The sequence below is a fragment of the Megascapheus bottae genome, chromosome 7 (assembly GCF_031878675.1).
Source record: "Megascapheus bottae isolate mThoBot1 chromosome 7, mThoBot2.hap1, whole genome shotgun sequence".
Classification (NCBI taxonomy): Eukaryota; Metazoa; Chordata; class Mammalia; order Rodentia; family Geomyidae; genus Megascapheus; species Megascapheus bottae.
Genome location: NC_143515.1, coordinates 51,374,542 through 51,446,630, shown reverse-complemented (window position 1 = coordinate 51,446,630; position 72,089 = coordinate 51,374,542). Strand labels below are relative to the sequence as shown.

At 38.5% G+C, this 72,089-nt stretch overlaps 1 protein-coding gene across 3 annotated transcripts; it reads left to right on the top strand.

Moving 5' to 3' along the window:
* Positions 1 to 34,789: 34,789 nt before the first annotated feature.
* Positions 34,790 to 70,284, top strand: Foxn2 (forkhead box N2). 3 transcript variants are annotated; one of them, XM_090336980.1, is made up of 6 exons: positions 34,790 to 34,809; positions 54,856 to 55,007; positions 60,480 to 60,571; positions 63,245 to 63,309; positions 65,345 to 65,413; positions 65,903 to 70,284. In XM_090336980.1, the coding sequence occupies exons 2-6, from the start codon at positions 54,870 to 54,872 to the stop codon at positions 66,439 to 66,441; spliced, it is 903 nt and encodes a 300-aa protein (XP_090193106.1). In that variant the 5' UTR covers positions 34,790 to 34,809; positions 54,856 to 54,869; the 3' UTR covers positions 66,442 to 70,284. The 3 variants fall into 3 exon arrangements, with proteins under 3 accessions (XP_090193106.1, XP_090193105.1, XP_090193104.1); XM_090336979.1 differs by having other exon boundaries at positions 54,856 to 55,406; positions 65,918 to 70,284; XM_090336978.1 differs by having other exon boundaries at positions 54,856 to 55,406.
* Positions 70,285 to 72,089: the final 1,805 nt, after the last annotated feature.

Sequence of the window (72,089 nt, the reverse complement as noted above, 5' to 3'; positions counted from 1 at the left end):
CTACCACTTGGAGTATTCAAGGAATCAAAGACAGTTGCCTGTGATAGGAATGGAAGGTAAACCCGTTGCCCTCAGATTACCCTTGAACTCTTCCATGCTTGTGAATAATTCTATTCAGCCCCTGAGTTTTATAGTTCTTTCCTTCTTTCAGTAGGTGTGTAGCTTCTCTGAGCATTGCCAACTCCTGAAAATTCTAGAGACTCAGTTCTAGTCATATGCCTGCTTGCTCCTCTCTTTTCATGTTGGAGTTTCTCAGAATCCTTCAGTGGAAGTTTTAATCACTTCTCCAAACAATTTAGTGACATCAGACACCTCTTCTTGATGAACAATATATTCAGGATACCAGCTGTTAGTGACAGTCTTAACAAGTGACTTTGACTGATGTCTCTCTTCTACTATAAAACAACAACAACAATAAACAACTGGTACTGTTCATTCCCATTTACTTAGCAAACCAAGGTGGTTAAGATTTGGCTTTTGGTATGATCTAGTTGTGGTGATCACCAGTTTGTCCCATAAACCACTTTGACTATGTCAGAAGCTTTTTGTCCCATAAAGCTTCCTGACAATGTCAGGTAGGATTCCTGTGTTTCACAGGCTTTTGCATCTGCCAAGTCCAGACTCATTTTTATCGGGAATACTTCCCTGGAACTCTTAGATTCTTCACTTGGAAATGATGCCCTGGGGAACCTGGATAAACCACTAAAGACCTCAGGAAGGCAACAAAATCAGTTTGGTTCCTGTCCATAGCCTCCATCTTTGTCTCTCCCTGTGTTCCTTCTCCTCAGCTGCAGTTAAGTTTTCAGCTGCAGTTATGTTTTTAGCGCTAGTGAAAAACTTATTGGGAGCATGGAGAAAACAGTCTTAGAATTATTCTGACAGAAAAATGATTCAGCCTGAGAACACAGGATATCTATGCATCCATGCCCAAACTGCTCTTACACATCTTGAAAGAGAAGCCCATTGGCCAGGAGGGAGAGGCCTGTGTGGAGGAGATAATGAAGGAACAGGTTCAGGAAGGAGTAGCCCTGGGGAGAGTCCCACCCTCGGGAGCAGAAAAGAAACAGTCCATATCTCTGGGTACCAGATAAGGATAAAGTTGAACAGCATGTGAGCTTCTTGGAGACTTTGTAACTTCCTAGAGTTGTTATTTTGGTTGTCCCCTGCTGTTCTGTCTCTAAACAAAGCCCTTAAAATTTGAGAGATGCTGTATACTTATTTTGATCTGCAAGAGGGGGATATACTACTTCACATCCACTCTTAGAAGAAAAGGAGTTTAGGCGTTTCTAAGTAGGAAAGTTTATAAATGGAGTCGTCAATAATATTTAGGCATAAGAAATCATGGAGGGATGGGGGGAGAAGAAAATGAGAGCCAAGCATTCAAGAGTGTAAGAGAATTTTAAACTTCTCTCCAAAACATTAAAGCAGTATAGCCTTCCTTGCCCCCAAGTTCTCCATATCTTAGTTACCTTTCTTTTTTTTCATATATTTTTATTGTAATTAATAGCAGGGTTACATTATATTCACCAGATAGAAGGTGCATTACTTCACATACATTGATACCCTTTCTCATGTCTTGGTCCCCATTTCCCTCCCCCTCCCCCCGCCCCTCATCTTGTTTTCCTCCCTTCCCTCTGACTTCAACTAACCAAATACGCATATATTTAAAGTTACCTTTCTTTTCAAAAATCATAGTTGTGAATTAGCTTTAAGAAGTTGCACAAAGGAGTTCCCATTTGACAAATCAGATTATAGGTACAATGCATTTTGATTAATGTCACCCATTTCATGATTTTCCCCCAAGATCTCCAACCTGACTTCTCCCAATTTTCTTAATTTCACAGGATATACACTGCATATTATGATTGCATCTTCCCCCCATCCTTTCTCCCCTCATTCCCCTATAGCCCTCCTTGATCTCCCTTTTCAAGTGCCAGTTTCCTGGTATTCATTTTGTGGAATGTGAGTTCATTTTTTTCTAAGCAATTATACTGTTTGAACTCACTTCCTTTTTCTGTTCCCCTAATCCAAACTCCCATTTAGGCAAAACAGTAAGAAGGAGCATCCAAGCCACTATGACAGAATCATGGAAGGTACACTTATAAGCTTTTTTATTGGGCATTATAGGAATGCCCATACTGCCCCATGGAGCCTGCATCGGCCTGTGTGAGCTCTCCAGGGAAAGCATCATTTTTCAAACTATAGGGTTTTTTTGAGAAGGTAGGGAAGATTCAATTCTAAGAGATAGATCCAGAAAAAGGGTTAGAGTCAGCTAGGTCAACTTCAGAATTCATGGTTTCCCTGCATTTATTCCTGAATGTAATTATTTGAGCCAGATTCAAATTGCCATCACTTCCCTTTAGAAACTAATTTGTATTCTTGAGCTCTGTAGAATTGTGATTATGAATGTGGCTTATGTGATCTGAGTGCCTACATTGGAATTCTTGTATGTTCTATTTAATAGTAGAGTTACCTGAAGCAATTATCTCAATTCCTATAGTCTATAAAATGAGGATGATAAGTCCTTACCATGACCAGGCTAAGAGCAGTACAAACAGAGCCTCTGTTAAAATAACCACTGGTGCAAGGATTCCTGATTGAGCACTTCACTTACACAGCAAAAGTAACTGTCAGCTCTAACCCGGATTGTGCAAACACCACTTCCAACCACGTCAGCACTTGTATAACATCTAATGAACAACACCAGATATGACCAGATGGTAAGAGGCACTTTAAGACAGTTTCCTAAGATATAGAACAAATAAATACTTTAAAAAAAAGTGGAAGCCATTGTCAAAGTGGACACTTACTAAGCCACATTGTCAGATGTTTCTTCCTTATGTAAGAGTTGCTCTATGCAATGGGTAGGAGATGGGGAAAATGATGAAATTTTATCACTTTGGAGATTATTACAAACACATGTGGATTCTCCCTGCTCTCTCTTGGACTATTCTCTCTGGAGACTGCCAGCTGCCATGATTTGGAAAAAGACCTGTAGCGAAGGAAACCAAGGTCTTCTGTTAACATCTAACAAGGAACTGAAGCTGTTGAATCAGAGCCATGAGAGCTAGCCTTCTTTCTTCCAGTCCTGTCATACCTTCTAAATACTGCAGCCCAGGCTAACACTTCAACCATAATTTCAAGCCCGAAACAGCTAGAGAAGCTGCTCCTGGATTCCTAGGCCTTCAGAAACCATGAAACAAGTGTGTTTGCAGTAACAGCAATACACAACTCTTTCCCTTTATTGATCCTCAGCGCTCAGAGCCAAACTCCAAATCCATTCACTCATGACCAGTAGTAAAAGAAAGTTACACTCAGAGAAAAAAAAACAACAAAAACCAAAAACTGGTACAAAACAAAACAAAAACAAAAACTGATACATGCCTCAGCAGGTTTAGGAGGACTCAGTAAAACACTGGTTGAGCCTAGTACATAGTAAGCACTCAGGCAATGTTATTACCCCTACTATGTAGAATCCAGGCCTACAGACAATTGTTTACCTTAGACCTTGGTGTGTGGAAGGCCTAGAGTGAGGAGACAAGGAAGGAAACCTCAAAGCACCTTCCCCCACTCCAAGAGGCTTATAGAGAACAAGCTGCTGTTCACTAAATCAGGACTTCCTTCCACAAAAACCAGAGGAGCAAGTCCGAGAAGGAAGTTTCTTTTCCCAGCCCCTAAATTGGTTCCTAAGTGAAGGGAGAAACAGGATATTAAAGTAGTGGGAAGTCATCTTTATCTGCTTCTTTGAAAAGTACTGAGATTACCCTAGTTATTTGCAGTTTCCACTGGCCCAAACAGAAGCTGTGTACAAAAACTAATTCCTATTGTGTACAATTATCCACTCTGTATCTCAGAACAATGCGCAAGTCTACTAATCTATCTGGCTGTGAACCAGGCCACCTGTGATACATGCTGTTCAGGAATGTGGTTCAAATCATGAGGATTATTCTTGGTCATTCATTCTCCAGGGAATCACAGCAGAAGGGAAAGAGGTTTGGCAACACAAAGTTCATAGTGTAGAATCTAATCTGAAAGTTTCTCAATCAATATGCTAAAGCACCTGGACAGAAGAGAAACCAAAGAGCAATCAAAAGTCTGTAGTGATTAGGGACGAAATAAAATGGGTCATTTGGAACAATTTTGGGACTAATGTGGTGAATGTAGTTCATGCATGTACGTTTTAGTGTGTGTGTGTGTGTGCCATTCCTGGGACTTGAACTCAGAGCCTGGGTGCTGTCCCTGAGCTGCTTTTGTGTTACCACTTGAGCCACAGCTCTACTTCAGGCTTTTTTTTTTTTTTTTTTTTGGTAGTTTATTGGAAATAAAAGTCTCATTGATTTTCCTGCCTCGGCTAGCTAGCTTGGAAACCACAATTCTCAGATCACAGCCTCCTGAGTAGCTAAGATTACAGGTGTGAGCCACCAGTGCCCAATTTGATTCCCATATAATTTAGTAAAGTACATTGCTCTTTCTACTATGAGAGATATGTCTCCAGTTCTTGTCTCACAACTATGAGCTCCATTCACTTGTTTGACAAATAAGTTTTCTAGCTTTGAGGAGCATGGAAATATTAGATCCACTCTTAGAAACTAACTCCCTTAATGATCTAACTTTCATTAAAATAGATCCAAGTTTAAAATGACCAGCTGTTTAATTCAGCCCAAGATTGCCTGCCTATCTGTTGTTCCACTTGTATGAATAATGCAGACACCTAAGCCAATTCATTATTTACTCTGCCATTCCTGGTAGAGGAAAGAAACTGGAATTCTACCTGATTGGCTAAAATCCTTTTGAATCTACTTTTAGGACTCTAAATCTTTTCAAAAGTCTCTTACTCAATAAAGAAATGTCTCCATATGAGAAGACAGCACAGCATAAGGTTCAGTTCAGAGTCTATGTGGCAGAGACTTGGCAGGCAGTTCCCTCTCTGTTGCTGTCCCCAGCCAAGTAGGTTTAAGCTTCTTCAGAGCTTGACTTGGGAACAGTGCTGTCATCTGGAGCCACTCTGTGCAGAATGACAGCCATCTGCTGCCCACAAGCCCTCTCTGAACAAATAAAACTATCACCCCATAGGACACTCCTTTAATTCACCATCCTCTCAAGGTACTCTAGCCCCATGCCAGAGCAGTAACCCTGTAACAGCAATTTATTGAGTATCCAAAATAGATTACCATAAGCATCCCTTATAAGAACTAAGAATGTTTGGGCTTGAGCACTGTCCTTGGGCTTTCTCAAGGCTAGAGCTCTACCACTTGAGCCTCAGCCTCAGCACCACTTCCAGTTTTTTTTTCTATGTATGTGGTACTGAGGAATCGAACCCAGGTCTTCATGCATGCTATGCAAGCACTCTACCAGTAGGCCAAACTCCTGGCTGTTTGTTCATTTCAAACACAATGACATACCCCTGATTTTCTTTTTTAGAAACTCATCCTTCCTTCTGTCTATAATTGGATTATACACAGATAGTGCACAAAACATGGGTGAACCTTTACATAACCCTTGTTTAAAGCATGAAATATTGACCAATGCTCTTCTATTAACTGTGATCCTATTACTTATACTCAATATGTTTTTCCTGACTTTACAGATAATCTTTTATCTAAGTATTAGGGACTTGAGAATGGTGAATAAAAGCTCACTAAATCCATTCATTCAACAAGCATTACTACGCCTACTTAGTTGCTGTGTATCAACAGTAGAATACAGAATCAATGTTATACTTATTTAGAATAACCTTATTTTTTCTTCCCCTTTGCTTTTTTATTGTAATTAATAGAAGGGTTACAGTTATATTCGCCAGATAGAGAGTGCATTACTTCACACACATTGATGCCCCTTCTCATGTTTTTGTCCCCGTTTCCCTCCCCTACCCCCTCCCAACCCTATTATCTTTTTTTACTGTCTTCCTTATTCAGAAGGTACTGAATCTATGGACCTATCAGTTAATTCCTTTCTAACATACATTTATAACTGTACTAGTTTGCTATATAATAATTAACTTTTTAAGATATGAGTTTTATGTTTCCTGTACTATGTACATTGTAAAGTTTGAGCTAGTCTAGGACAAATACATTTCTCTCTCTCTCTCTCTCTTTAGAGACAGGATGTCACTCTATTGCTAGGGTTAGCCTTCAACACCTGAGCTCAAGTGATCCACTTGCCTCAGTTTCCCAAGTAACGGGGACTATAGACACACACCATTTAGTATCCCCCCCAGGGAAAAGATTGTTATCTAGAAATGAGTAACATCAGGAAATGTATACTTTGAGAATATATGTTACGATTTTCACAGTATTATGAAATTTTTCATTTCAACCATATGTGTGTACGTATTTCTTTTTTTTTTTTTTCTGATAGTAGGGCTTGAACTCAGGGCCTCAAGCTTTCACTTGGCTTATGGCTGGCTACCTACCGCTTGGCCATGCCTCCACTACTTCTGATTTTTTGTTGCTAATTCTGAGGAGCTTCTTTTGCTCAAAGCTAGTGTTCTACCATTTGAGTCAGCTCCATTTCTAGCTTTTTTGATGGTTTATTGGATATAAGAAAAATCCCACAGACTTTCATGCCAGGACTGGTTTTGAGCCACAGTCCTCAGATCTCAGCCTCCTAAGTAGCTAGGATTACAAGCATGAGCCACCTGCGCTGCTCTTACTTCTGGCTTTTTGGTAGTTATTTGGAGATAAGAGTCTGGAAGATTTGTCTACCCAGGCTGGTTTCACACCATGATCCTCAGATCTCAGCCTCCTTATAGAGATTATAGGAGTGAGCCACTGATACTGAGCACTTCAGTACTATTGATAAAAGTGATAGCAGCCCTCTATACATCCTGACAGTAAAATACAACTTGAAAAAAAAAAAAGAAGAAAGTGATAGCACTGCTTAAGAGCCAGAGCCCTAGGTTTGTTATTGCTTAGATCAAAAGAGCAGGTGGTGAGGAAGTGCCAACATCAAAAAAGAGAATTACAAGGACAAGTATTTACAACTTGGCTCTGCCCTGCCTTTGAAAATTCTCCCTGGAGGACAAAGGGCACTAGGATAGCTGTAGCTTTAAGTAACAGTCTCTCTGGAACTGCTACCAATGCAGGAAAAATAAACAGGCCACAATAAGTGCACATGTAAATGCCTATTCATTACATACATGCAAATACATCGGCACATACATATGTTGATATTAGATGAAATAGAATGTATTGGAATGAAAGAAGGAGGGAAGAGGGACTAAAGACAAACAGTGTGTGTGTGTGTGTGTGTGTGTGTGTGTGTGTGTGTAAAACTCCTTCCACTCAGGACTTTGAATCATTCTCTATAGCTCTTTGAAATAAAAACCTCACAGAAGGGGAAAGTCACACCAGGAAAAAATTTACATCTATGCGCCTCCTCTTCTCTCCTCTTCCTCTTCTTTCTTCTCCTGCTCCCTCTCTTCTTTCCTCTTCCACCATCCTCCCTCTCCTCCTCTCTTCCTCTCCCCTTCTTTTCCCCTCTCTCCTCCCCACCCTGTCCCTCTCAATCCTTCTCCCTCTTCCTCTTTTTATTGTAGTTCAATAAGCAGCAGAACAAGCTGAGGACTGTTTTCTAATAAAGGAAAGTTTCACTCTGGCTATTGCTAGAAAGTCAGTGATTTTAGAATCATAATGTGAAGTTTTTCCTTTTTCTAGTCACTAAAGCAAAGGTTTCATGAGGGCAGAGATTTGTTCACAGCTATAACTTGGATAAACTGAAGAACCAACCAATTATGCCAATAACAATTGAGGGTTTTCTGTATATAACGAGGACTATGGAAAAGTATATGACATGACTGCTGCCTCCAGGAAATTTTGTAAGCAGATAAGAAAAAAAACATTAGCAATCATAGAAGAATTGGGAAACCATATGCAATCATAGCAGTGGCAATAATGAACTGGGAACAGTTCCTTGTAATGCTCTTAGGTCCTCGGAGACAGAAACAATGCTGAGCTGGGCCTTAAAGAATTAATAATGTCTAAATAACCTTCTTACCAATCTTGCCCTCTAAGTGGTATCTTGGGGATTATGAAGCACATCATCAGATTTTCGGGTGCTGGTTCCTATAATGTAAGCATTTAAGAATGACAGAACTACCTGTAAAAGCAATTGTGTCATTTGAACTAGAAGAGAAACAAGGAATTATAATACAGGTACAGTGACCACATCTTTGGAACTCCAACTCCAATCTTCATTAGGCCATCATATTTGAAATTAAGACTCCAGAAAAGCTGGGCACTAAGGCTCACACCTGTAATCCTAGTTACTTGGGAGGCTGAGATCTGAGGATCGAGGTTCAAAGCCAGACTGGGCACCAAAGATCGTGAGCCTCTTATCTCCAAATAACCACTAGAAAGCCAGAAGTGGGACAACAGCGGGCTCAAGGGGTAGTAGCTCAAGCAGTAGCCTTGAGCTCAGGGACAGTGGCCAGTCCCAGAGTTCAAGCCCCACGACCAAAAAAAAAAAAAAAAAAGACTCCAGAAAAATCTGTGATCATAAAATACGTGTGTATTTTCTGATTAATACAGTTCCCATAACCCCTCTTTTTATCACAGGTAAGTTATTGTGGTATACAATGAACTTCAATCCTTTGCTTTAATGAGTACTTCAAAAAAGTTGGCTTTATTCAACTTCAAGAGGGAACTTCTGAATGATTAAAATTGATCAAGTTTACAAGGCCATTTCAGTGTTGTTTTGTCTTTTATTTTTATTTAGTTTTGTTGTAAATGTGATGTGCAGAGGAGTTACAGTTACATAAATCATGTAATGACTATATTTCTTTTGTTTTAATGTAATAGATCTCAGTAATGGCAATAAGAAACAAAAGGGCAACTCTTTTATGTAGGCAATTTTAAAATACAGCATTATTTGTTCTAGGATAGGAGCTTCTGAGGTAAAATACATTCCCATCACCACAATTGCTTTAGCAAACCTGGAATGACTATATTCCTTTTTGAACAGTGTCACCTCTTCCCAGGTTTTCTCCCAGTTTTTTCACTATTAACCCTCCTCCCCAACAAGTTATATCGTTCATTTTCAACATAAAGTCTTGTATCACTGCTGCATTTTTTCAGCTTTCATCTCATCATTTCTGTGTTCTTCTTAACCCTCCCAAAACAAATAAAACCCCCAAACAAAATTATGTACAAGACAGAAAGTTCAGAAACCTAAAACAGTGATGGGGGCGGGGGTTGGATTAAAGCAATCAAAAAAACATATTTCCATTTCTTGGAGTTCATTTCAATAAACATCACTTTATATAATCATACGTATATAGCTATTGAGCCTTTATGATCCTTTCATAAGAATATCTTCCTTTGATCTCACTATGTGAATGTTTAGATTCCTGTTTAGTTTATTGTGTCCAAGTGTAAATTTTTTGTCTTTTACCATCCATGATGTTTACTGGTAGATTTATAGACATATTTTAATGACTCAGGGCCACATGCTCTTACTTGGTTTTTTTCACTCAAGGCTGGCACTCTACCACTTCAGTCACACTTTTACTACCACCTATTTGCTTGTTGATTAGAGGTAAAAATGACTCAGATTTGTCTTCCCAGGCTGCTTTTGAACTAAGATCCTCAGATCTCAGCCTCCAGAGTACGTAGGATTACAGGAATAAGCCACCAGCAGCCAGCACATATATTTGTCTTTAGGTACCGGGAGTCTAACCCAAGGCCACATGAACAGTAGGCAAGTACTCTGACACTGAGCTAGATCCCAAACCTTGGCATGAACAGTTAGCCGGTATGTACAATGCAGTCCCTTTTAGCCCTTATTAAGTCTTAGTCCTACAAGCAATTATTTGCTAAACTTCTCATGAGCTATCTTTTCATGAATATTTCTAGGCATTTTGGGTATCTGAAACTCATTCTCTACTAGATTTCTCAGGGCCAGAAAGTGAGAGCAGTATCCTTCTGACTGTGTGCATGATGAGAAACATTTGTGCTTTTTATATTGATCAGTTTTGCTGAACATAAAAATTCTTGCCTTAAGGGCTGGGAGTTTGGCCTAGTGGTTAAAGTGCTTGCCTAGCATGCATGAAGACCCGGGTTCGATTCCTCGGTACCACATACATAGAAAAAAGCTGGAAGTGGTGCTGAGGCTCAAGTGGTAGAGTGCTAGCCTTGAGAAAGTCCAAGGACAGTGCTCAAGCCCTGAGCCCAAGCCCAGGACTGGCAAAAAAAAAAAAAAAAATTCTTGCCTTGCTTATAATCTCAATATTCAGGAGACAGGAGACTCACAAATTTAAGGCTAGTCACTCTAGGCTACAGAGTAAGTCATAGGCTTGTCTCAAAAAAAAAAAAAGAGGAAGAGTGAGAAAGGAGAGAAACTAAGGGAGAAAAGAAAGTGAAGAGGGAAGGTAGAAGGAAGGGAAGGAGGAAGGAAGAAGGGAGGAAGGAAAAGAAGGAAGGAAAACCATTAGCTCATATTTGTTTTGACCTTTGAGTGCCTTAAATATATTTCTCTGTATTTCGTTGGCATGAAATATTGACAAATATGCTAAAAATCTGTTTACTGGGTTAAAATCACATGGTCTGTTCATCTACTACATACATTCAGACTGTTTTTCATTTTCTTTCAAGTCTAATCATCTTAACTAAATTAAATAATGGTTGTTCTGGGTGGATAGTCTCAAGACACACAGTGCGATTTTCCAATTTGTAACAAATTATTGTTTATTTTTATTTCAGAACAGTTTGTGAAATTGTGGTTTATTATTCTGTTCATTCGCTTCGACTTCTTTGGGAAAATTTACTGTTGTCTTCATGTTGAAACATTTTTCCTTTCAACTTGTTACTTTCTTTGAATTATTTCTACCTCTTAATTCCTTTTTGATATTTAAAATTCTTGTCTGGGCTCTGGTGGCTCATGTTTACAATCCCAGATACTGAAGAGACTGAGATCTGAGGATTATGATACAAAGCCAGTTGGGGCAGGAAAGTCTGAGAGACTCTTATCTCCAATAAACTACCAAAAAAGCCAGAAATGGAGCTGTGGCTCAAGTGGTACAGCACTAGCTTTGAGAAAAAAGACGTTCAGAGACAGAATCTAGGTCCTGAGCTCAAAGCCCCAGGATGGGCACAAAAAAAAAAGAAATCTTATTCTTTCCGCCTACTTTTTCTCTTGTTAGCTGTATATTTATTCTGTTACCTTCTTTCTAGCTGAAACTTCATTTCAGAAATTATTTTCCTTCAGCTGCTAAATTCTCTCAGTTCTGTTATTTCATTTCTAAGTTTCAAACAGTGGCTTTTAATTATGTATTACCAACTTATGTAACTGTAACCTCTCTGTACATAACCTTTATAATAATATTTTTAATTAAAAATGGCTTTTGCCAGACATTTGTGGCTTGTGACTGTAATCCAACCTACTCAGGAGGCTGAGATTGGAGGATTCTGAGCAGGATAGTCCCTGAGGGTCTTATCTCAAATTGAGGACCAAAAAAGAGAAGTGGAGCTGTAGTTCAAGTGGTAGAGCACTAATATTGAGCTCAATATCAGCAGCCCAGGCCTTGAATTCAAGCTCTAACCTCAACACACACACACACCCCACAGAGCAAAAACAAAACAAAATAAAAAAGATCTTTTCTATGTTTTATATTATTTCATTGCTATTTTGAGATTAAAAATTACCAGTATGCTGTGTTCTCTGAATACATTTCTGATTTACTTTCATTGTCTAAAATGACATCTTTCTACGTTTTTTTTGCTTAGAAACTGGCTTGTTGCTCATTTTTATATGCAAAAAGAAAAAAGTTGCCAGGCATGTTGGCTCATGCCTGTAATCCTAGCTACTCAGGAGGCTGAGATCTGAGGATTTCGGTTCAAAGCCATCTGGGGCCCTAAAGAACCTGAGACTTTTATCTCCAATTAAGCATTAGATAGTAGGAAGTGGGGCTGTAGCTCCAGAGGTAGGGCAGTAGCCTTGAGCTGAAGAGCTCAGGGACAGCTCCCAGGCCCAGAGTACAAGCCTCAGGACCCACAAAAAAATAAATAAATAAAAAAAGGTTATCTAACTTTTTAAAGGATACATGGGTGAGGATAACTTTGCTAACTTCACAGAGTTAATCTTCAGTTCTTTTCATGAAGTACTAAGAACATTATCTGCTTATTTTGTGAGATTTTTTTGTCTATGGATTCTCCTTCCTGTCGCTATTGCCTTTATTCTCTATCAGAAAGCTGAGTCAGGTTCTGTGCTAGGTTTCTCTGGCTGATCAGTTTTATGAGATTATTGAGACCAATCTGTTCTAGATCCTTCCGTCTTAACTGTGGGCTTCTTGGCTCCCATGTCAGCTGTGGTTTTTCAATTGGTTGGTTGCACTGTGCACTCATTATGCTGCTCCCTAGTTCATAAAAGGCCCAATTGCTTTACCAATGGTGGATCTTGTGGATTATAGCAGTTTGTCCTTACGTATTTGTGTATGAGATTTTCTGGTGATATCTTACCATCTTATTTTCATTGATAATTGCTGAATAATGGCTCTATTCATTGTCAAGTGTAGATATGGAAAGATAAAAATGATACCACTATTGCCATGACCTCTCAGTATCTTCCCAATCTTAGCAATACATATACATTTCAAATACAACAGAATTGTCCTCACATGACCTGGAGAAAAATGTCCTACTGATACAATGTGCTGATGCCCTAGATGAAGCCTGAGGAGATTATCTGGTCGAGCGCCTCATGGTCAGGCAATAGGAACATTATTCTAAATTCAAAATGGGTAGCAGGAGCCCTCAAAAATTAAAGAGGCTGTAGATTTTATTGTCTAGTGATTTCAAATACTGAAGGCCTTTTTTTCAATTAGATCAATTATAAATGGAAAAGTATAAATATGTACTCTGGAATACTAACCATTCAGATCAAATTAATATATGAGAGCACAAAAGCCTAAATATTTCATTTATCTTACATCTGGATTTAGATATGTATGCAATTTTCTATATTCATTATTATACTCAGGAATTAGATGTCTGAAAGTAACTGTTTTTAAACTCATTTGAAAATCAGCTAAAGCATCATACATACGTTTTAGCTTTTTGCCTGAGTTAAAATATTTTAGGCAAATTCTTCTGAATTAGCTAGAGAATAAACTAGTAAAATGTTCAACTAAAAAAAATTAAACTTACAAATGACGGGATTTCTAAGGAAGAAAGAAAGGAAGGAAGGCAGAAAAGAAGGAAGGAAGGGAAGGAAGAAGAAAAAAGAAGTATAATACAAGATGAAAATAATCTAAAAGCAAACTGAACATGCCATTAATGGAGTCCTTCATTATCTAGCTTAGTCTGAAATGGAGAAAATGGCAAGTGTAATTCTATTTCTTACCATAGGCAATATGCACCCTCTGTAAAATCCATCTCTTCATTTTCTGGTTGAAAAGATCACTGTAGAAAAGGCCTGCCAGGGACTGGAGGTCATGCTGATTTATTGGCAATTAAACCTGCAGGATTTCTTCACTCCCTTCAAAACAAAGTATCTGCTCTATTCAGCCAGAATGATTACATAGTGGGCTATCTCCTAAAATCCAGGAGTCTTTCTGTTAGTGCACAACAGATACAATTGACTTCACTGTATTTAGAAAATTACTGCTATTTTCTGTGCAGATTCTTGTTGTATCTTCCTCCAATCACCTCAGCCCAAAGAATTACCTTGTTAGTCATCTGAACCAAGCAGACTTTTACCAAGTCCTATGTAATTCAGCTTGCAAGTATAAGAACTTCTGTGAAAATACAAACACAGACTCACAGAAACTGAATGTACTACGGAATCTATATAAGCTGTTTATGGTGCATCAGCTCCAGCTCTTTGAAATGATGACTAGTTTGGGATGTTTCAGATCTGATGCTCCTGTGAATAAAGTAGCTTTCATCCAATTCATGTCTAGACACAGTCCAGGTTACTTAATTTAGCTGTTTAGATCACAAATGTCATTTATCTACAGACTTCTCTGACAGATTTCCACTTGTTCTACAGAGACAAGCTTAGAATGATGGATCTGAAAGATACAGACAAGGAGAAAAGGGAGGGAAGGTAGGAATAGGTTGGGTGAGGGTAAAGAATAAATGAAAAGATCAAATCAGCATTTCTGTCTCTGCCCACCCCCACTTGCCAGAATGAATTTGATTATACCTGAGCTAGATCTCCTTAGAAACAGGAATATGGTCACTGTGTATCATATGCTATGGTGTACATAACCATCTGCCTCAGACGCCAGCTTGCTTCCATCCTTCCCAGGTGTCTGCTCTTCCCTGCTGACCTGTGTGGCTAAGGTCATCTATCCATTCATCCATGCTTTGTTCACCAAACTGGCTTACAAAAGCATGTCCTGTGAGTTACTCATTTTCTTTCATTTTTAAAGTTCATACAATATGAAATAAAAATGACACATTCACTTTAGAAAGTATAGAAAAATACAAAGAATAAATTGGATTGTGAGGTCAACTCTTGTCAATAAAACAAACATTTGGAAGTCGATGGCACTTTTTTCCTCACATAGCTCAGGTTCCACATCAATAGCATGTCAGTAATATTTCCTATTTTAATCGATGAAAATCTCTCCTACATGTCATTTGAAAAAGAAAGAAGAATCACAGTTCTGTTAAGCTTTCTGTGCTTTCAAATAATTTAGAGAACTATAAACATCTTATAAAACCCTTTTTTATACCTTTATCAAGAGTATATTTATTAAAGATACATAGAACAATATCTTTATTAAAGGCACATTAAGAATCTAAATATCAGCAAGAAAAGAATATATTTGAATTCATATGTAATCCCAACAAGCATTATTAAATATTTTACTGTTTATCTTTCTGGATTTTTTTTCTCCTCTTTTTTTTTAACCTCTTCCCATGTTTTGAGAAGAATATTTTAGTAGAAATATTTTTAAGCATAACAACTTTACAGATCAATAAAACAAGTAACCACATGCTCATTTCCAGTTAAAAATATTTACAACACATGATATGCCTCTGGCTCAAGCTGTATCTAACTGCCTTGCTGGTAGACTGCCATTATTGTGAATTTTATATTTTACTATATATGCATGATATATAAGATGGTGTGTGTGTGTGTGTGTGTGTGTGTGTGTGTGCATGTGTGTGTGTCTGTTTCAGTGTTTGGGGATTGAATCCAGGGCCTCGTTCATGCAAAGTTCATGATCTACCACTGAGGTATATCTTATTTCCTGGCTCGTGTGTTTTTCAATTTTTATCTGAAAAAAACTCTGAACATATTCTTCTTCAATTTTTTCTCGCATCCCTTACCACTGTTTGAAATGTATTCATATTGAGAGGTGTGGCTCTAGCTCATGGATTTTAACTGTCATGTCATAGACATTCCAGTGGATGGCTGTGCCATAATTCATCTTCTCATTCTCCTATGTGTTGGTAGGTATGTTGTTTCTGATATCATATTATTTAAAATATGGCAGTGACCATCTGTTCCTCTGTGCTTTTCAGGGGAAATTTCTCAAAGGTATACATTTGAAGTCAAATTGTCTAAACAAGCAATACAAATGACCTAAATGATACCAAATGGTCCCTCAAAGTGGTCATGATCATTTACACTTCTACCAGCAACATTTTTGTAATATATTTTTTATATAAAAGAAATACACGCATGCCTATATTTGTACATGTATGACCATGTGTATAACAAACACATACATACAGAGCCTGGGTTTTCCTGCTTGAGCCTTTTTCCCTTCTCCCTTTTTTTCATATATTTTTTATTGTAATTAATAGAAAGGTTACATTATATTCACCAGATAGAAGGTGCATTACTTCACATACATCGATACCCTTTCTCATGTCTTGGTCTCCATTTCCCTCCCCCCATCCCCACCCGTCATCTTGTTTTCCTCCCTTCCCATCCGACTTCAAATAACCAAATACGCATATATCCAATATATCAGATAACAAGGTGAAATACTTTAAAAATATAAGATAACCAAGGGACAGCAAAAGAGATGAGAGATAATATAGTACATTAAGGACAACAATCACTCATTATATGGCTTTTGTTTCTATATCGTGGAGGTCCTTTCATTTAGCATCATTCTATATGGCCTTAGGTATCTAGGTTTTGTTCTATTATAAATCTCTGCTAGGAGAGCAGCCCAAAGTTTCTACTGATTTTGACAAATGAGGGAAACCATTGAGCCTATGTTCCTTTGAGTCTGGCTTACTTCACTTAATATGATTTTTTTCTAAGTCTTTCCATGTCCTTACAAATGGGGCAATGTCATTCTCTCTGACAGGAGCATAGAATTCCATTGTGTATAAATACCACATCTTGTTGATCCACTCATCAACTGAGGGCCATCTGGGTTGGTTCCATATCTTTGCTATGGTAAATAGTGCTGCAATGAACATCGTTGTGCTAGTGGATTAAGTATGTCCTTGTTTCTGGATGATTGGGTAAATGCCAAGGAGTAGAATTGCTGGGTCATAGGGAAGCTCTATATTTAGTCTTTTGAGGAACTGCCATACTGCTTTCCATGGTTGAACGAGTTTGTACTCCCACCAACAGTGTAGTAGTGATCCCTCCTGGCCACATCCCCTCCAGCATCTGTTGTTTTTAGATTTCTTGATCCTGGCCATTCTAACTGGAGTGAGGTGGAATCTTAGAGTTGTTTTGACTTGCATTCCTTTTATGACCAGAGATGTGGAGCATTTCTTCATGTGTCTATAAGCCATTTTTATTTCTTCTTCAGAGAAGACTCTCTTTAAGTCTTTGGCCCATCTTTTAATGGGATGGTTGTTTCTTTGGAGATTAGTTTTGGAGTGATTCAATTTTTTGAGCTGTTGATATATTTTAGATATGAGGCCTTTGTCAGTTGTGTGGTTAGTGAAGACCTTCCCCTACTCTGTAGGCTTTCTAGTTATTTGCTAGCTATGTCCTTTGCCATACAGAAACTCTGCAGTTTAATGCAGTCCCACTTATCCAGCCTTTCTCTGATTTGTTGTGTTTCTTGGTTCTTATTAAGAAAGTTTTGACCTGTGCCAAAGAGACCTAGTGTATCTCCTATTCCTTCTTGTAAAGTTTTCAGTGTATCTACTTTTACCTCGAGGTCTTTGATCCATTTGGAGTTAATCCTGGTGCAGGGTAACAAAGAAGGATCCAAGTTTAGTTTTCTGTAGTCCCTTCTCCCTTTCCCTGATTTACGTCCTATCACCATTTTGTCCTTCAAGATCCAACCAAAGTCCCTCAGGAGGACTTTCTCAAGCATTGTTATACATCTCTTCTTTCCTAGACTCCTTGGCTTCCCCTTGCATAATGAGTTGGGTCAGTGTTTTAGGAACCTATGTTCTTGGTTTAACCAGCCTAGTAAACACAGGAGCCATCTGAGGGCCCATTGGCATTTCCCAGAATCTAATACCAACATCTCTCTGAATCCACTACTAGAATCTAATGAATTGCTGATGGGTTGAGGACAGTTGCCTTTTCCTTCCAAACAGAGGTCAGATCATATTCTTGGAGCGACTTCCTAGGAGCAGCTTTCCTCTTTCACTTTTGTAAAACCCAGTTACGGTGCAGATCTGCACACATTGTTACAATAATTACATTGCTGTGTAGACCCTAGACAAGTTCCCCCATACAGATCCCTGCTTTTCTCTTGGTGAATTCCCAAGGACAGCCACATAAATTGGGCTAATCTTGAAGCATTATAAGGAACTAAACAGTCCTTTGAAAACTACAGCCACAAAGCTAGCTATGGTAGAGCATATCTAGAATCTTAGCACCCAGAGGGCGTGGAGATGAGAATCACAACTTTGAGGCCAGCTTGGGCCTCAATATAAAACAGCACCACAACAAAATGATTTTTTTAAAGAAAGATAGAAAAATGGAGAAGAGGGCCGGGAGTTTGGCCTAGTGGTTAAAGTGCTTGCCTAGCATGCATGAAGACCCGGGTTCGATTCCTTGGTACCACATACATAGAAAAAAGCCGGAAGTGGTGCTGAGGCTCAAGTGGTAGAGCTCTAGCCTTGAGAAAATCCAAGGACAGTGCTCAGGCCCTGAGCTCAAGCCCAGGACTGGCAAAAAAAAAAAAAGAAAAAAAAAAAAAAGAAAAATGGAGAAGAAAGAATTGGAAGAAAAAACACATAAAGGTTTGAAAATATGGACAGTTCATTTTTGCTCAATATAAAACACATCCATTGGCTGAGAGTTTGGCCTAGTGGTAGAATGCTTGCCTAGCATGGACAAAGCCCTGGATTGGATTCCTTGGTACCACATGCATAGAAAAAGCCAAAAGTGGTGCTATGGCTCAAGTGGGTAGAGCACTAGATTTGAGAAAGCCCAAGAACTGTGCTCAGGCCCTGAGTTCAAGCCCCAGGACTGGCAAAAATAAAACAACAAAAAAATGTATCTATTACTGACAGCCTTCAATCTGCTTAGTTGCCCAAATACATTTTAAAATCTGGAGTTTCGGGCCGGGAGTTTGGCCTAGTGGTTAAAGTGCTTGCCTAGCATGCATGAAGACCCGGGTTCGATTCCTTGGTACCACATACATAGAAAAAAGCCCGAAGTGGTGCTGAGGCTCAAGTGGTAGAGCTCTAGCCTTGAGAAAGTCCAAGGACAGTGCTCAGGCCCTGAGCTCAAGCCCAGGACTGGCAAAAAATCTGGAGTTTCTGAGAGGTCTAGATTTTCCTGGTTTCAATCTATGTAGCTTTCTCTTCCCATAGCATCAGCAGTATACTGTTTGGGTATGTCTAATCCTAAATTTCCTTGCATTTCTCTCAAAAAGATATCAAATATTCATGTTTATTCTCTTATCAAATTTTACTGAACTTTAAAAATTTTTAATAGCAGAGTGGTGTTATGAACAAAACAACAAAGTAGGCTTAGAGCTGACAAAATAGAGGCTGAATATTTTCTCCTCCCTTTACTGTGTATGTTAGGCACCGTCATTTGCTAGGTAGAAAAAATGAGTGCCTTCCTAACTCTTCTAAGAGAATTAAACAGGATAACTTAGGTTGATAGGTTCATTGTTGTCTTGTATGTAGTGGGCAATTGACAGGGAATACCATTCTTCTTTCATTCTCCTTCCTCTCAGATGGAGGAGGTGTCACTTAAATTACTGAATTTCATCACCCCAGCCACATCATCTAGATCTACTCTTGCCTGCCTTCCAGAAGTTTTACCACTACCCATTAATTATTTGGGGCTCTCATTGACAAGTATTTGTAAGTTCCCTTTTCCGATGTCAGGTTGTTCATTAGGCACTTTGTTACAAGACATGTGATATAAATCTATTGCCAAAGTACATAGTGGAGACATTCTTTCCTATACCCAAAATAATCTTAACCAACAGGGTTGAAAGACATACTGAGTATCTGGTACCTCCCAAGACAGAAAGGTTTTTTGTGCATAATTTCGCATATCAATTTCCTCAGCATGTACAATAAATGTGCTTTTTTTCTGAAGGTGTTCTGAAAAGGTTAGCAGAGGAGCCAGGAGTTTGGCCTAGTGGTAGAGTGCTTTACTAGCATGCATGAAGACCTGGGCTCGATTCCTCGGTACCACATATATAGAAAAGCTGGAAGTGGTACTGTGTCTCAATGGCAGAGCTCTAGCCATAAGGAAAAAGCCCAAGGACAGTGCTCAGGCCCTGAGTTCAAGCCCGAAGGCTGGCAGGAAAAAAAAAAAAAGCCGATTATTGCATAAATCTCTCTCTCTTGCTCTCTTTTTTCTTTAGTAAAAATTTTGACACCAGGAAGACTGCATCAGTAAGATCCAATATTCTATCCTTATTATAAGGAGGCACCCTCAGGCAACTGATTTGATGAAGCAGTTGGTGTAGCTGCTAAGGAAAAGCTAAGCTGCTAAGAAAAAAAAAAAAGAGCTAGCACCTTCAGAGTTTCTGAACTGAGTTTCTAGAAGGTCCCAGCCACATTTTAAATGATCAAAAGTAGAACTATCCTGGATCACCAGAGGACCTAGGTAACTTGAGACAAAGAAGGAAAAAAAGAGAAAGAATTCTTCATTAGAAAGGGTGAGAATTTCTCTGGGTTGATTTTGTTTAAATGCCAATGTGAAATGATCATTAGCATCTGCAGGAGCTGGGCAAATATCACCACCTAAGAGGCTAAACCATCATGGAATTGTTTTACAGCAATTAATTCACTTCCAAGCTTTTTTGAATTAACACCACTTTATTTCCCTAGTGTCCATAGACAATTTGTTTAAAAAAAAAAATCATCCCAAAACTGATGTTCAGCCCACAAGATTACTGAGGTGAAGGGACAACCTCCTAGTCAAATGCAAATTGTAGTCATATTAGCATGCTAATGAGCTATGTGAAAAACTGTGGATCAGATTTCCACTTCTTTTGCTTAAATAGCACTTGAAAAGGGCTTATTTCTAAATGGTTGGGAAACCTAGAAGCAACAGCAATTAAGGCTTATTATGTGAATATTATCTGTACATTATCTGTTCGGCATCATAAAGAACTAATAGTTGATACTGAACTAAAATGAATCATAATTCTTCCCAGTAATTTACAAATTCTGGAAAAACATGATTTTGAAAAGGAGACTTAATTTAGCCATTTTAAACTTAGATGGAAATCTCTTGGACATTTCTTAGATTTCAATTTTTAGAAGTTAGTCTTGTTTTGTCTAGTCAGAGGAAAGTTAAGAAAGAGCCAAGAAGGGAAATAGTAGGAGGTTGAATAGGGATACATTTTCATGAAAAGAAAGTGAGCTCCTCTCTTAAATGTGTCCATTTCTCCTTCTTGACCATTTGTAAGAAACTTTACTGAATGAGCCATTTCCTGATCTTAACCTCATAACCCACCTATGTGCATTCATAGAATATTTTTCATGCTCACTAGCTTGTATATCCTTGTGCTCATTGCTTCAGTTTCTTACATTCTGGGGGCAAGTTGAATCTACTTTGCTATTCCTCAGTTCTTCTCCTAGCCTGCAGGGAAGCTTCTGGAAAGCCAGGTGAAGACAGAGGTGACCAGGAGGTGGGTGAAAAGAGTCTAAAAATGGGGATTACACAGACTGCCCTATTCCTTTCTGGGTGTCCACCTCTACCTTTGCAACCATTTCCCCAAATAGAGCAAAGGAGAGGGGAAAGGGAATGCTTCCCATACTTGCAGATAGCATATAAATTTAGGATTAATAACTGGTATGGGACAGGGTGGAGAACCATGAATAACTCTGAATGTCTACTCCTTTCATGCAACATATGCCAAAATTCAGAGTTATTCATGGTAGCTTAGTATTATTAATTCAATAAATTGTGTGTATGTGTGTGTGTGTGTGTGTGTGTGTGTATGTATGTATGTGTGGGTTCAAATCAAGCCATTTAAATATCAGTAAACTCCAGGATTACAATAAATCTTACATACTTTCTAATTAGTGGAAGATCTTCATTTCACAGAGTTTTGAAAGTTAACTCAAAATCTTGGATACTTTCTACCAAACTATGTCACTTTCACTAACATAAAACATGACAATCATATCAGCAAGAAATTCTTATTTCAAAGATTCAATCACTTTTCATGCTTATTTTATTCTTAGAAGACTCAACTGCCTCAGTGCTGAAAATAAATTATCTTATGTAATACAATATCTGTGCATAAGCAACATTTTATATCATCATTGCTGGATATCAAGAACATGCAGAAAAGAAATTAGAGTAACTTGAAATGGAATTTTACTGACAACTACTAAAATTTTCTTCTGTACTTATTAATTTTAAATCATACAATAAAATGAATTTAATGATACAATGAGCCTTTGTGGGTATAGAAAAAAACTGTTTCCCTTTGCTAAACCTATCAAATGTAATTGAAGACTGATAACACTATGTGTTGTAAAAATTGGCTTATTTTTACTAATGGAAGACATATCCCTACCACTACCACTATAGATTGTTACTTAGAAAGGAAACAGAAGTAGCATGCCTACAGACAAAATGGGCTACATAATTTGCAGAGCTTAATGAGAAAATGAAAATGAAGGTACTTTGTTGAATAAAAAACAGGCAGGAGGAGGAAAGAGTGATTAAAACGATGAAAGTATCTTTCTTCAGATATTGCTCTTTCAATTTGGGAGTAGTAATTTTTATTTTCTAGGTAGTGTCATGCTCCCCTCCCCACCCCCAAATTACAGATTAGTGCAGTCTCAAAGAGGTACTCCAGATTCTCACTCCAGACTAGCTGAATGTTCATCCTTCCTGGCTACCAGGAACCCAAAGTCAACCTCCTCCTCCCATACCTGCTACCTAAATGCTTGACAACAACCTCTAAATCCACTGTCCCCAAAGACTGTAATCTCCATCTGGGCTGTGGGGGGGCATTTGATACCCAGGATTGTAGATGAATCATCCCTGCCAAGACACCCACCAAATACATAGTGGCACTGCCAGTCCAAGGCAGGGGTGACCACTGTCATACCCTAGAATAATGAAAGACACTCATGCTCCAATGTCTCAGCTGAGAGAAGAAGTGTGGGCAGAGCATAATCCTCTCACCCCCATGACTAACTGGCCATCCTGGGCAGGGCAAAGAAGGGGAGACTAGGCAGGCTTTGGAGGGCTAGGGAATGGGAAAGCCAGTATTTACCAAGCAGACCCTGGGAAGTAGTGGTATGGCCAGAGGTGAAACTACATGTGAGCTTAGGTTCTTAGCTTTCATCATAATCTTGTTGTCCTCAAACTTCACTTATAAATACGGAGCGATGACAGAGATATTAAGTCACTTAAGAGAAGATGGAAGATACTGAAACTGAAAATCCCCATGGGAACGTATTGGGTGCTGCACCCTGCCTTTGGAGCTACTTCCAAAGAATGACAAAAATGAAATCACAAATACTTGTGTGTATTTTTGGTACATGTTTATGTCTATGTCAGAATGTCTTTTTGGATGAAAATACTATTGTTGGCCAGTTTTAGGTCACGTTCCAATGCCAAGAAGTTAAAATAATAAAAATAATTCTTCCAAAAACATCATACAGTTTTGCTAAGGACACAGATGGGAAATATTGAAATTTTTAGGGATTTTTTTTTAGCTACAACCCTATGAAATACAAACAATTCTAACATGTACCTAATTTTGAGGGCTTCTAGGCCTTCAAGGGTATGGGAATATCAATTCCTTCTACTATTTGCAATGCCATTTTTATTTACCTATTTCTTTTTACTGAGGATTGAATTCAGAGCTTTGTGCTTGCGAAGGCAAGTGCTCTACCACTTGAGCCTTGCTCCAGTTTTTCCACATAGGGCCTCCTGCTTTTTCTTGGCTGTGGACTTTGATCTACCTACCTCCCAATTCTGAGTAGCTGAGATTATAGGGTATGGCCCACTCATCCAATGGAATGTCATTTCTTTATCATTCCATTCAGTAATATCCACTTTAAAATTCAAATTCCATCTTTCCTGAAGGCCTTCTATAGCTACCCAAATCTTTTATGGTTTGCTAGCCCTCCTTTTTGTTGTTGTCCATTCATTATCATTCATGCATTGTTTCAGAAATATATATCTTGTGTATTCAAACCCAAAACACTGGTGTCTCACTCTGATAATCCTAGCTGCTCAGGAGGCTAAGAGCTGATGATTGAGGTTTGAAGCCAATTCAAGCAGAAATGTCTATAAGACTCATCTTCAGTTAACCAGCAAAAAGCAGAAAGCAGAGGTGTGGTTCAAGTGTTAGAATACCAGCTTTGAGCTGAAAAAGCTAAGAGATAGCACCCCCCCCAAAAAAAATCCCTCAGATCCAGATCTCCTAGTATTTTCTGGGCTCCTGTTTATTTATCTTTCTGCTCAGCACTTACCATTATGCCTTACGTTATGTATACCTAATCACATTTAAAAAAATAATAAAAGGCCTCCATATTGCCTTTATTGGTTGGCTTAGGTTTTAGCTCATTAGCAGAGTGTGTGCAAAGCACAGGGTTTGATTCCCAGCACCGAAAACAAAAAAATGACTGAATAAATAAGTCATTAAAGTAAAATAATAAATGGTCTTTGTTATTAAGAACTTGCTTAACCTAGGCATGGTGGTAACTCCAACATTCAAGAGGCAAAGGCAGTTAAGATTCTGAGTTTGAGGGAGTTCCAGCTAGTTCTGAGCTGCTTAGCAGTTCAAACAAACAAAAACCCCAAGGGTTAGGTAACCCGTTCATTAGCAAAGCACTTGCCTAGCATGTGTGAAGGTCTTAGGTTTAATCCCTAACCCTGTAAACAAAACAACAAATATTTTCTTAGGCTCAAGTGGTAGAGTATTTACCCTGCAAACATGAGGCCTCTAGTTCAAACCCCATAACTGACAAAATCAAAATGAAACAAAAGCTTATTTAAATAAAAGCAAATCTTTATCGGAAATAAGAAAGAATGGGGAATGAGGATATCCATGTACAAAAACTTTAGGCCAGAAATGACCTTAGACAAACACATGATGCAATTGAGTAGAACTTGATCCAACCTCTCTGCCTCGTGCCAGGGCACACGCTATGGTACGGATGCCCATCCTATCTGGTATCAGTGTGCTTTTTGTCTCTAAGTTTCTGAAAATCCTCTTGTATTCTCACTATGAATACCTTGTTTCCCTCATCTCTTTGCCTTTTTTTTTATTCTTAAAGTTTTGCTTATTGTTTATTAAAGAAACTAATCTCAACTAATATGTTGGTGAGAGGTAGAATAAACTTGATCATTTCTCTCTTCTTAGATGTCACCTATTAAGAAAAGTTTCTTTGGTGAGTCAGATCCCTAACCTTAAAGAGAACTCTAGCTGGGTGTCAGTGGTTCACATCTGTAATCCAAGTTATCAAGAAGCTCAGATCAGAGGACTGTAGTTCAAAGCTGGCCCCGGCAGCTCTTATCTCTAATTAGCCACCAAAAAGTTGGAAGTGGAACTGTGGCTCAAGTGACAGAGCACTAACTCTTGAGCACAAAAGCTCAGGACAGCACCCAGACCCTGAATTCAAGTCCTGGGACTGGCCCCCACACAAAGAGAATTCTGCATTTTGTCACTTTTATGGCCCCTCTCACAACACTTTCCATTTCCCTAAGTAGATTATATTAATTGTACATCTAAAACTTTCTTGTATAACCTTGTCATGGGAAGACTCCCTGTTGACCCACACCAACCTTGATGTAAGAATCAAAACATAGGTAAATCTCTTCAAAAGAAAATCTACCCTTCAAATATTTATAAGCCATGCCTATTTTACTGGAGTTTGTACAGGAGCCAGGGAGTGTTTTATAAACCACACCCTCCATATTATTAATGCTTCATTTGGTGTTTTTTCTTTTCCCTTCCAGCAGTGGGGTGGGGTGGGGTGTGTAAAGAGTTGGAACGTTTTCCCACAGAAGAAAATCCTCCCATCTTCTATGCAAGGAGTGTCTATTCTGTCATATCTTTGTTTTACTGGGTAGTCTCCACCTATGCTACTGGCCTGAAGATGAGTGAGAGCCTCTCTTCTAAGAGAGCCAGTCAAGCAGTACTCAACCTAGCACATATTGTGACCTCAATGTTCCGACCTGTGCATGTGCTGGGTATGATTGAGGACTGGAAAAGGAATGGAATTGGCTAATGTGTGAAATGTGCAGAGGTAGTCTCAGGTGAAGAATCCTACCGTCAGTTTAAACATCAGTTGGATTTTGGACACATGGCAGCATGAAGAAGAAACTGAAAAGAATAAGAAACAAAGGAAATGGAAAACTCCCAACTCATGTAGTCATTTACTTGAAATCCTTGTTAATTTGGTTTACTCTTTATCCAAATAAAATGCTGTACCAAACACACACAAAAGAGTAACCACGGCACTAATGAGTGAATTTAACAACTATTTGCTGAGTATATATATTGTGCCAACAGTATTCTCAATGTTTAGAATATGGGAGTGAACAAAGACTGCAGCCCCTGGAAGCTCCTATTTCAGTGGACACAGCTTCAGTCAAAGGAGAATAAATTAGCCATGACTGCCATGGCAAATAGAGAAGACAGGGAAAGGAGATTGGGATTCCTAGGGTATGGTTAGAGATATTTACTTGTCTGTTTATTTAGGTTTATTAATATTTTAGTTTCTGTGTGTGTGTGTGTTACTGAGGTTAGAATTGGAATCAGGGTCTCATACTTGCTCGGCTTTCTTGCACACTCAGTTGGCACTCTACCACTTGAAACATGTCTCTAGCTCTGTTTTTTTTCTTTGCTGGTTAATTGGAGATAGAATTTCTGGACTGTTCTCCCCCAGGCTAGTTTCAAAACTTTATCTTCTTGGGACTAGAGCATTCTGAGTAGCTAGGATTATAGGAATGAATCACTGGAGCCTAGTTTACTGGAGTTTGTGATCCTCCTGCCTCAACTTCCCAAATATTGGGATTACAGATGCGGACTACCAAGCCCAAATTGGTTACTGGTATCTGCAGTATTAAATAAAGAGGGTAAAGGCAAGTCTCACTAACAAATAAAGACTTAATCAAAGACTTAAAGGAGGTGAGAGTATTTGCTATCTCTGCGGAAAAATCATTCTAGGAAGAGAGCAAAAATCCTCAAGCAGGGTGTGCCTGACACTGTTTAAAAAAGAATTAAGGGATGGGCCGGGAGTTTGGTCTAATGGTAGAGTGCTTGCCTAGCATGCATGAAAACCTGGGTTGAATTCCTCGGTACTACATACATGGAAAAAAGCCGGAAATGGTGCTAGGCTCAAATGGTAGAGCTTCTAGCCTTGAGAAAGTCTAAGGATAGTGCTCAGGCCCTGAGCTCAAGCCCAGAACTGGCACAAAAAAGAAAAATTAAGGGGGAGCGTGGCTTAGTGATAAGAGTGTTTGCCTGGCATGCACAGCCCTGGGTTTGATTCCTCAGTACCACATACACAGAAAAAGCCAGAAGTGGTGCTATGGATCAAGTGGTAGAATGCTAGCCTTGAGAAAGCCCAAGGACAGTGCTCAGCCCTGAGTCCAAGCCCCACGACTGGCAAAAAAAAAAAAAAAAAAATTAAGGAAGCTAATGATGGGGAAAGATTGATAAGCATGCTAGACTTTGTGGGGTATACAAATCTTGCCTTCTGAGTAAAATGGGGAGCCCATGAGGAATTGAAGGTAACAACTTTTAGTTAGTTTCACTCTAGCTGCTTGTCGAGAGTAAAACTCAAAGCAGGGAGTGAAGTTATTAAAGTCATCTGGGTAAGAGATGTCTGCAGCTTTGACCAGTGGATCAGTGGTGACGGCACGGGTAGAAAGAGAAAAGAGGCCAGATTCTAGATCTATTTTGAAGGTGTAACCGAAAGGGGAGCCAGGGATGATGCCAAGGTTTGGAGTATGCACAGCTAAGGAGACAGGGAAGCAAATGAGTATAGATCCTAGAAATGCTTCACTAAATGCAACAAGAGACAGAAGAGCAAAAAGGTTGTATTAGCAATCATATAAATAGGAAGTGAATTCTCTATTGCTCACTGCTTTCCCTAAACATTTACTTCATTTATAGAAACCATTTTCACAGCTGCAGAATTTAATTCTGAATAAGCTATTTCATAGCTGACTGCTCCAGATACAAATTGTTTTATACTCTTCTAACAATAAAAAACCAGAGCTGGGTGTGGTACTACATTGCTGTAATGTCAGTCCCAGGAGGCAGAGACAGGAAGTTTGCAAGTCTAAGGGCAGCTTTACATTATATCATAGCAAAACCTTGTCTCAACCCATTCTTAAAAAAAAAAAGAGAGAGATGAAGAAAAGATGGTTGGAAGAAAAAAAAAGAAGGAAATAAGGGAAGGGGTCTTTATACCTGTTGTAATGGTCCCAATATAAAGTCTGCCTTGCTATGCTTTCACAATGACCATTGGTTTTCGCTCTCCCCTTTCCACTGCCTAAATTATCTCACTAAATTTCCTCTCTTTTCTTTTGTGTTTTAATTTTTGATATAGGGTTTTCTCTTACTATGTCAGCTAAGATGGCCTCAAACTCAAAGTCCTGGTAACCTTAGCCTCCTCTGCCCTAAGATTACAGTGAGCATCGCCATACCAGGTAAATACAGTTCTAAATGTGGCTGTGTTTCAGTAAAGTTTCACAAGTTATGTTCTGAGCCTCAATTCTCCTATATGTATCAGGAGAATAATTTAGGTAATGAGTTCCAAGTTTGTTCTTTTTTTAAATGTCCACTCTTAGCTGGGTGCCAATGGCTCATGCTTGGAATCCTAGACACCCAGGAGGCTGAGATCTGAAAATCAAAGTGCAAAGCTAGCCTGGGCAGGAAAGTAAGACTCTTATCTCCATTTAACCAACAAAAGGCTGGAAGTGGCTGGGAATGTGGCTTAGGGGTAGAGTACTTACCTATCATACCTGAGACCCTGAGTTTGATTCCTTAGTACCACATAAACAGAAAAGGCCAAAAGTGGTGCTGTGGCTCAAGTGGTAAAGTGCTAGCCTTGAACAAAAAGTTCAGGGACTCTGTCCCAGGCCCTGAGTTCTTCAAGCTCCAGGACAGGCACACAAATTAACCATCCCCTCCCCCCACCCGCCCCACCCCACTCCACCCCACCTGAGCCCCATTATCCAGCATTTGTTGTAATAAAATTTCTGCTGGGGATCCAATCCAGGGCCTTGAGCATGCTAAACTGGCACTCTATCCCTAATCTTAATGAGAACAGAAAAGGCCTGGCTGGACACTTAGAGCTAAGGCCCATTCTCATAGAGGTTCTCATCTCTCTCTCTGGCCTGGAACCCCTGGGCATCACTTCATGGCCCATTGTATCTGGGAGATGTGCATGTGAACAACAGGCTGACCAGCTCCCAGAGGTATGTGCCAGAATGAGCACACAGTCAGAGCAGCTGAATGACTCATGGAGAGCTCATGCAAGCTATATGGAGCCTCTGATTGGATCTAGGAACTGAAATGTCTGTCAGGCTATACAATGGTGTTAAGAATCACGTAGCTGTCTCTCTCACAGAGACTCCTTATAAACCCCTGTGCAATGCATTGTGGGTGAGGCCTTCTCTAGTGACCCCTCCTATCTAGCTGGAGTCCTACATATCTTTTTCTTCAGTAAATCTTTCCTGTTTTACCCCTCCCTCTCTCTGACAAAGTAAGACAAAGGATCTGATCCAGGTATTGCCCAATATTAGTATCCTAAGGTGGGATGATTCTGATATTACTTTTGCTCAAACTGTGTTCCTTGAGGAAATGCTTGGGCTTTTCCAGCTCATCCCTGCCTTTCAGAAACCCTTTCATCTTCATTCAATCACAGCAGATCTACTTCCATCTGTTTTGCAAAGTTGAGCCCGATGTTAAGATTTTAATCCAAGAAAATGAAACAAAACAACTGTTCCACTTACAGTCTGCAAACTACTGTTCAGTCCAGTACTGCTCATACTTCACAGTTTATACGAATTCACAAAGAATCTGCATGACAAATTCTTGTCCCATTCTTAAATTTTCTCCTAGTAGCACTTATATGTGTACTTTCTTGTAAAAATAAGCTTTAGCCCAGTACTCTACTAAGTCTGTTTAATAAGAACCCCTAGCCTCAAAACCTGACCTCGGTGTCTGGTTTCCTCACCCCCACCCCCACATCTACACCCACCCTCATGTGATCTCTGAATCTTTTGTCTATCTACTGCAAGAATGCTGTTGGGTCAGTGTAGCCTGATTCCTCCCTTATCCTGTAATCTTTCTAGTACTCTTCCATTCTTTGACCTGGGCCATGGTCCTTGTGTACAAATTCCAAGTTATCTGGCATGGATATGAAGTTTAGCCCAATATCCTCTTGCTGCAGAAAGCTTTGCAGCAGTTCCTTGCACTTATTCTGATGATTTGCTTTACTATGCTTTAACAACTATCGTTTTGTTGTTATTTTGCCTTTTTCCTTAACAGTATAGCCGTGTGATTTATTTTTTCATGTGAATTTTTATTCTATGGGTCTGGAATGGATATGAGGTTTTACATTCCCAATACACTGTCCAGTCAGGCCTCTGCTGCATGCATGTTCTCAGCCAATCTTGAATTAGTAAGGAGCTAGAATGATCTGGAAAACCAAATGATACACTTAAAATCTCTTCTCTATTCACCCAAAACATGTTTGTGAAAGAATTGTCCCACAATGATCCTAAGTCTATCAAAATGGTAAATTCTAGATTTAATTGTTTCCCCTGTAGCCGGCCTTTCCATTTATTTGTCTCATTTTCTGTCTCTGTCTCTGTCTGCCTTGCCCCTCTGTTTTTCTCAAATAGTATTTAAACTTCTAGGCATAAAAAACTCTTGTATGTTACAACATTGTGCCTAACCAGATCATCTTGGCAAGAGCTAACTATGGAGGGTCTGGGAAATTTGCCACAAGTGAGTTATTTAAAGGTGATTGCAGTGACATTCTTCCCTAAATTTAGCAGCATCATGAACTTCTCCAGATGGAGGAGTCACTATCTTATTGTACCCTTCCACCCTCTGTGTAAAATGTGGAGTACATACTTGAGATTGATTTTCCTTCCTGTATTACAACTTTAAAACAGTTCTTCTCTCAAAATACTTATTCAACACCTTTTTCCCACATGATCGTTTTTCATCCAAGAGGAACGGGGACTATCACTCTCAAAGCTGTGGTGTTCTGAGTTGACCTCCTAATAAGTCTCTCACAGGCTGACAGTTACCTATCAAGTTGTTGAATACAGCCTCTCTAAACCTCTTCTGTAATGTCTAAGTAAAACAATTTTCTTTACCCTTGGTCATGGGACTTGAACTCTGGGCCTGGGGACTGTCCCTAAGCTCTTCAGCTTAAGGCTACCACCCTACCACTTGAGCCACAGCGCCACTTCCGGTTTTCTGGTGGTTAATTGGAGATAAGAGTCTCATGTTCTTTAGTGCCCCAACAGGCTTTGAATGGTGATCCTCAGATCTCAGCCTCCTGAATAGCTAGGATTACAGGCATGAGCCACTGTGCTAGGCTAAAACAAATATTTTTAGCTTTTTTTGCTCATAATATTGTTTGTTGAAATCATTTAACTCTATTCTTACAATGAGGTATCAACCATAGATAACACATAAATTGGTGTATCTATGTTTCCTTCAAGTATTTACAAAAGTGGAAGGCAGACCAGATTTGGCCCCTCCAGGCCTCAGTCAGCTGACTCCCTGATCTGTAGGCATATGGATGCTGTCAGTCTGATGACAATTCCTGGGAATTTGGAGTTGGGATTTTGAAACTGAGTCAGGTAATGATGGCAACTTTTTAGGTGGGTGACCTGGATTTGGGGTGAGAGTGAGACAAAAATGGAGACCCAGCACTACTAAATAGGACAGTTATACTAGGCCACATGTAAGCAGATAAGTGAGTAGAGATTCCCATCATAAAACGAAAAGCCAAGACTGGTGACCAGCTCAACTTCCCACTGTTGAGTTTCATATAACTCCTGCCTATTTTTATATTCAGGTCTCCCTACTTTAGCCAATTGGCTTGCATTTCTATTTCTTGTCAGCAGATAACCCCTAAAATCAGTAACCATTTATATCCAGACTTCCCAAATGACTGGCAGTTCTTTGACGTCCACAGCTACAAGATTAAAAGTCCCTAGCTCAGGCTTTGCTAGGTATGGTTTCATCACTGACCTTGGCATCTTTACTGCTACTACACACTCCTTTATTTCAACTTTTTTACCATGTAGTTAGAACTTGATTCTCTATATTACTCAAAATTACAAGCTCATACCTGCAAATTCTAGCTAATCAGGAAGCTGAGAGCTGAGGACTGAGGTTCAAAGGCAGGAAAGTATATATGACTCTGCCAACAAGGTCATTCACCATCTTGACCTTGTACCTTCAGAAATGGATGCTGAATTAAACTTCTCTTTAAAAAGTAAACACAAGAGCAAAAAGGAAAGCTTAAATATTTATAACAGTAATGAAATTTCTTTTTTATATTTGTACTGGGGCTTGAACTCTGGGCCAGGGCACCTTTCCTAAGCTTTGTGATACTGCACACTGTATTGCAGCTCCACATCCAGCTTTTTGGTGGTTAATGGAAAAAGAATTCTCACAAATTTTCTTGCCCAGGACCTTGGCATTGTATGTAAGCTTTCGTTTTGTTTTGTTTTGTTCAAGGCTAGCACTCTACCATTTGAACCATGGCTTCACTTCTGGTTTTGAATAGAGATCCTTAATTCTCAGCCTCCTGAGTAGCTAGTACTACAGGTGCCTAATTTTGTTTTACAGTAAAGGTAATCATTGGGTGTTTTTCTGAAGGATTTTGGAGAAAGAGGAATAAAGCTCCACAAGAGATCTTGAATGTCAGGATCCTTTTTTCTATTATTATTATTATATTTGCAATCTTGGAAATTGAATCAGAGCCCTGTGCATACTAGGCAAGTAACCTATCATTGAGCTACAGCTATAGCCCCAAGAATTTTTTTCCTAAAGAGTTAAGTTCTAGTCCTTTAATTTAGCCTTTTTATTCTTATAAACTCCTGGGAAAAGCTACTGGCTCTGAATTATCATTATTTTAAATCAGAGCTTTTCTTGGTAGATATTCAAAGTTCTCTAAATTAGCTTTTAGGCAGACAAGTATTATTTTTAAAGTAAGAGCAACAGATTTGCTAAGATCATTTAGATGTGCCTTGCTTCACTAAAGAGAACCAACTGAGAGAACTTAGTGGATGAGGGTACAGTAAACTCATATGATTTGGATATGAATTTTCTGGATTTTTTTCTTATGATAGATTTATCATGCAGCGGATATCTTTCAATTCTTAAAATCTGTGAATCATCTAGAGTCAACGATTTACTTGTCTAGGATACAATAATGAAGAAAAAGAATGAAAGTGCAGTATCTCAAGTATGATGTTAGTACACATCAAGGAGATCATACACTATATGATGCTAGCGGCCACATATGCCAGAGACCAGCAGAGAGAAAATGACTGATGTATGGGATGGCTGTGTTTCCTTAACAACCACCTTCTTTTTACCCTTTCCTTCTTTTCCCCTGCTCCCCCCCTTTTTTTCCCCCTGAATTCTTCTTCCAGAAGTATCCCAATGATGGGAAATTATTGCTCTGCAGGTAGAACTTGCAAAAATTCTTGCTCCCGTTGGAAAATATTGTACGTTTTTCTCTGGTCCTCTTACTCCGTGTCGTAGCTGTGTGTGGAGCCTTTCTCCTCCCTCTCCCCCGGATAGGGTAAGGAAAAACAAATGGAAATAGTATGTGGCCTTGGATAAATGCTCTCATCTGTGGGATGAGGGGATCACATTCTCCCGTTTTTATTTTCATAAATCTCAATATCTTAATTCTTTCTTTTGTCTCCATCATGCTCACTTGTTTTACTCTCATCATCCATCTTGTTTTATGTGCCGTTCTTGCACATGTCTAGTTAATCTTTATTGTCTAGGAGGGAAATGGTCTCTCTTTCTTTTCTTTCCTTTTTCTTTCTATTTCTCTTTCTTTTTTGGTGCCTGTATTGGGACTTGAACTTAGGGTCCTTAGCTTTTTTCCTCAAGGCTGGGACTCTACCACTTGAGCCATACCTCCACTTCTAGCTTTTTGTTGGTTAACTGTAGATAAGGGATTCAAACTTCACTGCTGGGTGAACTTTATTGCTTCGAACCCTGAACCTCGATCTTCAGTCTCCTGAATAGATGGGATTATAGGTGTGAGCCACTGGGCTCCTGGCTCTACCTTTTCTTCTAATCTACTCAATACTTTGTGAAGACAGGTATGGCAAGGCTCATTTTTGAAGATGCAACACAGAAATGAGCAGATTTAATTACCAGGATTCTAATGACAGCGGTAAACTGCAGTTTTAGTCTTTTTTTTTTCTAGGCTTCAGCTTCCTTATGTATTAAAAATGGGAATTAATGTTAATAGAGGATGAAGCAAACAGAAAGTATATCTTAAAGTTGTTTGAAATTCAGATTTAATTGCATACTCCTTTATGAGGCAATGTGGTCCCCAAAAAGGCAATGACGAGTTATGTAAAGTATTTTAACACTTAGCAAGTGGTCAGTTAAATGGTGTTCTTACTAAATTCTGGATCTGTTTTCCCCTCAACAAAAACAAGCTGAGTTTAGTTACCACAACATTTCAGTCAAGGGCAAGACTATTTTAAGTTTCTAGTAATACTTTACCGTCCCTGCATGTGCCTTCAATGCTTCCAATGGATACAAACCCTTTGGGGAAAGGAGCCAGGTATGCTCCAGCTCCTCGCAGCGCACCAACTCCAACACCCACAACCCAGGCAGACCTGTTCCTACCGACCGTCGCCACGCCCCGCGCCAGCTCGTCCAATCAGCAGCCGCGCCGCGCCTGTACAGCACTCTGATAGGTGCCTTTTCAGGACAGGCGAGGCCTTTTCATTTTCCCGCCTTCCTTTGCCCCCCCCCCTCCCCGCCCGCCCGCCCGAAACCCGCCCTGGCCCCGGCTGCCCCACCCTGCCTTCCCCGTGAGCACCGCCCTTCCGGACACCGCACTTCACCCCCGCGGGACCCCGCCGGGTTAAGGCGGTCCGTGCGGGCGGCGCCAGAACTTGGGTAGGAGGCAGGCGGAGATGCGGAGGGGCGGACCGAGGCCTGGTCCCGAGGGGTCGCCGGAGGCGGGAACGGGAAGGAGGGGCGGGGCTAATCTCCGTGGCGCCCCGTTGCCATGGCAGCGGGGCCGGGAAGGAGGGGGAGGAAGCGGGCGGGGGGAGGAGGGGGGGGATGTGGAGCTGCCGCGGCCGCCACCGCAGCTGCCGCTGCCTGCTCGTTGCCGAGTCTTCCCGGAGGCGGCTGCTGCGAGCCGCAGGCAGCAGCTGCGGGGCTCTGCCATATTGTGTCTTCCCCGGTCCGCTCCTCGCCTCCCGGCGGCGGCGGCGGCCGAGCTGACGGTGAGTCCCGGGCCGAGCGGCGGGGCTCCCGGGCGCGGAGGCAGCGCGTGCGGCCGGCGCGGGGCGCGGCTGTCCCGTGGAGGACTGTCGCCGGCGGGGGTGTCCCCAGTTCGCGGCCGGGGTGGCTTGTGGGATCCCCGGGGTGGCGTGTGGCCCCGAGGGCGAGTGTGGCCCCGGGAGGAGTTAGGAGTTGTTCCCGAGGCGGCGGCGGCGGGGCGTGCGGGCTTCCCCGGGCGGCCTCGAGGGCGTCCCAGGCTCGCGCCAGGCGTGGGGGGGTGGTACGGGGAAAGTGCCGCTCCCCGCACCCCGGGAGTCTGCATCGCCGCTTCTCCCCGTGGAGCGGGGCGTGCCGGGCGTGGAGTCCCTGTCCGGCCCGGGCCCCGGGGCAGTCCGCGTCTCGGGAGGCGCCGGGCGCGGCCGCGGTGAACTTCGGACGGCCGAGGTCCAGGAAGTGGAGGGTGGGCGGCCGGCCCCGGTGTCCGCCGGCCCAGTCCTGGGGCAGGGCGGGGAGCCCTGGAGAGAGGCCGTGTCGGCGGGTTGGGAGTTGAGTGTTTTCAGCGTTGCAATATGGACACTTCCTGCCGGAATCGAGGAGGTGCTCCGTCCCCCAGTGCCCGGCGGAGGGCGAAGTCTGCGGCGTTGCCGGGGGAGGGAGGGAGGGAGGGAGGGAGACCGGCGGTCGGAGTCGGCCACTCCGCGGCGGCAGCCCATCTGGATGCCCGGAGGGCCCCGCAGCCCATGTGCGTGGCGCCGGGTCCCTCCTCACTCTTAGCCCCGCCCCTTCCCACCCCCTCCCCACGAATGCCTCCGCGGCGTCCACGAGTTGGGGTGGCCGACGGCTCGGGGGAGACACGAGGGCTCTGCCTACACATGCTATGTCTGCACATTTCTTTTTAAATGATCATTTCTTTTTTTCTCCGGTCGGAATTTAAATATATATATATATATATATATATATATGTGTTGATGTGCAAAGAAACGAGACCGACTTTTCCCAGCCCCATTCCGTGTGGAGGAGAGGGCGCATTTCTTCCTCAGAGAGTTGGTGCTGTTTCCCGTGTCTTTCTTCTGATTGTGACAGCCACGTGGCCGGCCCGGGGCGCAGCCAGGGCCCCCGGCGTGACCGGCATGGCGGACCAGGGGCCCAAGGCCTCTCGGGCAGCCTGGGTTTTGTGATCTGGACGATGTATCTCGGTGCATTCCGATACCGGGCATCGCCAACAGCGGAACCGTTCTTGTCTCTCTGTTCTCTCCAGACCTTACTCCTTTATTTGGTAGTTCTGGTAGAGGGCTGTCGAGACATTTTCGATGTCTTCTACGGTTTGTCCGATGATTGACTTTTTAAAGGCTCAGCAAGTGTTAGGATTCCAAGAAGGATGAGGAATATAATAGTTCATTATGGGGCAAAAAAATAATAATAATTTGGGTTTCAGGACTCTCAGTGAAGAGATTCCAGTGTGATCGAAGTGTTAATTCTTTAACAGTTGTGAAGTTGTAAAGATACCGAAGAGGTATATGGGTGCCCAGAGTAGAAAAAGGATACAACTGAAAAATCAGCGTTTTTGACCATTGAATGTAAAGCTTAGTTGAGAAAGAAAAATAAATGAGGTGACGAAATACTTACGTGAAGCAGGAAGCACTGAAAACACCCTGAAAGACACTAAACCTGCGACATTAGTCTACCGACACAAGACATAATGTTATTCTTAGAGCAAGTGTTACTTTGTAGGGTGGTTTTCTTCTTAAATTTTAGTTAAGTCTTCAGGGCTTGGGTGCTTCCCTGTGTGTGTCTGTGTCTGTGTCTGTGTGACTGTGTGTGTCTCTCTCTGTCTCTGTCTCTCTCTCTGTCTCTGCCTCGCAGCCCCACGTTTGGCTTTTCGGTGGCTAGTTGGGGGAACAGTGTAACAGTTTCATGGATTTACCTGTCTGGACTGGCTTTAAACAACACAATCCTCATATTCATAACTCAGTCTCTTGAGTAGCTAGGATGTCACGTGTGAGCCACTGGTGCCCAGCCTTTTTACTCTTTGAAATAATAGACTTTTAGACCTATCTTAAGCTGAGACTTATTTTCCTTATGAAATAGCATATCATTCATTTCTTAGTTTTTTCTAAACAACATTTAGTGTCCCAGGTCCTGTTATCAACTATTAAAAAAGAGAAATTTCCATATATTACTAGTTGCCTCCTTAGAGTTTAAAAAACATTTTTATTGCCATACATTGTTTGTGCATACAATGCATTACAACCTCAGCTATATCACTTCTCTTTAGGTGTTATCATCCCAACAGATTATAAGGTGCCCAGTGCAGAAAAAGGATGCAATTGAAAAATCAGTGTCTTAGAAGAGGAGGAGTCTTATTTACTGACATATATATTTAATATGAACTTGATTATTTTTTGAGTAAAGGAAAAGTAGAACTTGTATCTTTTTTTTTAACCAGTTGAATGAGAAGATCTGTCTACAAGTGTAGGGTAAAAAAATAATAACCAATTATGGATGGCCTTGCAAGCATCCTTTTAATTTAAACATGTTTAGTACCCCCTCCCCCCAAAAAGTCATGAGCTGTAGGGCAATATAAAGTTTTTATCTGAGTGAGTGGCAGAGATCGTGGGAATGGAGTGGAGTTGGAGAAACCAATTTCAAAAAAACTGAAACTTACAGAGCATTTGCTTTGGTTTCATGTAACTTCATGATAAACACTATAGATTTAACACCTATTGGTTTAATCTTAATACCACCCCCGGTGAGAATGCTGCCAACTGTCTTGCTACCAAATATAAAGATCAAAAGAATTTGTTTTCACTTTCAAGAGATTTTGGGTTCTTATATTCCTTTCCTTCATCCTGAAATTTTAATTTTTATTTAAATAAACTATATTTACAGAAAAGCTGCATGGTAGAACACAGGATACCTCAGTTTATCCTATTCTTTTTTTTTTTTTTTTGTGGGTCTCAGCCTGTGCACTGGCCCTGAGCTCTTCAGCTCTAGGCTACTGTCCTATCCTTGAGCCAAGCCCCACTTCTCATTTTCTAGGTTAATTGGAGATAAGAGTCTCAGGTCCTTTTATGCAAGGCTGGCTTTGAACCTTGATCCTCATATCTCAGCCTCCTTAGTAGCTAGGATTACAGGCATGAGCCACCGTGCCCGGCCTCATCTTAACTTTATATTAATATAGTAAACAAATACAGGAAACAAACTTGCTATATTACTGTTAATTACATACTTTATGCAGATGTCACAAAAATTTTTCCTACTGTCCCTTTTCCTGTTCCACAATTAAAGATTTTCATACTTTTCAGGTTGGCAGTTTTAAGAAGTCCTAATTAAAAGTGCTTTATAAAAGCATTGAGCTGAAGAGTGTACAGAGTCCAGGGCCAGAGTTCAAAGCCTACAATCAACCCCTCCCCCCCAAAAAAGTGCTTTATGGAATGACTCTCAATTGTTTTGTCTGACACCTGCCTCCTTCCCTCCCTCCTATTTTTTTTTTTTTTTTTTGCCAGTCCTGGGCGTGGGCTCAGGGCCTGAGCACTGTCCTTGGACTTTCTCAAGGCTAGAGCTCTACCACTTGAGCCTCAGCACCACTTCCGGCTTTTTTCTATGTATGTGGTACCGAGGAATTGAACCCTGGTCTTCATGCATGCTAGGCAAGCACTTTAACCACTAGGCCAAACTCCCGGCCCCCCTCCCTCCTATTTTTTTCCTTTTTTCATAGTACTGAGATTTTTCAACCAGATCTTCGTACTTGTTCGTTAATATTCTGCCCCTGGAACCATACCTCCAGCCCACCTGATGTTTTACAAGATCATGAGACTGAATGACAGGGTTTTGGGGAGGAGGATTATGAACATAGAATTCTTCCCAGGAGGCTGCCCAGTGTACTGGCCAGCATGTAATAAAAGCCATGTTAACCTTGATGGTGTGAGCAGTATGTTTTTTTTGTTTGTTTGCTTGTTCGTTTTGGGGGTGTTGGGCTTTGTACACAGGGCACCAGACAGGTACTTTACCACTTGAGCCATACCTCTATTCCTTTTTGCATTAATTTTAATTTTTTGCATATTGTCAGGGTCCTGTGTTTGTTCACAGTACTTGCTTGTGGCCAACCTGCATTTTTGCTAGTTAATTGGAGGTGACGTTTTGTGGATTGTTCTGCTTGGAGTGGCTTTGAATTGAGAACTTCCACATCTCAGCCTTCTGAGAGCTAGGATTATAGGAAGGAGCTACTGGTGATCAGCTACCTTACTGCATTTTCCAACACTGCCTGGCCTTCCCTGAACTGTGATCCACTCGTTTATACCTCCATTGTAGCTGGGATGACAAGCATGTGTTACCATGCTTAGTTCATTAGTTGAGATGAGGGTGTTTCAAATTTTTTGTTTGAGCTAATGCTTGCCAAGATTCTTCCATCTCTACTTACTGAGTAGGTGGAATTATACATATGAGCTACCAGGCTTGGCTGTTTGCTAAGTTTTCCTTACAGCCCCTTCTCCTGCTCCTTCCTTCCACACTATACGCTTTGAAAGGCCTTGACCTAATTTTGATTTGTCTTATTTCCTTCAAACTAATTATCCTTTCCATAAAAAAGAAAATATTTAAGTTTCGACATTTTTCAAAGTATCTACTGTATTTAGATGCTAATTTGAGTGGTAAGCAATAGAAAAATTCCTATACTTATGAGTCTGCCTGAAGTAATCACAAAGTAGGATTTGTCATTTCACCATAGATCTTGCTTTACTTGACTTTCACATATAAGAAGTTAGTGAACCTAAAAAGGGTAAGCTCTTTATTTAACCATTCAGAAGATATACTGCTATCATAAGGTTTAATGTATGTACTAAAAATACATTGGGAAGAAAAAAAAAAGAGACCCTGAACTTTTTTGCTTATTATTATGATTATTATTTTGCCAGTACTGGGGCTTGAACTTAGGGCTTAGGGACTGTCCCTTGGGCTTTCTCAAGGCTAGTAGTGCTCTACCACTTGAGCCACACACAGTACCACTTCCAGCTTTTTCTGTGTGTGTGTGGTATGAAGCAATCAAACCCAGGGTTTGATGCATGCTAAGGAAACACTCTACCACTACTAGGCCATACTTCCGGCCTTGGACTGTTTTTCTTTATGAGAGCAATGATTATGAAAAAAAAAAAAAGTTGATGATGTGATGAGCACTAATCAAAGTCTTAAAAGTGATGATAAAGCTTATTTTGGAGAGAAGTCACTTTAATAAAGAGTTATGTTCTTCTAATATTGTGAATTTATTATTAAACCATTGCCAATCTTCTGGGAAATAAGTAAATACAACTTGTTTTTATTAAGATCTCAATTGTCTTGTAGAATACTGGGTTAACCCCAAGATACTCTACTGAAATTCCATCAGTTCTTAGCTGTGTACTCAGGTTGGCTTCAAATTCCCAATAATCCTGGATTATAGGCATATGCCATTATGACCAGCTTTGAGATTCTTTCTAAGCAGTGTTTATACACTAAGTTTTATAGTCTACTGAGCAGAATTTTATGGCAAAATTTACAGTTCTGTAAGCTTATTTTGAGTTTTATACATAAACTTAGAGGAAAGGTATTGAGGAACTTAATAAATTTACCCTTGTCATTTTTTTCTTTATCTAAAAGGCAGGTTTTTTTTAAAAGAGGGAAATAGATTTTGTATAAGTTGTTTGCTGTACCTTGTGTCTGTACGATGACTTTATCCAGCCCTTTAATCCTTAAAAGTTTGTGGTTGGGTATTGGTAGCTTATTCTTGTAATCCTAGCTACTCAGGAGGCTGAGACTTGGAGGATGGAGATTAGAAGTTTGCTGGAGCAGAAGTCTGCAAAAGTTCATCTTCAATTTACTAACAAAAAGCCATACTCAAAAGTTAATGTCTCAGGTGATAAATCATGAACAAGAAAGCTAAGTGAGAGCAAAAAGCCCTGCAAGCCCTGGTACTGGTGCAATCCCCCTCCCCCCTGCAAAATTTGTTGTTTAAATACTATTTCCTTTTTTGCTTATTGGACATTATGTAAATGTGGTTTGAATATAAATCTATCAATAAAAGTACAAACTCTTTGTACTCTTATCTGAAGCTTTGAGAAAATTTAGGTATTTGTCAGAATGAGATGTGTATATTTTAATCTGCCCTGGAAAGAATAGGGAAAATACAGTAGAAAATTTTGTATATCATATGTAATAAGCTATAATTATTATTACTTGAAGTTCTATTCTTAGCTATGTATATATATGTGGCATAGATCTTTATAAAGATAAGTTATTATGGAATACTATCAAAAGTTTGAAAACTGCTGGTTTAGTGGTAGATGGGGATGGTGACCAGATAATTATCAATCAGAGATTCTGTGTAGGGTGCTAAGGAAGCATGATAGAAAAAGCAAGTAATTCAAAGAAGTCTTTGGAAAATGACTTTGAGCAGTTTTAAAGTATGGGATGTAGGACTTTAAATACCTCTAGAAAAAAACAAAGAATGAAAGAGCTTATTCTGTTCAGGAAATTTCTGGAGTAGAAAACAGAGGTGAATATGTGTTCTGTGTGAGTGTGTGTGTGTGTGTGTGTGTGTGTGTGTGTTTGGAAATTTGTATGCCAACATACCAGAGATACTAGATTTTACTAGGCTGATGCTTTCTCCTCCCCCCAGGGTCTCATGTTTTGCTAAAAAGCATGTGCATGTATGTTACATATAATAACACATGCACATTTGTGTTTGGAGAATGTATGCACTCATGTATGTGTATTTGGTTTCATTTTACAGTTTGTGAACAGTTTTAAGGATAGAAAATTTTACCATTATATCATATGTACTTTATGAAATGCAAAGAACATTTTACAAGGTGACTGTTGGCACTATTTATAAAAATAATCACATCTAAAATAGAGTTTAAAAAAAAAAGGAAAAGCCAGTCATAGGTAAGCCAAAAGTAGTTCTTCAGAGGTAACTATCAAATGTTCCTTTTCTGTTTTTTTTTTTTTTGTAACATTATCATCTGCTGGTTATTGTTAGTTTCAGTTTTACTAAAAGTTCTAATGACACTTTGTAAAAGAAAAAGTTGTCTATTTTTCCTTTGAGTTGGGAAGACCACTGTTACTTAGATCTGAGACTATCTAGAGAATGCCTCTTGGGATATACCTGTCAGACCCCCAGCTTGTACATTTTATCAGGAATTGTACATAAAAAGGATCACAGACTCAAGGCTGGCCTAGGGTACTTAGCAAACCCCTATCATAAAACAACAACAACAAAATCCAGAAATTAAGGCTTTTGTTAAAGAATTACAGGGAAAAGTAAACATATCAGATAAAGTCTTAGAAGAAATCAGGTGAACAAGAAGAAAATTTAACAACCAAAAAAAAATGAGTATAAAGGAGAGAATAGTGATCCTTTTGCCTCAGCCTTTCAAGTACTAGAATCACAGGCATCCTCCACCCAAATTTTATTTTGATTAAGATGTAGATTTATTTTAGTGATATTCAGTGTTCTGGATTTGCAGGCTTCAAAGTTAAAGTAGCAGAGCTAGAATCAAGATCTGTCAGACAACAAATATTTGAGTAGTACACTAAATAAGCTCTCCCTGCCCTTTTGGAGTTTGTGCCTGTCTGGAAAGGTGTATTAAACCATTTTGAGTGTGGTAAATATTACAAAAATATAAAGTACTGCAAGAGAACAGAACTGGAAGCCCTCACTCACTTGAGTTATGGAAATTTCTTAAGATTATAAAGCTGAGATGTGAATGAAAAATAGCATTTAGTCAGAATTAAGTGTTTTGAAAAATAAAGGCTCTGACGGAGGAAAAAAACATGACTTACTCAGACATGTAAGGGGTAAAAATAATGTGAGGTTCGGTAGTGGCTAAATCATGTAGGGTCTTGTACATTGTGAAGATTTTGACCTAAGGGTACTTTGATGAGTTAAGCAGGAAATGGACATTACCAGGTTTACATTCAAGATGATTGCTTTAGGGCTGGGTTGCTTTTGGCTCAGTGGCAAAGTGCTTGCCTAGCAAGTGCAATGTCCTGGGTTTGATCCTCAGTACCAAAAAGAAAAAACAAAAAAAAATAAATATAGTTGAAAGAAGCCTCTAAATGATTACTTAGATATGTTAAGAGCAAACAGGATGTAAGGAGAGTAAATTTAGGGAAGATTTTATCAAAGCTATTGTACATTAGTTTTTATTTATGTATACTATTATCTGTTACCTGTTTAGCTGTCTAAATAAAAGGTCATGATTACTTGTGTGGTTATAATGGTAAAGATATAGATTTGAGGTGGGGGAGGTTAACCATTCTAAAATTACTTGCAGACCAGACCAATTTCCTGTTAGGTAATAGGTATCACAAATGCCTGTTCTACTTAGATATTTCTAAAGCATATGAAATTGAGCAAGCAGGTAAAATAAAACAACAGTACTGTGAGCACTCATCTATCTCCAAAACAAAGCAAAAGACCCCAGCTAATTTTCCTTTCCAATATTCCTTATATTATCAAAGTGAATTTTCAGATTTCCACTTAGTTGTTGATTCTAGCCTACTACTGTTGACTACTAGATCACCTATTATATGGAGCTATAGTGGATATAGTTTTTTGGAATTCAGGTTATATTCCTTGTATGTTTATTTTGAAACTTAAATGTTCATTGCAGTTTACTTTGTTTGGAGTTATTCTATTTAGTAGGATAAGCATATTTAATAATCTTATAATGTATTTTTACTAAAGTATATATCAACTATTTAAAGTAAGTATAATTCTGTGTTAATCATGCTTTCAATTTTAGAATTACATAAAAATTAATATTGACTCAAAATTAGTATTGGGTCAGGGTTGATCACTCTTCGTAAGATTTTATTGGCCACCTTTATTAGATTTACTTCTGATAATATTTCTGCATTAGATGCTGTTTTCAGTGGAGCAATTTAATTGCCTGCAGGAGATTTATTGCATGATATTGAAAGTATTAAAGTCACATACCTAAATTCTGAAGACAAAGAATACCATTTGTTTATATTCACATGCCAACCAGATTTATACCTGTACTGCAGGACATTAGATCTGTTTTTGTTTGTTCGTTTTTGCCAATCTTCGGACTTGAACTCAGGGCCTGAGCCCTATCATTGGATAGAGCTTTACCACTTGAGCCACAGCTTTTTTCTATGTATGTGATACTGAGAATTCGAACCCGGGCCTTTCTGCATGCTAGGTGCTAGGTAAGCACTCAAACTCAGGGCCTTTTTTTTTTTAGATTTACTTTTCCTTTTTTATTTCTTTTATCTTCCTTCCTCAGTTCTATGTGAGAGAGGGTCTTGAAGTTCGCAATTCTCTGGCCTTATCTTCCCACCACACCAGATTAATTTTCTTCCTTTCAAATATTACTTTTCAAGTATTGTTGGCTGTCAAAAAGTTATAGTGCTGCTTGATTAATTGGGTGCTACATGATTTGCATGGTATGTTGTATTTCCTACTAGTAATTTTTTTCTTCTCTTTTGATTTCTGTGTTGTGTCAGGTGTTTTTTGTTTTTTATTATTCCCCCCCTCCCCGTTTTTCTTTTCTTTTCCTCCCATTTGCATGTTCTTGTTCAGGTATGGCATCGATTGCAATTCCAAACTGGAAAAGTGCGTTTTCTTTTTTTTTTAATATACTTTTTATTGTAATTAATAGAAGGGTTATATGATACTTGCCAGATAAATGGTGCCTTAATTCCCACACATTGATACCCTTTCACATGTCATGGTCCCCATTTCCCTTCCCCCTCCCCTACCCCTCATCTTGTTTTCCCCCGTTCCCTATCCAATTTCAGATAACCAAATACAATTCATATATTTTTTATTGTAATTTATAGAAGGGTTACGTGATATTTGCCAGATAGAAGGTGCATTAATTCACATACATTGATACCCTTCCACCTTTCTTGGTCCCCATTTCCCTCTCCCCCACCCCCACCCCTCATCTTGTTTTCCCCCCTTCCCTATCCAATTTCAAATAACCAAATACAAATATATCCAATATATCAGGTAACAAAGTGAGATACTGTAACAATATGAAATAACCAAGGGATAGCAAAAGAGATGAGAGATAACATAGTACCTTAAGGACAACAATCATTCATTATATGGCTTATGTTTCTATATCCTAGAGATCCTTTCATTTAGCGTCCTACTAGATGGCCTTTTGTATCAAGGTTTTGCTCTATTGCAAATCTCTGCTAGGAGAGCCCAAGGTTTCTACTGATGACGACAAATGAGGGAAACCATTGAGCCAAAGTTCCTTTGAGTCTGGCTTACTTCACTTAATATGATTTTTTCTAAGTCTTTCCATTTCCTAACAAATGGGACGATGTCATTTTTTCTGACAGCAGCATAGAATTCCATTGTGTACAAATACCACATCTTGTTGATCCATTCATCAACTGAAGGACATCTAGGTTGGTTCCATATTATCTAAAGTAGATTTATTCTGAGAGCCATTACTGCCTCGCTTTCTTCCTTTTATCCCTTTTCTTGCTCTTTCATAGACTGACCTCAGACTTGGAATTATTCTACCGTAGCCTTCTGAGTGCTTAGGATTACAGACACACCACTACTCCTGGGTTTCTTTTCTGTTGTTATACTTAATAACATAGAGCAAATTGCTGTTGTAGGTAATAGTAAAAAAAAAAGTTACAAATGATTATCATATTATCAACTTTTAAAAAGAATTTCTTAGAACTGCTTATTGGAGAAAACAATTTTTATTCAGTTGAGATCTTTGTACATCTTTTTGACATCTATATTGTGTGTTATGTAGCATTGTATGCTATTGGTTTGTAATAAAACCTTTCTTCATATAGAAAGTTACCTGTTTACTGGTAAGAAGCAGTGATGTTTCATTTTCTGTCTTACCAAATTATTACTTATAACTTTCCCAAGATTCTGGTGAACAACTGCTACATGGTTTTGGAAGCAAATTTTGCCAAAGTAGATAGGGAACTCTATATACTGTGTACAAAAGATACAAAGTTACAAGACAGTATTTGCAAATGTATCTGGGCAAGTTGGATAGGAGAAAAGTGGGTTTGATAATGACCACATAGGATTTACTCCCCACTTCCTCCAGTTTTAGTGAAACCTGCTTTGATTGAGTTGTGAAAGGTTCCCCCACCAGGTAATTTGTTTCTTTTTTAGCCCTCATTTCAGAAACAGTTTCTCCATGAGATAAATCTTTGTATCCTTTGTTTTCTGCTTTCTTCCTCACACTAGAAAATGCAGCTGCACATATTTTTTGTTGTTGTTTAGAGACAATGGGTCACATGCTGAATCACCTAAATCTATGACCAAGAAGCAATGTTATCCCTAAGAGACCATAATACTTGGGTTGTCCTGGATACATGACATCATGCAGCATTATAATCAAATATACATCTTTTTGCAATGCATTTGGGATTTGGATATACCCTATTGCCAATGTTGGGTTTTATTGAATGAGTACTAATTACAATGGAGAATCTTAGTCATATGATGTTAAATCAAGAGGAAATGTTAGGAGTTCCTCCTGGTTTTTTTTTTTGTTTTGTTTTTGTTTTTGTTTTTAAGACACGCTGCACTTATAACATCCTGATCTTGAACACTGAAACTTCCCACCTGAGGCTCTCACATGCTGAGATTATGGTCACTACTGTGCTGTTCTGTTTTTATACTCTGCTATCCCCTTTACCTAAGGAAACTAAGGTTTTCAGGTATTGGAGATTTTAAACCACTCATCTATCTGGAGTTGGGTGGGGACTACTAAGGATTGAACTAAAGTTTTGTTTTATTTATGTCTGTATGTATGTACCATTCCTAGGGCTTAAATTCAGGGCCTGTGTGCTGTCCCTGAGCTTCATTTTGAATGAGAATAAGGGTCTAATGGATTTTCCCACCCAGGCTGGCTTTAAATTGAGATCCTCAATCTCACACCTGAGTAGCTAGGATCACAGTGGTGAGCTACCAGAGCATAGCTAAAGTGTCTTTAAAAGTACTATTATTTGTTAGGGTTGGGTAATACCATCCTTTAAAAAAAAAATCTCTGCTAGTAAATGTTAGGGCTTCATTTTGCTACCGACTTTATAAGTTAACAGGAAGGAAATGGTTTTTCATTTTTATCTTTAGGCAGTACTGGAGCATTTGAGCTCAGGACATGGAGCTTGCTTGGCACCAGATTTATCACTGAGCAGCACAGCTTCTCCCTTGTTTTCCTTGTAGGTATATATGTGTGTGTGCGTGCGCTTATGCGTGTATATGTATGTATCTGTGTACTAGTGCTGAGGCTTGAACTCAGGGCCAGAGTGTTCCCCATTAACTTTTTTGCCCGACTGATACTTTCATCACTTGAGCCCATTCTTCCACTTCTGACTTTTTGCTGGTCAACTGAAGATAAGAGTCTCATAGGCTTTTCTGTTTGGGCAGACTTGAAACCTCCATCCTCAGATCTTAACCTCCTGAGTAGCTAGGATTATAGGCATGAACCTGGCAGTTTTCTATTTTTATAATGGCTTTCACATTTAGTATCTATAGCCAGGCACAGTGGCTCACACCTGTAATCCTAGCTGAGATCTGAGGATCAAGGTTCAAAGCTAGCTCAGACACTAAAGATCTTGAGACTTATCTCCAATTAACCACTAGAAAACTGGAAGTGGGGCTGTGGCTCTAGAGGTAGGGCGGTAGCCTTGAGCTGAAGAGCTCAGGGACAGCGCCCAGGCCCAGAGTTCAAGCCCCATAACCAACAAAAAAACCATTATCTATAATGTTTATAATCTATAAATATTATAGATATCTATAATACTATAAGTATTTTATTAACTTTATTATAATAAGTGTTCATACTGTTCAGTGAGTCTAGAAAATATAGTGGCTTTCAGTCTTAAGAGAAAGTACCTTAATATAATTAATTAGTATGATTAATTGCTTCGGAGATTGAATGGAAGAAGATTGAAAGAAAATGGTGACCTGCACAAGGGTGCAATGAAAAGATAAATTGCAATAAATTTGCTTTGTGTATCAAAATTTAACTTGTGTTTTATTTAGATACTAATCTTTTTCTTCCTCAAGACTATTTAGTAAAATAGAATATAAAATTTTAGCAAAAATTACATAGAAATAATAACTGGGCATTGAGAAGTATAATACGGGATGAAGATGGAAATTAAAACAGATTGTGAACAGATTCAATGATAAAATTGAAGATGGTCGAGTGTGGTGGTCTGTGATCCCAACACTCAGGAGCGCAGGTTACAAGATCATGAATTTAAGGCCAACCTGCATTACATAGTGAAACCCTATCACAGAAAAAAAGGGACTAAACCAAACAAAAAGCATTTAAGAAATGTTGACGGTATAAGTTGAACTTATTTATATTTACTCTGTATTTGGTATGGATCAAATAGCCTACTAAAGTGTGTACTCATGGGAGTTGTTAGACTTACAGCCTGACGTTTTGATTACTAAATTTTATATTCATGCAACCAGATGCTTGTGGCTCACATATATAGTCCTAGCTACCAGGAAGGCTGAGATCTGGAGGCAGCCTGGGCAGGGAAATATGTGAAATAGCTTCTGTTACCCAGCAAAAAAGATGGAACTGAAGGGATATTTCAAGTGGTAGAGTGCCAGCTGTGTTGAAAGAATTGCGCTTGAGTTTGAGTTTCAAGCCCTAGCACACACAAAATTGCATTAATTAACTTTATGCTGAGTGCAATGCCTGGCACCTATAATCCCTGCTACATAGGCATAGATAAGAGAATCATGGTGAAAGGCAAAACCACAAGCTGCCATTTGATAAATAACCTAAAGCAAAAGAGATTGGAGGTATGGATAAAGTGGTAGCACAAAATACCATGTTCCACAAAAAAAAAGGAAAGAAAAATGAACCCATACTTAAAAAGTATTCTATGTTCTGGGAATGTAGATCAGTGATAGAGCACGTACTTAGCTTATGCTCTTCCCTGTATTCAAAAAATAAATAAATAAATGGGAGGCTGGGAGCATGGCCTAGTGGTAGAGTGCTTGTCTAGCATGCACTAAGCCCTGGGTTTGATTTCTCAGTACCATATATACCCAAAAAAAGCCAGAAGTAGTGCTGGGGCTCAAATGGTAGAGCACTAGCCTTGAGAATGCCCAAGGACAGTGCCCAGGCCTTGAGTTCAAGCCCCATAACTGGGGCTTAGAGATGCTATACTGAAAATGAATAAGTTCTATCTTGCTAGTAGTCAGGAAATTATAATTTTGAATATTTTAACTTGGTAATTATTGAGTTCTGAAACAAGGAAGTAGATTATTATTTAGATACATGAATAAATTAACTGCTATAGATATTTATGTTCCTGTTTTGGTTATGCCATTTTTATTTTATTGTGTCTTGTTGTTACTTAGGATAGAACTGATAAGTGAAAATTGCACTTTTTTTCTCCATAGGCAGTATTTTTGATAATGTTGGCATAGATGTTTAAGGAATTTGGATCTTTCCTAACCATTCATAACAAAACACTAGAAGTTCTGAGTTTCAAGTCCTTTTAGAGTAAATGAATCACAAAGATTTAAAGAAAAGTTCAGTCATGTGACATAATTGACAAAATACAGACATACGGTACACAGCAACAAAATAAAGTAAAAATTTCATCATAGAAAATGGTGAAACAGCTCTTATAACACTTCTGATAAGTCCTAGTTTCAGTTAGCTGTCTTTCCTGATGGTTTTGATGAGTTTAAGAACCTTAAGAGTATTAATACTGATTTTGCACACTGTCATCTTTGTGTTTGAAGAGTATAACATGTATAAATTTGCATATGAAGAATTATTTTTAAAACTATCAGCAATAATCTAATATGGAGATATGTCATGAATTATGAAAATGTCAGAAGTACTCAAATACATTATAGGAATTCTAAATACATTCTGAATGCACTACTATCTCTGCAGCAAAATATTCATTGTATTAATAGTATCCCTTTCCCTTCCCTGCCTGCCTCCCTCCCTGGCGGCCTCCCTCCCTCCCTTCCTTTCCTGTCCTTCTTTCTCCTTCCCTCCCCCTCTTTCCTTCCTTGCCCTTTCCCTTTTCTTTCCTTTTTTCTTTTTCTGTCAGTTGAGGGGCTTGAACTCAGTGCCTGGGTGCTGCCCCTGAGCCTGTTTGTGCTCAAGGCTAGCACTCTACCACTTGAGCCACAGCACTACTTCGGTTTTTTGTTTTTGAGTGGTTAATTGGAGTCTGTTAAGACTGCTGCTCAAAGGCAGCAATCTGAGGGTTGAGGTTCAAAACTCATCCAGGAAAGTCAGTGAGACTCTCAACTCCAATTAACCACCAAAAAGCTTCAAATAGAGTTGTGAGTCAAGTGGTAGAACTCTAACCTTGAGTAAAATGTCTCAGGAACAACACCCAGGGCCTGAGTTCAAACCCCAGGGATGTGTGTGTGCCAATACACAAAAAAGTCACTATCCTAATGAGCAGCTTTTACTTTGTGGGAATATGGCATATCTATTCAAATTTATGCTAAGGGAGAAAACCCTTAACACTATTGAGCTAAAACAAAGGATTAAGTAGTACTTCCGTTGGTATGAGAAACTGTGGTAGACCCTTGGTATCCAAGGCTGCATGGTTCCTAGGAGACTACAATTCAGGAAAAACTTTGAATGCTCAGGATGTTTAGAATTCAGTACTAAACTCCACAGTCACTAGCTCTTACCTATACAGTATGTACATACACTAGGTCTGAGCACCCATATCTTGAAATGACTGTCACATTAATTCTGCTCACCAAAAAAGATCTCATTTTATGTTCTTTATCTCGACTACCATGGATACTTGATAGTTTTCCCCATGATTCATTTTCCCCATAACAACCACCCAACTCATGTTAAAAACATTCTGCCTATAAAAAAAAATCTGAGAGCGGGGCCAGAGCGAGAAGGGGCCGGAGCGAGCGGGGCCAGGAGCGGGGCCAGGAGTGTGAGGGAGCGAGCCTGACTGGAGCGAGCGGGGCCGGAGCGAGCGGGGCCGGAGCGAGCGGGGCCAGAAAGAGAGAAGGGGGCCAAAAAAAAAAAAAAAAATCTGAAAATTTTATAGCATCACTTCAGTTAAGTATTTTACCCACAGGGCTAGGGAGGATTGCCATAATTTTAATCTGGCATTTTGGCCACTGTTTGCTTTATAGAAAATGTATTTTCACAAAATTAGGGCACGGAAATACCAAATCACACGAGTTAAACATGGTACTGATGGAAAGAAAGCTTCTTCATATCAGTTGAGTTGTGTATGTATGTGTGCATGAAGATTTTTTTTTTTTTGATGATTAAAACAGTATAATAATTCGCAGGGAAGTGGATGAATCTAGAGCAAATCATCTTGAGTGAGACAAGTCAAAACCTAAGGAACAAAAGGTGCATGGTATTCTTAATATGTGGCTTTTAAATCCAAAGAGTACAAGAGCGAGGACTCAATATTTGCATACCCAATGCTATGGACATGGTAATGGAAATATAAACATAACTATATAGACATAAAAATCTATGACTCGGGGCTGGGAGTTTGGCCTAGTGGTTGAGTACTTGCCTAGCATGCACTAAGACCCAGGTTCGATTCCTCGTTACCACATACATAGAAAAAAGCCAAAAGTGGTCTGAGGCTCAGGTGGTAGAGCTCTAGCCTTGAGAAAGTCCAAGGACAGTGCTCAGGCCCTGAGCTCAAGCCCAGGACTGGCAAAAAAACAACAACAACAACAAAAAACCCCTATGACTCTATAGACATAATGTTTTATTTCATAAATTAATATGTTTCTATGACATACAAACCCTAAGCCTAATTTGGATTAAGTTCTAAAAACTAAGTAAGTCCCAGTGATTGTATATAGAGATTCCCTTCTTGAACACTTGTTTGTTAAACTTGTCATTTAAAATACGATGTAAAAATCAATGTTAATAAATTCTTTAATAATTAAAAAAAACAGTATAATAAATCTGCTCTCAGGTGGGCTTACTATAATGGAAACATTTCTAGTAGCATAGTGATCTAAGTACCCACCCAGACCAACTTTCTGCTGAGAGCATCCTAAAATGCTAGACAAATCTGAAATGCATCATCACTGCTTTTGCACAATAGTTAAGACTATACTAATTGGGGGCCGGAAGTGTGGTCTAGTGGTTGAGTGCTTGCCTAGCATGCACAAAGACCCAGGTTCGATTCCTCAGTACCAAATACATAGAAAAAGTAGTGCTGTAGCTCAAGTGGCAGAGCTGTAGCCTTGACAGTGCTCAGGCCTTGAGTTCAAGACCTGGGACTAGTAAAGCAAAACAAAACTTAACACTAATTGGAAACACTGAGGTAAGCTGAGTTGGCCATGGCCTTGAGGACATTTGCTAAGTCAGGTGAGCTATCTTCTTGGTTTTATGGGGATCAGGGGTAAGGACCAGATCCATTCATGACACTGTACCTGTCCATAATATTCTTCCCCCAGAGGGGAAGACTGCATTCCATTGGATTTTCTTCATCTTTCTGTAATTGACCATGTTCCTTTATTTGTCTTTGATTGATATTCTTATTTTCATCTTGCTCCATTGGATTAGTAAGTCTTTCAATTGAATTTTTTAGGGGAGATAATTATGGAGCTTTTTATTTCTAGTATTTTAATTTGATTTTTTTTTCTGCAGAAGTTCTACATCCTTCATGTCCTGATCCTGCATTGCCTTCCTCTTTTCATTTTGCTGTTTATTTAAATTCTCATGAGATCTTTCAACTGTGTTTGTTGTATTCGCTGCATACATTCAGCTGCTTGTACATGCCCTTAAAATAGTTGGTGATTCTTAATTATACTTTTAAGTTCTTTGCTTGAAATTTTATCCACTTCACTGTTTTTCAAGTACTTTATTATGGAATTGTTGACTTTTTCTTCTTTCTTTCTTTCTTTCTTTCTTTCTTTCTTTCTTTCTTTCTTTCTTTTTCTTTCTTTCTTTCTTTTTTTGCCAGTCCTGGGGCTTGAACTTGGGGCCTAGGCACTGTCTAGCTCCCTGCTACTTGAGCCACAGCACTCACTTCCAGCTTTTTCTGGGTACGTGGTACCGAGGAATCGAACCCAGGGCTTCATGCATGGTAGTGAGTACTTTACCACTAGGCTAGGAAGAGAAATAACTTATGTTCAAGCCCCAGGACTGGCACACACACAAAAAAAATTAACTAAAAAATAATCTCATGGACTTCCTTCCCAGACTGACTTTGAATTGTGATCCTCAGATCTCAGCCTCCTGTGTAGCTGGGATTACCAGTGTGAGCCACCACCTGGCGTGTGTGTGTGTGTGTAGGTGGGGGTTAGTTGTGGGGCTTAAACTCTGGCCCTGGGCGCTATCTCTGAGCTCTTCAGATCCCTTGGTCCACAGTGCGATTTCCTGTTTTCTAGTGGTTAAATGGAGATAAAGTCTCAAGGTCTTTAGTGCCTGGGCTAGCTTTGAACTGAGATCCTCAGATCTCTGCCTACTGATTAGCTAGGATTACAGGTGTGAGCTACTGTGTCCAGTTTATATTTGCGTTTTTATGTCTGTGTTTTTAAAGTTCTATCAGTTTCCTCCTTGGTCATTTATTTTCCCACAGTAAATTTTTCTTTTAAATTGAGTATGCTTTAAAAGAAAAAAAAATCATTTGAGCAAAAACATTTAAAAGGATAGTATAGAAGCATCTTTTTACTCTTATTCACATAGTGATAGTTCAAGCCTTCTAAGAGAAGTTGAGCCTTGAAATGTAAATGTAAGTGTACAATGTACAGTTCAAAATCTTTGATTCTATAAGAGAAAAATATTAAGTAAATACTTAGTTGATGACAAATTTATGGCCTAGGAAATGCTATCTTTGTATTCTAAGAAGTGGAAAGCAATGTGAGGTGAGCAGGTGTTGTGGAAGGTTTGAATAGAGAAAGAGGAGGCACAAAGTTTCAGCCAACAGTGCTAGTCATCTATTTCACAGCAGTCTGCTATAGTTAAGTAACGTATCGTTCAAAATCACTACCGTACGTTTTAAATGCGTTCAACACAAAAAGAAGTTTGTTCATTAGCTTGATTTGATCATTTCACAATGTGTACGTGTAAAATATTACATTGAACTTCATAAATTACTACTCTGTCAACTGGGATAAATCATTTGAAAAAAAATGTTATCTCTTTACAAAATATTTAAGTGGTTTGTCTTTATAGCACATATTATTTGAAGAAAGGATTTACCTGAAATATTTGATTAAATTATGTTACAATTTTGATTATTTTACAGATTGAGCCCTATCTGTGACTACTGTTGTAAGATACACTTTCTTAAGATGTACAAAGTCTTAGCCAGGCACAGTGGCTCATGCCTGTAATCCTAACTACTCAGGAGGCTGAGATCTGAGGATCCCAGTTCAAAGCCAGTCCACGCACTAAAGTCCATAGGGGTAGGGCAGTACCCTTGAGCTGAAGAGCTCAGGGACAATGCCTAGGCTCTGAATTCAAGCCCCATGACTGATGGGGAAAAAAAGAAAGGAGATATATAAAGTCTTGACATAGAATAGCTTTTTTTTTTTTGCCAGTCCTGGGCTTAAGCTCAGGGCCTGAGCACTGTCCTTGGACTTTTCTCAAGGCTAGAGCTCTACCACTTGAGCCTCAGCACCACTTCCAGCTTTTTTCTACGTATGTGGTACCGAGGAATAGAACCCGGGTCTTCATGCATGCTAGGCAAGCACTTTAACCACTAGGCCAAACTCCCAGCCATAGAATAGCTTTTTAATGTATCAATCAGTACTAGGACTTGAATTCAGAATCTGTTATTTCTCACTTAGCTTTTTGACTCATAGCTGAGGCTCTATTACTTTATCTGCTACTTGTGCCACATCTCCAGTTCCAGTTTTTTTTGTGATTGATTGGAAATGATTCTTGAAGATATTTGTCTTCATTATACAGATATTGCGCTTAACTATTGTATAACTGATTGCAAAATTTCTTTGGTTTGGGGAATCTTCAGATATGTATTTCCTTTCTTCAGAATTGTAAATATGACATTGATTGATAATTCCTTCTTCCTTGTAGACCTATACAAGTAAATGGGTCCAGTAATTGGAATGACTCCAGATAAGAGAGCTGAAACTCCAGGAGCAGAAAAGATTGCCGGACTTAGCCAAATTTACCAAATGGGAAGCTTGCCTGAAGCTGTTGACGCTGCTGGGCCAAAGGCCACTCTGGTAGGCAGTGAGTCGGCAGATGATGAACTCACAGACTTGAACTGGCTTCATGAAAGTACTAACCTTCTAACAAACTTCAGCCTCGGAAGTGAAGGTCTTCCAGTGGTTAGTCCGTTGTGTGATATAGAGGGAGATGATGTGCCATCTTTTGGGCCATCTTGCTACCAGAACCCAGAAAAAAAATCAGCAACTTCAAAACCCCCGTACTCCTTTAGTCTTCTCATTTATATGGCTATTGAACACTCTCCAAATAAATGTTTGCCTGTCAAAGAAATTTATAGCTGGATTCTGGACCGCTTCCCATACTTTGCTACTGCACCAACAGGCTGGAAGAATTCTGTTCGACATAATCTGTCCTTAAACAAATGTTTTCAGAAAGTGGAAAGAAGCCACAGCAAGGTCAGTGTTTATGAATATTGCTACATTTGATTGGGGAACTAACATGGAACTTAAATTGGAGACTAATTGTATTAGCTTATCACTTGCTTTCATTTGAGATGTTTAAAGTTTTTATTAAGCATCAACAAAACCTAGCAGAATTATGTTTCATTTAGTATAGATAATTTAGGTATAGATACTTGGACTACTCTTCATAACGTCCTAATTTTCTTAGTTTCTTCAGTGTTCTTGTTTGTTTTATATATATCTTTATTTTTAGTTTGTTTTAAACAAATTACAAGTTTCTGTAGATAAGGCATGTAAAGGTGAATATGAAGAGGAATAAATAATATACTAAATTGTTTGAGCTTCAGTTTTGAGCTCAAATGAGTGAATATGAGGAGGTTTTCCTTTAATTTTCTTGAGTGATAGTCTGAAGAATAGGTTAATACTGTCTTAAATACCATCTGAATTCCTTGCCAAAGAAAAAGCTACAGTTTATACCTTACACCATGAGGGAAGTTTCAAGGAAGGTGAAGAATTTCAAAAGTTGGTAATTATTGACTGCTGTTTTCTTTTGTTATTGTTGTTGCTCTGGGGCTTGAATACAGGGCCCGAGACACATTTCCCTATCCTAAATAGAACTTTATGTGAAATCTTGGTGTTAACTGTAAAGCTAGTTGTCATTCCGTCCTGTTCATCTTCACAAGTGTCAGTAATTTATTTGCAGTTTCATATAAACTTCAGAATCGGCATTAATATACCAGTGTCCCACTTTTCCACATTTCTACACCAAATCCCTAATGGAGCCAATTGGTACTGCAGCTTATCTGCAACTCAATTAGGGGAGAACTACCATCTTTTTATATGACATTTCTCTTCATATACTGTTTTTTTGGATTTTTGGGTTTTTTTTTGCCAGTCCTGGGCTTGAGCACAGGGCCTGAGCACTGTCCTTGGACTTTCTCAAGGCTAGAGCTCTACCACTTGAGCCTCAGCACCACTTCCCACTTTTTTCTATGTATGTGGTACCGAGGAATTGAACCCGGGTCTTCATGCATGCCAGGCAAGCACTTTAACCACTAGGCCAAACTCCCGGCCCCCATGTACTGGTTTTCTGCGTGTCACTACAGAAGCCAACTACAAATTCTCATCCTCATAGTTAATATTACAAAAATTACCTTTTACATTTTAAATATTCTGACTTCTGCAGTACAGTTGATGTTTTGGATAACAATTTAATGTTGAGAAACTCTGTTAAAGTATTGATTCTAATAATTTTATTAGAATTACACATACAGTCTTACCATTGGTAAACAATAATTATATTTTATTTTTTCCTTTTGTGTGCCAGTTCTGAGTCTTGAACATAAGGCCTAGGTGGCATCTCTAAGCTTTTTCCCCTCAAGCATAAGACACTACCACTTGAGCCAAAGCTCCACTTCTGACTTTTTTTCTTTCTTGCTGGCTAATAGGAAGAGTTGCACACTTTCCCTGATCAAGTTCTCTCAGAAATAGGAACTTCAGATCTCAGCCTTCTGAGAAGCCAGGTTTATAGGCATAAGCCACCAGTATCCAACTAAATTCATTCCTTACTGTACTCTTTATGACTAGCAATAAAACAAGGAACTGTCCTGTTGACAGTGGGCACAATGTTCAAGTTATACTGGACATATGCTGTGGAGTTTTTGTAGAGACCCTTTACCAGATGAAGGTTGCAGTTTAATAGGAGTGCTTATCCTGCATCAATAATGATGTTCTAAAATTTTTTCTTTTAATGTGAATGGCAGATTACATTTAATTTTCTATTATTAAGCCAGTCTCAAATTTCTTGCATCATTCAGTCTGGGAATGATACTTAGTATATACATTGCTAGATTCTGTTTCCTAATATTTTGCTTGAGATTTTTCATTTATACACATGATTAAGACTAGCTTGTGATTGTGATCATCATCAACTCTAGCTTGATCATTGCTGATTTTTTTTTTTCCCCTGGTACTAAGGCTGTCCTTAAGCCTGTTTTGTGCTCAAGGCTAGCACTCTACCACTTCAGCCACAGCACCACTTCCAGCCTTTTCTGAATAATTTATTGGAGATAAGAGTTCCAGGGACTTTCCTGCCTAGCTAACTTTGAACTGTGATTCTCAGATCTCAGCCTTCTGAGTAACTAGGATTAGAGAGATACGAGCCAACAGTGCCCAACATCGGTTGAATTTTATCAAAATTAGGTTAATTTTGAGATGATATCAAAATATATTGTTTATAAACTGCTTTGTTGAATGGTAAGTCCTTTGTACAGCTATTTAAAAATAACTACTTTAAAAATTAGGTTAGTTCATTAAATTATTTGAAGTGTTTTAGACAAGAACTCTATTCTGAGATTGCTAGGAGAAACTGGACTGTCTCTCTTGATTACCTCTTTGAGGGAGATGGTAGGGTTGGTGTGATTTACTTCTTCAGTTATTATAGGGTTAAGTTTTGTATTTTTCCTTTAGTTTTACAAAGTAGCATTTTTCTAGATACTGTTAACTTCAGTCGTTTTCAAACATCCAACCTGGGTCATGGCTCGTTAGTACTTGTCCAGAAAATGCAAATTTCTGAGTTCATCTCCTTGTACCACCAAAACAAGTTTTCAGATATCTTCATAAAGTTCTTCATGATATTTTCTTTGCATTATCTAAACTTGCCATCCACTTTGCATCCTTAATAATATCTATCTGTACCTTTTGCTTTAGTAATTTTTGTAGGCTTGTCATTATTACTAAAACTTTTTTTTTGTTTGGTGTAGTACTGTATCACTTGAGCCACAGCACCATTTCCGTTTCATGGTGGCTAATTGGAGATAAGAGTCTCACATACTTTCATACCTGGCTGACTTTGAACAGTGATCCTCAGTTCTCAGCCTCCTGAGTAGGTAGGATTACAGGAGTGAGCCACAAGCCCCTGGTATATTAGTAGATGTCTTTAAATACAGTTTTTTTCCTCTTCATCTTTTATGTTTATATACCATAATGGTCAAGAGTTCTGATCTAGTAAAAGACTTAAGTACAAATTCTAACTCTTGCCACTTACTATCTGCATGAACTTGGGCAAGGTGTATGAGTCTCATGACTTTACCTATAAAAGAAGCATGGTTATAACCGTACTAAACTCATAGGGTTGTTCTATATAGTGGGTGAATTAATAAAATAGGATAGGTAAAATATTTCTAGTCTGTAACACAAAGTGAACTATATAAGTATTTTCTTTTAGCAGTAGTATCATTTGGCTGATAATGTTTAACTATTGAATTCCAAATAGTGAAACTACTTCCAGTTAGGAAATTATAGTAAGATAGTAAAGTATGTAAATCTCTGGTATGTTTATACTGTAAAAATGTAACTTATTGAGTCAGCGCGGTGGCTCATATCTGTAATCCTAGCTACTGAGGAGGAGGCTGAGATCTGAGGATCTCCCAACGCGGATACTAAAGTCCATGAGACTCATCTCCAATTAACCACTAGAAAACCGGAAATGGAGTTGTGGCTCAAGGGGTAGGGCAGTAGCCTTGAGCTAAAGAGCTCAGGGACAGCATCCAAGCCCAGAGTTCAAGTCCCACAACCAACCAACCAAGAGACTGGAAGTTTCATCTGTTTAGTCCAAAATATATATATTCTACTTAGGAAAAATTCATAATGTCAAATGCATTTGTGGAAGCTTTTGTGGAAGTGATACCTTGTTACTGAATGACAGAAAGAAGGTTCATCTGTATGACAGTGTGACAATGCAGTAGTACTAGGATGAACAAAAATGCCTTAATTGCTCTATCATCCCACAGATTATGGAGTATTTCCTTCCTGAATTTGTTTCATTCTTTTTCTTTGCCATCTAACTTCTGATGTTTTATTCAGAACTGTTCTTATTGTTGGTTTTGTCAACCCTCTCTTATCTTGGGAGTAAAGAAATAAGACTATGCTGTTATTCAACCAACAGCCAATAAACAGTATTGTATGCTGATTTTAGAATAACTGCTTAACATTCATTTATTTTACAACTGTGTCACTTGAATATAAATTACTTTATTTGAATCTTGTTATGTCAGTGAAGTGGCCTGAGTTGATGTTTTATTGTGTAGGTCAAATATGATTGAGGGGTTGACTCTGAAAAATTAAACAGCAAATCAATAAGCAGTGGTTAGGATTTCAATTTTAAATTTGTAGAGCAATGTTTTTCACTAGGCCATTCATCTATAAAAACTATAGCATGATCTCAAAATAAAAGAGCTTCAATAATAAACTAATAGTACCTTGAAAAGTAGTTTTAGCAAGGGAGTAGTCTGGAGATCATCATTTTAAATCTTCAACGTCCTTTAGGATTTATACAAGCAAAAATTCATAGGGGAACCAAGTATATTTTCTTGTTTTTAAATATTTGGTCATTGCAGTTGTAATGTGTAATTTGAATTTTTTAAGGAAAGATTTTGTAGTAAGGTAGATGATGTAAGGTAGAGCACTGGTGGGCGATGCCGTAATCTTAGCTACTAAGGAGGCTAAGATCTGAGGGTTGAGGGTTTTTTTTTTGTTGTTGTTTTTTGTTTTTTTTGCCAGTCCTGGGCTTGAGCTCAGGGCCCGAACACTGTCCTAGGACTTTCTCAAGGCTAGAGCTCTACCACTTGAGCCTCAGCACCACTTCTGGCTTTTTTTCTATGTATGTGGTACCTAGGAATCGAACCTGGGTCTTTGTGCATGCTAGGCAAGCACTCAACCGCTAGGCCAAACTCCCGGCCCCTTGAGGGTTGAGGTTTGAAGCCAGCCAGAGCAGGAAAGTCTTTGAGACTCTTGTCTCCAGTTAACTACCAAAAAAACTTGGTTTAAGTGGTAAAGCACTAACCTTGAGCAAAAAAAACCTCCAGGACAATGCCCAGTTCCTGAGTTCAAGCTCCAGGACCTACACACAAACACACACAACACACACAAATGTAGTTGTTATTAATTTGAATCTGTGTAATATATGTTAGAGGAAGTTTCTCACACATTTATTGATAATATGACACTGATTATGTATATCTAAAAGTTACTTAGACAGATTATAAATTATTGTGCATTTTATTCTAGGTAAATGGAAAAGGTTCCTTATGGTGTGTTGATCCAGAATATAAACCTAATCTTATGCAAGCACTGAAGAAGCAACCTTCCTCTTTACAAAGGTAGAGTCCACCATGTTAACTGTTAGTGGTGATTTTAGAACATTTACTGTGTGAGATGGAGAAACTTGATGGGTAGGAATTTTTTTTGTGGTATAGAGATTTATGAATAACATAGTTTAAGGCAGTCTTACTTATGCTTTAATTTGTGTTTCTAGAAAATAAGAAATCGAGTAGTTGAGAATTCTAAGAAATGAACTCACTACAATATAAGTGATTTAAGCGTAATTGTATAATTCCAGTTACCAAAAGGTTGTCTTATAAGCTGGATGCTAGTGGTATATGCCTGTAATTCCACCACTCAAGAGGTTGAAACCTGGAAGATGGACTTACAAAGCCAGCCCACGTACCCTGGTCTGCTGGACTCCATCTCCTGAGTGACTCATATGGTAGAGCACTAGTCATAAGCAAGCCAAGCAAGAATGTAAGGCCCCAAGCTCAAGTCATTTTTATAATACTAAGGCAGAACATGAAATAGGAAATTAAAATTAAAATTTTTTAAGTGTAATGGTTAAGTTTGTCATTGTAACGTTTCATCCATTTCAATTAAGTTTTTTCTTTGTCCTAGCATTGTTCTTTTCATTACTGGTACTGAACCCAGGGCCTCTCATTGAGCTACGTCTCCCATCTCACCCTGTTTAGTGGTACTTTTAATATTTAAAATGAAGTTCAACTCTAAAATTTTAAATGTTTGGCAAGCAAATGAATGCAGTGAAGGCTTTTTTTTTTTTCTGTTGAATGTTACAATATTTCTTATAACTTCCATGGCTCTTGTTTGGTATTTTTATCTTCCTGATTTTAAATTATATCTGAAAAACAACATGAACTCCTTAAATCTGATTGTTTCTTTTTCCTAAAGAAGTCTTAAGCATCTTTTAAAAAAATTCTAGAATGTACCTTCATTTGACTTGAAAATGTCACATTTTACTAAGATACTTTTTTTTGGCTAGTCCTAGGCTTGAGCTCAGGGCCTGAGCATTGTCCTTGGACTTTCTCAAGGCTAGAGCTCTACCACTTGAGTTTCAGCACCACTTCCAGCTTTTTTTCTATATATGTGGTACCGAGTAATAGAACCCTGGTCTTCGTGCATGCTAGGCAAGCACTCTACCAGTAGGCCAAACTCCCAGCCCACTAAGATACTTTTAAAGGTTACCAATGGTGCCTAATTTTTTTTTTTTTTTTTTTTGCCAGTCCTGGGGCTTGAACTCAGGGCCTGGACACTGTCCCTGAGCCTCTCTGCTTAAGGCTAGCACTCTACCACTTGAACCACAGCACCACTTCCCATTTTTTCTGTGTATGTGGTATTGAGAAATCCAACCCAGGGCTTCATGTATCCTAGGCAAGCACTCTGTCACTAGGACATGCTCCCGGCCACACCTTTTTCTTTTTTGAATAATATACAAATGATTTTTTTAATAACATAAGAAGTTTATTTGTTTGTTTGTTTTTAGTGACATATAAAAGGATTTTTAGAACATCACAAGGGTGAGAAACTCGAGTACAGGGGGCTACATAATGGTGTCAGAGAAGCAAAAAGAGAGTCTTAAATGAAAAATTTTGGACTCATTCAGAGGGAGAACATAATGGTATGTCAGCTGCATTTATAGCAATACTTTATACTGTGGTTTATTTGAACGTTAAAGCATTCTTAAGGAGCTTTTTGTTTTTTTGGTAGCACTTGGGGATTAAACTTGTACTTTTGTTAAGCAAGCATCCTACCACTTGAGTCACACACCCTAGTCTCCTTTGCATTTTAGTTGTTTCAGATATGGTTTCATGCTTTTTACATGGCCAGTCTTATTATTAGTCTTTTATCCTCCTACATCTACCACCTGTGTGCCATCACACCTGGTGTAGGAAATAAGTTTTTAATTGCATAAACAAACCAGATTTCTTTTTACCTTGTTACAAATTCCAAAGAACAGAAGTATTTTTTCTTAAATATTTAATTTCTTACATAAAAAAGCAAAACAAAACAAAATCAGGAACTTAGGGGTTTTGCCCCTATTACTATACAGTCTTCCTTAAGTACTTGTTTTGATAAGTTCTTGAATTTCTTTGGTAATAACTATATTAAAATGTCAGGCTTAAATATCTAACACAAAGCCAAATAACTATTATTTATTTATTGTTCCAGGCATTTGAAATACATTATTATTGTTTTGTTTTGTTGTGTCAGTCATGGGGCTTGGACTCTGGGCCTGGGTGCTGTCCATGAGCACCCAGGGGTTCCGCCCTATCCCTTGAGCCACAGCGCCGCTTCTTATTTCTAGTGGTTAATTGGAGATAAGAGTCTCATGGACTTTAGTGCGTGGGCTGGCTTTGAACTGAAATCCTCAGATCTCAGCCTCCTCTGTAGCTAGGATTACAGGTGTGAGCCACTGTGGCCAGCCAGCATTATTATTGTATAATTAACACAGCACCCCTATAGAGAGACTTAGTTAGCTCTGTTTTATAGATGAAGAAATGAATAGATTATAATGTTTTTGTCTAGAATGTCCAAAAATATATGACTTAACCTTGGTCCTTAGGTCCTCCTAAACTGAGAATTATTAACAAAGAAAATAAGATAAAAAACAATTCTTTTTTTTTTTTAGTATAAGGTAGCTATATTTGTAACTAGTTCCTATTGTGAAATAAATATTTTATAAGCACATATTTCTTTTTATTTTTCAGTAGTTCTTTATCACCTCAATACTTAAACTCTATTCTCAAGCAGAACCAAGTGAGAACTCTCAAAGGTATGTATGAATATTTGTCTTTTAAATCATAAAAGGACATAAAAATAAAGATCAAAAATAATTGTTTTCTTGGCCTGGAGAATGCTTACAAAGGTTTTTGCCCAGCCAGACCCTGGTGGGCTACCCAGGAGACTGAAATCTGAGGATCATGGTTCAAAGCCAGTTACTGACACTAAAGTCGGTGAAACTCTTATCTCCAATTAACTACCAGAAAACCGGAAGTGGAGCTGTCTCTCAAGAGGTAGAATGGTAGCCTTGAGCTGTAGAGCTCAAGGGCAGCGGCCAGGCCCAAAGTTCAAGACCTATGACTGACAAAAAAAAAAAAAAATTGTTTTAGATTATAATTTATGTGTTCATTATGGCAGATTTGGAAAACAAACATTTGTAAAATGTATAGTTGGCATAACCCTAATATTCTACTGTTAATATTTCAGAACACTTGATCACATACTATGCTACATGTATAAGTAGATGTGTTTACAATATATGCATAATACATGTACATGTTTTTTTCCCCCGAATAGATTTACAACATTTATAGTTTTATATCTCCTCTTCATTATTTGTAATGTATATTTTTCCTGGACAATGGCATTTAATTTTTATGAGAGATATGAATGTAATCTTAACCTGTTTTTATGGGTCCCATGATCCAAGCACCAATTTATGTTTACAAACTCCTGGGGAAAAAACAAAGCAACAATTATATTTGGAGACATTAAAATTTACTTCAACAGTAGAACTCAGTTTCAACAGATACTTACATCTTTGGTTTTTGCATCCTGACCTGCAAAGCATAAAATTTTTCAAACTCTTCACTGAAACAAAGTTTATACCACTCCCTACATCAAAACATTTTGAAATGTTTCTTTTATAGGTTAGATATAAGGGATTTTAACTTAGAAAGCTAATGCATCAATTTTGTTAGAACTTGTATATTTTTAAAGCAGATAAAAGTTCTTTATTAGTGAATTTTTTTCTTGTTTATAGTTAATAGATTAGTATTTAAAGTAGGTTTTTCAGGTATTACTGCTTTGATGAGTTTCCATAACATTTTTTTAAAAACTACAAAATCTTACACTAAAGTTCTTTTGTCAGAAACTTTAGTTCTGAAAGTCTAATGCTGATCCTCAGAAGTTGATGTCTATAAAAGTAAGGGGTGGGGGGAGTATATAAAAAAGCTTTAAAGAACCAAAGTAGCTAAGTGGATAGGAAATTGATTCAGATAATGTTCTGCCTTACATTTCCCTGTTAACTATATAGGTCTGTCTTTCCATTTAGGTATGGCTATAACTGTATTCTCTGTTATGTTTACTACATCTTGCTAGGCATTGTAGTAGTTTCTTTGGGATATGAAGAGGTTAGAGATCTTTGCAGGCCCTGCTCTAAAAACCATACAGCTTTGCTGACACCAGGGCTCATGCTGTAATCCTAGCTATTTACGAGGCTGAGATACAAGGATTGTAGTTCAAAGCCAGCCTGGGCAGGAAAGTCTGTGAGATTCTTATCTATGACTAACCACCAAAATAGTTGGTTCAAGTGGTAGGGCTCTAACCTTGAACACAAAAGCTCAGGGACAGCACCCAGGCCCAGAGTTCAAGTCCAAGGGCCTAAACCAAATAAATAAACAAATAATAGTTTAACCAAGGAAGGTTGACTAGAATTATGCAGTGTACACTAGGAGAAAAAGCAGTAAGAAGCAAGTTAAGCCGAGAGGTAGATAATAGAAATGAGGTGCTTGAACTGGTTTTTCAGAAATAAAGGGTTGATGGAAACAGGCAGGTATTTAGCAGAAACATAGAAGGTTTCCTGGCATTTGTTAGGAATCTCTTTGGTATTCTGAGGAATATAACAAAAGCTTAGGTAGATGCAAGAGGACCAGGGAATTGCAATGAAGCAGAGGCTTGCAGAGCTTATTTACTATAGAAAAATATATACCAAATCCAATTTGAGTCATAATTGAATGTGAGCAAATATTTATAGAAGCCTTTCTTACAAAAAAACTTTTATGTCATCACCACTTTTTTCTTTTCAGAGTCTGATATTGATGCTGCCACTGCAATGATACTTCTAAATACTTCTATAGAACAAGAGATTTTAGAATGTAAGCAATCATGCTTTTCTTTTTTAAATATTTTTTGTCAGTGCCTTTTAAATTTTAATTTAAAAATGCAAATATTATGAGAATCATGGCAAAATTACTTTTTCACTAAGTTGGTTTTATTCTGAGTAACGCAGATTATATCATATTTGCCCTAATTTATTTGGACTATTAAAAAATGAAAGTGCTGTGAGATATATATATATATATATGTGTGTGTGTGTGTAAACTTATACAAATATATAACGGCTTGCTATATATGTAAATATATACAAATATATAATGGTTTGCTAAATACTAAGGCATTCTGTGTTTTGTGATTTTTTTTTTTAAATGTTTCAGATTAATTCCTACAGAATAATATGATCTGAGTAAAAGGTGTGAGGGGAAGCCTGTAAAAACATAGTTAATATAAAGCATTCACTGCCCCAGAATGATAGAATATTTTCAGTGGTCTGTGTTTGCAGTCAGATTCATTTGACCTATTGGTAGTTATGTTTTCTGCAGGTGAGAAGCCTCTTCCTCTTAAAACATCATTGCAAAAGAAGAGGAATTACAGCAGTGCATTTAATCATCCCGGTGCTGTGCGATTACAAGAAAGTGATTCTTCAGCCACCAGCATTGACCCAAAAGAAGATCACAATTACAGTGCAAGTAGCATGGCAGCGCAGCGCTGTGCATCCAGGTCTAGCGTGTCTTCCCTGTCGTCTGTGGATGAGGTATATGAATTTATCCCAAAGAATGGCCATGCAGGAAGCGGGGGCAGCGAAGGATTTCATAGTGAAGAAGACACAGATGTTGATTATGAAGATGATCCCCTTACAGACAGTGGCTATGCGCCACAGGCTTGTCCAGACAACTCTCAAAAAGGGCAGCCAGATAAAAAGATACGAAAACAGTCATGTCAAGAGATTGATGAGGAGCTCAAAGAAGCAGCTGGTTCTCTGCTCCACCTTGCTGGAATCCGTACATGTCTAGGTTCCCTAATAAGTACTGCAAAGACACAAAGTCAAAAGCAATGGAAGAAATAGAAGTACTTACTAGGGCGAAATTATTTTATAGTGCGGCAATACTCTTCTCCTTAATTCTTTACAAGGGATATCAAAGCCATAATGGACTAAAGATAGTTTTAGGGTGGGAGAAGGGTGCCAATAGTTTCTTGCAACATATTTTTGGTTGCTTTTTTTTTTTTAAACAGTTGCTGTTTGGATCATGCCCAACCATAAATATGTGATCTAAATGCTTAAAAAACATAATTTCTGTGATAAGTGATTTCAAGATTTAGAAATTTTAATGTAAGGAAATCCCTAGCCTCTGTCTTAAACTTATAGGAAAAGCTCCTTTACTAATGTGTCACAATGTAAGATCTGGCAAGTCTATAACTTTTTAATTTTTCTCTCCCATCTGTAATTAGCTATAATTATCAACTGCTGATATCTTCATAATATCCTTTTCGGACTCACAATATAATAGATAAGTTTGTGATTCTTATTTTGTCTTAAATTATTTTTTGTTGTTGTTGTGACATGAGCAAAGTCCTGTATACGTTGGAAAAGATCCTAAATGACTGCAAAATACTTTTGGTTATGTAAGTATTAGAAAAGGTAATTTGGGGAAGTGATTTCATCTAAGAAGACTAATTCCTGTTATAATAGTATCTTCAAAATGTTCAAATAATGCATAGCACTCATTCAGGCTTTTCATTCTTTCCTACAGTGCTTTGCATCCATTGTTGAAATTTTAGCCAGTAGCTGTCTTTGTTGAGTAAAAATTATTCAGTGAGAGAATACAGCCATAGAGTATGTGGGATAACATTAGTTTGACATACTTTTGCAATAAGAGAATCTTTCATTTACTTCTCTCTTTCTCTCTCTCTTTCTCTCTCTTTCTGTACTGGGAATTGAACTCAGGGCTATACTTGCTAGACAAGTACTCTACCACTTGAGCCATGCTCCCAGTCATTATTTCTTTATTTCCTTCCTAAATACACTGTTTTCTGAGAGCATTGTAACAGTAATGGAATATAATTTCACATACTATTTATGTCATCATAGGTAAGGTCATTGAGTAGAAACTTATTTCCAAGCTTTGTATGAATTAAAATTGTATATTAAATTACTTTTTAAAAGTTTTAGTAAAACTAAAGATAAAATACCTTCAGGGATTTAAAAACTCATATAAAATTAGGTCTTACACGAAACTCTTTGAAGGGACAGTGTAATACCTGTACGTGCCATTAATCCATGCTAAAAGATTTTATATTACTATTCCAAAAGTGCATTGACCAGGTGATTTATGTATTGAACAAATCTTGTATGAGACAGTTTTCATATTGCTTACATAGTTTGACTATCTTATTCAGAAAGAACAGTGAATGCTAATACCATTAGTTCATTATTTCTTACAACAGTGAGAGTAACTTATTTAACTTATGATAAATCCTCTGTTATATACAATGATCTTGTTTTCATATAATTTATATGGATTTATATACATACATACACACCTGTGCAGTCAAGGTTCATATTTTAAGATGAATGTTTTTATTTTAATGTACAATTTTTATTTGGGCAAATTTCAAAGAAGAATGATAAGAGCATCTTTTTTAGTTGATCAATCTTTAGGCCAAGGATAGCAGCATTAATATTCTTTGTCCTTTTTCTGTATTAATATAATTGAATCTAGATAGCTACATTAGTAAAATTGGTGCTCCGAAACAAGAAAATTTCAATTTTTGGGGTAATACAGAGTGAAGTATTTAGAATTTCTTCCTCATAAATACAATATCGTTAGAAAGTGCTAAAGGAAAGTAGCCTCTTCTGCTGTGTTTTACCACAGTATAAAAGATATTACAGAAATCAATTTAATGACTATTTTTGAGCTCTTCACTGTGGTCCTGTGGATATACCTTAGTAACAGTGTTTTTTGTTTGTTTGGCTTTCCTTGCCATGCTGGTTAGAGCCCAGGGCTCTATGCATGCTGGCTAAGTGTTCTGTCACCAGTTAACAGTGTTGTAATTATTTATCCCACTTTACTTTGTTCTCCTGAAATTCTGTACCACAGATATTCTTTCTGGTTCCTGTCCATCAGGTGATTATTCTTTGTAAATAAATAAAAATGATATAAGGAAGAGGAAAACTTATTCTCAATCCTAATCGGAATCTTCAAAGATTCTTGTCATATTATATATAGGAATAACTTCAAATTTATCACTTTTTCCTCTGAATCTTCAGTGTTCCACTCCCCAAAATTTAAATGTTAAAGCTACAGTGATCATCAGCAAGAGCAGTGAATTCATGTGCACAAAAAGCTAATGGGAAGATACACAGGATTTTCAACATTTCACATTTAATTTTTGTCTAGAATTCAGTATATCACTTTTCCATTTGCTAACATACTAAGGCAGTTATCTTTAAGGGGAAGAAACTTTTTCATTACAGTTCCCTTACTGTGACTTGCATGGATATTATGGCCTCATTGCTCAGCTTTGTTGAGATGGAAACAGGGCTCACGACCATCCAATTACAGAAAGTCATTCCAATCCTGTGGCCTGGAAATGGTGTTCCCAGTAATAATTAACAAATATTGCTGGAAAGAAAGCAACTCAGAAACTCCAGAGAGATTACATGTTTTGTTTTGTTTTTTAAAATATTTTAAAACTGTGATTTAAGCTCACTTAATTTGCCTTACATCAAAATAGTATAAATTTTGTTGCAGTCAGTTCATTTGTAATACATCTTTAGTAAAAGTTTTATCTCAGCACAATTAATCTTCATCTTTTGCATACCCAATAGAATCAGTGTTTCTTGACTTCATACTTTTGAAATTTATTTGTGCAATATCACCAAATTAGTTAATATTTTACTTTTTAAATTGAAAGGAAGACATATATACCTATATTAGTGGAAAGAACTGGTAGTGAATCACCTCTCTTACTACTCTGGAATCTTTCTGTCCTCAAAACCAGCATGACTTCTACCTTAGAATCCTTTGTATATTGTAAGGTTTGTGTATATATACTCTTCTTTGGCTCCTTTCTGAAGCATTATGTAAAGGGTCATACTAGGTGGTCAGTTAAACTTACGTTAGCATAGATTAAAAGCTTGAGGAAATGTTTAGAAGGAATGTGTATGTCTTGCTAGACCAGGAGGCCTTCCCCAGCAATGTAAGCAACAGACGTGAATACGTCACAAAGCTGTAAAGACTATTGTCTTACTACAATAACTCAACATCCTTTTGTGGAGACTATAGCATTTAATTTAAAAAAAATATTGAGGCTTTCTGGTTTACATATACTTTATAGGTTTTTTTTGTTAGTTTGAAATGTGTAAACTTTGATTTAAACAAAGTTTACTTCAATGGTAATGATGTAGTCAAAATATTTATTGAAAGGCAAGATAGAGTATTTTAATTTTATTCCTGCCACCTTTTCCCTAACTAACTGCCAGTGCCATTGTCAAAACAAACTTGTTTTTAAAATGGTTGTACATTTTTATGAAATGAAATGCTTAATTTTAAAGTATTATGTTGCCATCATATAGTGTATAAAATGTATAATTGCCATTTCATCGTAACTTATTTATTTTTAAATGAAAGTATAAGAGTGCTTCTGATTCAAGAAATGTGTTATTAAATTGTTTCCTCTCTTTGATGTAGCATAAATTGTCCTGAGTTGAACTGCCAGTAGATGACCCGTCACATGTGAGCCCACCCACGTCTCAGTTGCCAGTCTTTGCTCACATTTAAAACAACTTACGAATGTTAAGTTTTTGTATCTAATCTCTGATGATTAAAATGTTTATAAAGTTTATTTTTACCAAAGAAATGCAATTCATTATGATAAAGTATTACAGAATAAACATTGTTTTATAACATTTCTGTGTTTCTCTGTTCTTTTGATGGTGTATCTGTATTAAAAAGTTTCAGTTTCAAGGTTTTTTTTTTTTAAACTCTGTATGTATGTTCGTGTGTGTGTGTGTGTGTGTGTCTTTTTAGAATAGGGTCTTGTGTAGTTGCCACTGTCCTTGAGCTGGTGCTCTTCTTGCTTCATCATCTCAATTATTGAAAGATAAAGCTGTTAATTAAATATCCTAAAGTTGATTTTTTTCTATTTACACACACAAACAAGACATGTTGAGATACAGGAAAAATGGGATAGAATATGGAATTAAGTATGTTTGTAAATACAATAGTGTTACTTGAGAAATGCCAATGATACCATCTGTTCGAAAATTTGGACATCCATTATGAAATGCAATCATCTATAACCAGTACTCTGATCCTATTTTCCAGCCTTGAACTTAAGAACTGATCGTGAAAGTGTTTAAAATTAGAAGGATCAACATTTGTACTGATGTTTAAATTGTGGAGCAATTGTAACCTCACATGTTAATGGTGGAACTGTGAAAAGGCTCAACCACTGTGGAAAACAAATTTTGGAATTTCCTGTAAAGTTAACATTTGCTTATCATGTATGTCCTAGGGTCTTAGTATGCTAAAGCAGCCATAATAAAAAAACCCCAAACTAAGTGACTTAACAGATATATCTTGCTAAGGCTGAGAAAGCTAGGTGCAAGATGTCTTCAAGTTAAGATTTCTTGTGGGACCTCTCTTGCTTTCAGTTGACCATGTGTTTTTCTAAGGCCTTACTGGGTCTTTCATCCATGTATCCATCCCAGGTCTCTTGTGCTCAAATCTTGTTCATGACACCCATGATATCTGGCCCACCCTTAGGACCACATTTTAACCCCAAGGCTTAGGGCTGGAACAAAACATACCACTCAAAATGTCCAACAACTTCAGTATTTACCCACGAGAAATGAAAGCTTTGTGAAACAGACTGTTCTTAGCAACTCAATCAGTGAAAATTGAAAAGATTAGTTTCCCATACTGGAAACACCCTAAATGTCCTTTCAGCCCGTGAATGGCATATTTTAGTGAGCCTATATTACAAGGCTTAATGTAAAAAATGTACATGGAACCAGGTGAAGTGCACACCTGTAGTCCGGCACTAGCCAGGCTGAGATATGAAGACTGTAAAGACTAACCTAGGCTACACAGTCTCAAAGTAACCAAGAACCCAGTGTACCTGAACCAGTTCCAAAATCACACCTTTGTGATTCCATTTGCACGGAATTTTCTAAAAGGCAAAGTGAGTCTTTTATAGATGAGTGGCTACGTATGATCAGGGTTTGAGGATGGGCTTGGTTAGCAAAGTAATACAGAAAAAGGGGAGAAACGCTTCCTAGCATGCTTATTTGTTTTGTAAAACAATGTTTCCTATTTGCAGATTAAGGGAAATAAACACACAAGTAGTAGGAGAGAGATTGAAACAAAGTTCTATTACTTTCACAGCTGGTGGCTGAGTAGAAAACCTTCAAGTCATGTAACTGGCTGTTAGACTGAGATGAATTAGAAGAAATACTAGAATGCTTCTGACGTTTGGTGGTGAGAAGGACCAGGAATCCTGTGGCTTCTCTACACACACTTAACTATGTGAAGATAAGTAAATGATGTATGCTTTTACCTGGAAAGTTGAATTTTTTTTTGGAGGGGGGATGAGACTTGAACTCTGGTCCTGGGAGTTGTCCCTGAGCTCTTCAGCTCAAGGCTACCACCCTACCCCTTGACCCACAGTGCCACTTCTGGCTTTCTAGTGGTTAATAAAAAGTTTCATGGA

Coding starts and splice junctions, on each gene's coding strand:
- Foxn2 (XM_090336978.1), top strand. CDS start 54,870: ATGGGTCCAGTAATTGGAATGACTCCAGATAAGAGAGCTGAAACTCCA. Junction 55,407..60,479: donor TGGAAAGAAGCCACAGCAAG/GTCAGTGTTTAT, acceptor ATTTTATTCTAG/GTAAATGGAAAAGGTTCCTT. Junction 63,310..65,344: donor CCAAGTGAGAACTCTCAAAG/GTATGTATGAAT, acceptor TTTTCTTTTCAG/AGTCTGATATTGATGCTGCC.